Source organism: Lactuca saligna, chromosome 4 (assembly GCF_052625555.1).
Source record: "Lactuca saligna cultivar CGN05327 chromosome 4, ASM5262555v1, whole genome shotgun sequence".
NCBI classification, from domain to species: domain Eukaryota; kingdom Viridiplantae; phylum Streptophyta; class Magnoliopsida; order Asterales; family Asteraceae; genus Lactuca; species Lactuca saligna.
Genome location: NC_136420.1, coordinates 271,826,943 through 271,899,031, shown reverse-complemented (window position 1 = coordinate 271,899,031; position 72,089 = coordinate 271,826,943). Strand labels below are relative to the sequence as shown.

Below are 72,089 nucleotides of genomic sequence, written 5' to 3'. Positions count from 1 at the left end.
TTTTGTTATACATATTTGTTTGTGTGTGATATAATTGCTGATTTTATTATTAATTTCTTTGTCTTGGACTTTATTTTATCCAAATGGGTGTATATGAATCTGAGGATGTTTTGGGAATATGTTTGTTAGATCTTATTGTTTATTGTTTATGTGTTTTGTTGTTGTTCGTTTAATGCTTAAAAATTTGTATGAAAACCTAATTTGATATATTTTTTATTGATTTTGTTTGAGTATGATTCTTTTTATACAAAAAATTTACAGTATATTGATTCATTTAAAATTTCAAATGATCAGTTTTGGTATTTAAAATAAATTTATATCTAAAACAACAAAAAATTACAAACATTTTCAATATACTTATTCGTTTTAAATTTATATCTAAAAATTTACAGTTTTTTAATATGAAGACTTTGACCTGTAAAATAACAAAAGTAATTTGTATTATATATTAACTATAATTTGCAAACGTAACAAACAAACAATGACATACATTAACTTTTAAACATAAAAATGATCTAATCAAGTATAACCTATCAGATAAATTAGGCGGCTCACAAACATTGTCAAAAACATAATCAAATGAAAATGATAAGTTCCTGGCATAATAACATACAAAAGATTAATGAGTAGGTTATAGTTTATTAAAATCTAGAAGTTGATTAAAAATATTATTTTAGATTTTTAATAATATATTTAATGCTAGAAATTAATTCGAATATATATTTTTGGTATAGGTAATATGATTACTTATATTTTAATATTTAAAATGTGATAACTAAAACATTTTTTGAGAAATAGTAAAAAGATTTGAATTGATATTGATATGTAAGTGATTGGATATGAGGTTTCATGTCAAAAAGAAAAAGTAATACCATGAACATTAAACATGCTTTTAATATTTTAATTATATTTGTTTTATTTTTATTTGTAACATAAGAAATATAAATAAAAAGAAAAAAAGTTCATGTAGTTGTTGCTCATCATCTTCAAATGCTTAGAAAACTCCACTTGAAATCAAGGTTTGTAGTCATTTTACTTTTATTAGTGTCACCATATAAAAGATGGATTGTTAGAAATAAACATGTGTGAAAAAATCTAAAATCTCTAAATTTGATATTTCTGTACAGTAAAATTTAACTTTATTTTAATTTGGTTATCTTATTCTTTTGATGTGTATACCCATAGAGATTAGAGTGACCTAAAATAAAAAACTTATAAATAGTTTTTTTACTCAAAATATCTATTACTTTTCATTCCAAATCAATCTCACAAATAAAGATTTTGTAACAATCTAATTTTTCTCATTACAAATATATCGCTTACAAATAATAAAATACCAACACAACTTAATATCTCTTTGATGTACTACGTGTTCGAAAAAAGAAAACTGTTAACCCACCTTTATTTTTCGACCGCTGCATCTTCTGGATACCCTATTAGTATGTATGTGTGTGAGTGTGTGTGTGTGTATATATATATATATATATATATATATAAAGAATACATACTAGAAACCCAAAGGTTTTCAAGACTAAAGTCTTAAAAACAAAGGGATTAATTTTTAACCTTTTAATCAAATTGAAATGTTGTAGATTAAATACTAGCTAATCCAAGTGAAATGAAACAAACTAATCAGAAATCAAACATTAATACATAGATACTCCCACTACATGACTATTTTTAAATTACTATATCTCACTTAGAATACGGTTCTCTACTCCTTCTCTATAACTCTCTCCATAAAAACCTAACCCTAAAATCCACAAACCCTAACTACTGTCACAACCTTCATCGATAGGACAGCCCTTCTCCGTTGTAATCTGCCCCCACCTTCATTCGCACCACCATTGTTGCCAACACGCACCACCATGAGTAAGTCATACTCACAACTTGCCTTCCCTGAGACCAGCTTCCCCGATCGACAAAGGCTTCTCTTCCAATGAATCCCTAGCTATTAACATTCGGCCACCATGTTTTAACTTTGACATTTTCCCATCGTTTACCACCGCTGGAAGCATTTTATATTTATCTAAGGAAAACGAGAAGCAAAAATATAGAACACAAAGATGAGTTTGGGAGAGTTTTTGAAGTTGTATATATAAAAATGTTTTACAATCTGATTTTCTGTTAAAGTGTTTTAAACTATGTTTTGTTATCTTTCATTTTTGTTTGAGATATAAAGCTTCTTTCTTCTCTTGTGTTACTGATTAGAGTTTCAAATTCAAATATATGAAGTTCTGAATTTGGCGTGTTACAAATTTGAACTTCGTGTTATTGGTTTTATGGTCGTTATGTTCAAATCAGTAAAAAATGTTTCAGATCAAGAACGAAATACGTTTCCGAAGAGATTTGTTTAAACTGGATTTTGTTATACATATTTGTTTGCGTGTGATATAATTGTTGATTTTGTTATTCATTTCTTTGTCTTGGACCATATTTATCCAAATGGGTGTATATGAATCTGAGGATGTTTTGGGAATATGTTTGTTAGATCGTATTGTTTATTGTTTATGTGTTTGGTTGTTGTTTGTTTATGCTTAAAAATTTGTATGAAAACCTAATTTGATATACTTTTTATTGATTTTGTTTGAGTATGATTCTTTTTATAAAACAATTTACAGTATATTGATTCATTTAAAATTTCAAATGATCAGTTTTGGTATTTACAAATAAATTTATATCTAAAATAACAAAAGAATTACAAACATTTTCAATATACTTATTCCTTTTAAATTTATATCTAAAAATTTACAATTTTTTAATATGAAGACTTTGACCAGTAAAATAACAAAAGTAATTCATATTATATATTAACTATAATTTGCAAACGTAACAAACTAATAATGACATACATTAACTTTTAAACATAAAAACGATCTAATCAAATATAACTCATCAGATAAATTAGGCAGCTCACAAACATTATCAAAAAAATAATCAAAAGAAAATCATAATTTCCTGGCATAAGAACATACAAAAGATTAATGAGTAGGTTACAGTTTATTAAAATCTAGAAGTTGATTAAAAATATTAATTTAGACTTTTAATAATATATTTAATGCTAGATATTAATTCGAATATATATTTTTGGTATAGGTAATATAATTACTTATATTTTAATATTTAAAATGTGTTAATTAAAACATTTTTTGAGAAATAGTAAAAAGATTTGAATTGATATTGATTTGTAAGTGATTGGAAATGAGGTTTTATTTCAAAAAAAGAAAAAGTAATACCATGAACATTAAACACGCTTTTAATATTTTAATTATATTTGTTTTATTTTTATTTGTAACATAAGAAATATAAATAAAAAGAAAAAAAAATTCATGTAGTTGTTGCTCATCACATTCATATGCTTAGAACACTCCACTTGAAATCAAGGTTTGTAGCCATTTTATTTTTATTAGTTTCACCATATAAAAGATAGATTGTTAGAAATAAATTTGTGTGAAATAATCTAAAATCCCTAAATTTGATATTTGTGTATAGTAAAATTTAACTTTATTTTAATTTGGTTATATAATTGTTTTGATGTGCATACCCATAGAGATTGGAGTGAGCTAAAATAAAAAACTTATAAATAATTTTTTTACTCAAAAAATCTGTTACTTTTAATTGCTTTTTAATATTGTTTGAAAATTAAAAAGCTAAAGCTTTGGAGAGTGTAGATTACATCAGAAACAAACAAAAAGATCTTGTGGAAAGATATATTGTTGGAAACTAATATTATTACATATTCTAAAGAGGCACTAACATATCCATCTACTAAAATTTATAATATTAATAAATCATCCGAAATGTAACACCCAAACAGATCACTCTATTATGTAGCTTCCGAATCTCCAATTAGTAGTGGTAAGAACCACTTTCACAAATGTTATAGCCTGGATGTCTTTAAGTTGTCCGCATATTATGTTCATATAATTAAGGCTATTAATTGCTAAGAAATTAAACTCTAACGGTCTAACAGTCCAATTCCAAATCGATCTCACAAATAAAGATTTTGTAACAATCTAATTTTTCTCATTACAAATATGTCGCTTACAAATAATAAAATACAAACAAAACTTTATATCTCTTTTATGTATTACGTGTTCGAAAAAAGAAAATTGTTAACCAACCTGTATTTTTCGACCGTTGCATCTCGTGGATCCCCCACTAGTATGTATGTGTGTATGTATATATATATATATATATATATATATATATATATATATATATATATATATATATATATATATATATATATATATATATATATATATATATTAGAAACCCAAAGGTCTTCAAGACTAAAGTCTTAAAAACAAAGGGATTAATTTTTAACCTTTTGTTGAAATGGTGTAGATTAAATAGTAACTAATCCAAGTGAAATGAAACAAACTAATCAGAAATCAAACATTAATACATAGATACTCCCACAACATGCCTATTTTTAAATTACTATATCTCACTTAGAACACACTTCTCTACTCCTTTTCTATAACTCTCTCCATAAAAACCTAATCATAAAATCCACAAACCCTAACTACTGTCACAACCTTTGTCGATAGGACAGCCCTTCTTCGCTGTTACCTACCCCACCTTCATCCGCACCACCATTGTCGCCAACACGCACCACCATGAGTAAGTCATACTCACCACCTGCCTTCCCTGAGACCAGCTTCCCCGATCGACAAAGGCGTCTCTTCCACTGAATCCTAGCTATTAACATTCGGCCACCATGTTTTAACTTTGTCATTTTCCTACTGTTTACCACCGTTGGAAGCATTTTATATATATCTGAGGAAAACAATAAGCAAAAATATAGAAAACAAATAGGAGTTTGGGAGAGTTTTTGAAGTTATATATATATATATATATATATATATATATATATATATATATATATATATATATATATATATATATAAATGTTTTACAATCTTATTTTCTATTAAAGTGTTTTAAACTATGTTTTGTTATCTTTAATTTTTGTTTGAGATATAAAGCTTCTTTCTTCTCTTGTGTTACTGATTTGAGTTTCAAATTCAAATATATGAAGTTTTGAATTTGTTGTGTTACAAATTGGAACTTAGTGTTATTGGTTTTATGGTCGTGATATTCAAATCATAAAAAAATGTTTCGGATCAAGAACGAAATACGTTTATGAAGAGATTTGTTGAAACGGGATTATGTTATACATATTTGTTTGTGTGTGATATAATTGCTGATTTTATTATTAATTTCTTTGTCTTGGACTTTATTTTATCCAAATGGGTGTATATGAATCTGAGGATGTTTTGGGAGTATGTTTGTTAGATTTTATTGTTTATTGCTTATGTGTTTGGTTATTGTTTGTTTATGCTTAAACATTTGTATGAAAACCTAATTTGATATATTTTTTATTGATTTTGTTTGAGTATGATTCTTTTTATACAACAATTTTACAGTTTATTGATTCATTTCAAATTTCCAATGATCAGTTTTGGTATTTAAATATAAATTTATATCTAAAATAACAAAAAAAAATTACAAAACATTTTCAATTTACTCATTCGTTTTAAATTTATATCTAAAAATTTACAATTTTTTAATATGAAGACTTTGACTAGTAAAATAATAAAAGTAATTCGTATTATATATTAACTATAATTTGCAAACGTATCAAACTAACAATGATATACATTAACTTTTAAACATAAAAACGATCTAATCAAATATAACCTATCAGATAAATTAGGCAGCTCACTAACATTATCCAAAAAATAATCAAATGAAAATGATAATTTCTTGGCATAAGAACATACAAAAGATTAATGAGTGAGTTATAGTTTATTAAAATCTAGAAGTTGATTAAAAATATTAATTTAGATTTTTAATAATACATTTAATGCTAGATATTAATTCGTATATATATTTTTGGTATAGGTAATATGATTACTTATATTTTAATATTTAAAATGTAATAATTAAAACATTTTTTGAGAAATAGTAAACATATTTAAATTGATATTGATATGTAAGTGACTGGATATGAGGTTTCATGTCAAAAAGAAAAAGTAATACCATGAGCATTAAACATGCTTTTAATATTTTAATTATAAATGTTTTATTTTTATTTGTAACATAAGAAATATAAATAAAAAGAAAAAAAATTCATGTAGTTGTTGCTCATCACCTTCAAATGCTTAGAAAATTCCACTTGAAATCAAGGTTTGTAGCCATTTTATTTTTATTAGTTTCACCATATAAAAGATAGATTGTTAGAAATAAATATGTGTGAAAAAATCTAAAATCTCTAAATTTGATATTTGTGTACACTAAAATTTAACTTTATTTTAATTTGGTTATATTATTGTTTTGATGTGCATACCCACAGAGATTGGAGTGACCTAAAATAAAAAACTTATAAATAATTTTTTTACTCAAAAAATTTGTTACTTTTCATTGCTATTTAATACTGTTTGAAAATTAAAAAGTTGAAGTTTTGGAGAGTGTTGATTACATATTCTAAAGAGGCTCTAACATATGCGTCTACTAAAATTTATAATATTTATAAATCATATGAAATATAACACCCAAATAGATCACTTTATTATGTAGGTTCCTAATCTGCAATTAGTAATGGTAACAACCACTTGCACAAATGTTATAGCCTGAGAGGATGTCTTTAAGTTGTACGCATATTATGTTCATATAATTAAGGCTATTAATCGCTAAGAAATTAAGCTCTAACCGTCTATCAATGCAATTCCAAATCGATCTCACAAATAAAGATTTTGTAACAATCTAATTTTTCTCATTACAAATATGTCGCTTACAAATAATAAAATACCAACAAAACTTAATATCTCTTTGATGAATTACGTGTTCGAAAAAAGAAAACTTTTAACCCACCTGTATTTTTCGACCGCAGCATCTTGTGGATACCCTACTAGTATGTATGTGTGTATGTATGTCTGTGTGTGTGTGTATATATATATATAAAGGATACATTTTAGAAACCCAAAGGTTTTCAAGACTAAAGACTATAAAGGGATTAATTTTTAACTTTTTGATCAACTTGAAATGGTGTAGATTAAATAGTAGCTAATCCAAGTGAAATGAAACAAACTAATTAGAAATAAAGCATTAATACATAGATACTCTCACTACATGCCTATTTTTAAATTACTATATCTCTCTTAGAATACGGTTCTCTACTCCTTCTCTATAACTCTCTCCATAAAAACCAAACCCTAATATCCACAAACCCTAACTACTGTCACAACCTTCGTCGATAGGACAACCCTTCTCCGCTATTACTTGTCCCAACTTCATCCGCACCACCATTGTAGCCAACACACACCACCATGAGTAAGTCATACTCACCACTTGCCTTCCCTGAGACCAGCTTCCCCGATCGACAAAGGCTTCTCTTCCACTGAATCCCTAGATATTAACTTTCGGCCACCATGTTTTAACTTTGACATTTTTGAACCGTTTACCACCGCTGGAAGCATTTTATCATATCTGAGGAAAACAAGAAGAAAAAATATAGAAAACAAAGAGGAGTTTGGGTGAGTTTTTGAAGTGGTATATGTAAAAATGATTTACAATCTGATTTTCTGTTAAAGTGTTTTAAACTATGTTTTGTTATCTTTCATTTTTTTTGAGATATAAAGCTTCTTTCTTCTCTTGTGTAACCGATTTGAGGTTCAAATTCAAATATATGAAGTTCTGAATTTGGGGTGTTACAAATTTGAACTTCGTGTTATTGGTTTTATGGTCGTAATATTTTCATCATAAAAAAAATGTTTTATATTAAGAACGAAATACGTTTCTGAAGAGATTTGTTTAAACTAGATTTTGTTATACATATTTGTTTGTGTGTGATATAATTGCTAATTTTATTATTAATTTGTTTGTCTTGGATTTTATTTTATCCAAATGGGTGTATATGAATGTGAGGATGTTTTGGGAAATGTGAGTATGTTTGTTAGATCTTATTTTTTATTGTCTATGTGTTTGGTTGTTGTTTGTTTATGCTTACAAATTTGTATGAAAACCTGATTTGATATTTTTTTTATTGATTTTGTTTGAGTATGATTCTTTTTATACAACAATTTTACAATATATTGATTCAATTAAAATTTCAAATGATCGGTTTTGCTATTTAAATATAAATTTATATCTAAAATAACAAGAAATTACAAAAATTTATTCGTTTTAAATTTATATTTAAAAATTTACAATTGTTTAATATGAAGACTTTGACCAGTAAAATAACAAAAGTAATTCGTATTATATATTAACTATAATTTGCAAACGTAACAAACTAACAATGACATACATTAACTTTTAAAAATAAAACAGTTTAATAAAACATAACCTATCAGATAAATTAGGCAGCTCACAAGCATTATAAAAAATATCAAATGAAAATGATAATTTCTTGGCATAAGAACATACAAAAGATTAATGAGTGGGTTACAGTTTATTAAAATCTAGAATTTGATTAAAAGTATTAATTTAGATTTTTAATAGTATATTTAATGCTAGATATTAATTCGAATATATATTTTTGGTATACGTGATATGATTACTTATATTTTAATATTAATATGTAATAATTAAAACATTTTTTTTGAGAAATAGTAAAAAATTTGAATTGATATGGATATGTAAGTGATTGGATATGAGGTTTGGTGTCAAAAAGAAAAAGTAATATCATGAACATTAAACATGCTTTTAATATTTTAATTATATTTGTTTTATATTTATTTGTAACATAATAAATATAAATAAAAAGAAAAAAAAAATTCATGCAGTTGTTGCTCATCACCTTCAAATGCTTAGAACTCTCCACTGGAAATCAAGGTTTGTAGCCATTTTATTTTTATTAGTTTCAGCATATAAAAGATAGATTGTTAGAAATAATACGTTTGAAAAAAATCTAAAATCTCTAAATTTGATATTTGTGTACAGTTAACTTTACTTTAAGTTGGTTATATTTTTGTTTTGATGTGCATACCTATAGATTTGGAGTGACCTAAAATAAAAAACTCATAAATAATTTTTTTACTAAAAAAATTTGTTACAGATTTGGAGTGACCTAAAATAAAAAACTTATAAATAATTTTTTTACTAAAAAAATCTGTTACTTTTCATTGCTTTTTAATATTGTTTGGAAATTAAAAAGCTGAAACTTTGGAGAGTGTTGATTGCATCGGAAACAAACAAAAAGATCTTGTGGAAAGATATATTGTTGGAAACTAATATTATTACATATTCTAAAGAGGCACTAACATATGCATCTACTAAAATTTTGAAATCTAATAAATCGTCCAAAATATAATACCCAAAAAGATCACTCTATTAGGTAGCTTTCTAATCTCCAATTAGTAGTGGTAACAACCACTTTCACAAATGTTCTAGCCTAAGAGGATGCTTTTAAGTTGCCCGTATATAATGTTCATATAATTAAGGTTATTAATCGCTAAGAAATTAAGCTCTAACTGTCTAACAATCCAATTCCAAATGTATCTCACAAATAAAGATTTTGTAACAATCTAATTTTTCTCATTACAAATATGCGGCTTACAAATAATAAAATACCAATAATACTTTATATATCTTTGATATATTACGTGTTCGAAAAGAGAAAACTGTTAACTCACTAGTATTTTTCGACCGCTGCATCGCATGGATACCCTACTAGTATGTGTGTGTGTGTGTGTCTACATATATATATATATATATATATATATATATATATATATATATATATATATATATAGTGTAAGGTTCATGTGAGACGGCCTAATTTTGTAAGACCGTGAGACGCATTTTTTAATTATTATTATTATTATTATTATTATTATTATTATTATTATTATTATTATTGTTATTATTTTATTTTTTTTAGTTAATTCAAATTCCAAAAATAATATTTAAAAAGAGAATTTTTTGATTTTTCCATTTATTTGGCATTTTAAAATTATTTTTTAGAATATGTACAGTATAATATTCTATTAGAATATTTCACGTATTTTTCAAAAAAAAAAAAAAAAACGGGATTTTTTTATTTATTTTATTTTTTTAAGTTAATTCAAGTTCTTAAAATAAAATTTAAAAAAAGAATTTTTAGATTTTTCCAATTATTTTGCATTTTAAAATTATTTTTTAAAATATGTACAGTGTAATATTCTATTAGAATATTTCACGTATTTAAAAAAAAAACGGGATTTTTTTATTTTTTTTATTATTTTTTTTAGTTAATTCAAGTTCCAAAAATAATATTTAAAAAAAGAATTTTACGATTTTTCCATTTATTTTGCATTTTAAAATTATTTTTAGATTTGGTCTAACGGTCTCACAAAATTAGAATGGTCTCAAATGAACCTGAACATATATATATATATATATATATATATATATATATATATATATATATATATATATATATATATATATATATATATATATATAGGGCTAGGTTATCATATGGATGAACAACTACTGTGCGGACATGTGGAGAATGTTATTCAATGCGAATAACTAAGAGAATAGGTTGTTTGCTAAAGTGAATATGTTCAACCTCACACAACTATCGTCATTTTCATGCATTCTTACTATTTCTTATTCTTTTTTGTTCGTACGCATCGTTTTTTACTCAGTTTCATTCTTATAGAATATAATTCAATTAATATTCCGACAACATTCTGGCAGAATGGGAATAATAAAGAAAAAGTCTATAATAACCTTATAGACTATTTAATTTGTGAGAATGACAATAGTTATGTAAGAATGAACGTATTCACATTATCAAACAATATATTTTTCGTTGTCATTGTCACATAATAGCATTATCGACACGTCCACACAATAGATGTTAATCCACATTTGAACCTATATATATACTTATATATATATATATATATATATATATATATATATATATATATATATATATATATATATATATATATATATATAGAGGACTAGGTTATAATATGGATGAACAACTATTGTGCAGACGTGTGAACATTGTTATTCTATAAGAATTACTAAGAGAATAGATTGTTTGCTAACGTGAATATATTAAACCTCACACAAATATCGTCATTTTAAGGCATTTCTCACTAATTCTTATTCATTTTTGTTCTCACGCATCGTTATTAATCATTTTCATTTTTACAAAATATTATTCAATAAATATTCCGACAACATTTTGGCAGAATGGAAATAATAAATAAGAAGTCTATAATAACCTTATAGACGATTTACTTAGTGAGAATGTGTGATAATGAAAATAGCTATGTAAGATTGAACATATTCATATTGTCAAACAATATATTTTATTTGTCATTTTCACAGAATAACATTGTCCACACGTCCACACAATAGATGTCAATCTAAATTTGAACGTAGCTATATATAGGGCTAGGTTATAATATGGATGAACAACTATTGTGCGGACATGTGGACAATGATATTCTATGAGAATTACTAAGAGGATAAGTTGTTTGCTAATGTGAATATGTTCAACCTCACACAACTATGGTCATTTTCATGCACTCTCACTAATTCTTATTCATTTTTGTTCTCACTCTTCATTTTTTACATATTTCCATTACTCAGTTTCATTCTTACAGAATATGATTCAATAAATATTCCGACAAAATTCTGGTAGAATGAGAATAATAAATAAAAAGTCTATAATAACCTTATAGATTATTTAATTTGTGAGAATAAGTGATAATGACAATAGTTATGTAAGAATGAACGTATTCACATTATCAAATAACATATTTTTCTTTGTATTTCTCACGGAATAGCACTATTCACATGTCCACACAATAGATGTCAAATCACATTTGAACCTAAATATATATAGGGCTAGGTTATAATATGGATGAACAACTATTGTACGGACAATGCTATTCTATGAGAATTACTTAGAGAATAGGTTGTTTTGCTAATGTAAATATGTTAAACTTGACATAGCTATCGTTATTTTCATGCATTCTCTCTAATTCTTATTCATTTTTGTTCTCATGCATGATTTTTATTCATTTTCTTTCTTACAGAATATGATTCAATAAATATTCTAACAACATTCTGGCAGAATGGGAATAATAAATAAAAAGTCTATAATAACCTTATACACGGTTTAATTAGTGAGAATGCGTGATAATGAAAATAGTTATGGAAGATTAAACGTATTCATATTATCAAACAACATATATTATTTGTCATTCTCACATAATAACATTGTCCACACGTCCACACAATACATGTCAATCTGTAAAGTCCCGGAAAATAGATCTACCAACGATCAAAGACAATAACAGATGCAAACACGAATTAATAAACCAATAAAGAGCAAAAGACCAAGCTTGCATACGCTTTAATACTGTAAAACGTCTGATACAACTTGGAAGTATACGAGAGCATCAACAACGCATAAAGACTGACACAACTCGCTATTTAAAGACCTAACTAGAGACCGTAAGGTGTTTACGGTCAGGTGTTTACGGCCGTAAAGAGTTTACGGCCGTAAACTCATTTTGACCATAAACACCGTAAACTCAAAACAATACACGAACAATCACATTTCAACTGCTATCTACGACTATGCCTAGACCAAACCATTTTACAGAGTCTTTCAATCTCCCCCTTGGTTTGGACTAGCTCGGCCCCATTCCTTTCTTTACTAGCATGACATCCATTTGGCCCATAGCACCATTCCACATCTTTTTGCTCAAAATCTCAGCAACCATCCTGGTATACGCCTTGGCTCCTTGCTCATAGATATCTTCAACCACTTTAATCTGAAAGTTGCTCAGATAATGAATATCTCATTTCCTGAACTGCAGTAGGTCTCTTCGATCATACAGCCGTATGCACCCATTCTTGAGCTTAATGACTGCACCACAAGTACTATCATCAAAAACCCAACATTCCATAGATCCGAGCGATCCATCTTTATAACTTTGAATAATAGGAAATTGTTTAACTTGAGTCGTGGGTGGCCACATAACCAACTGTAGAGGTTTATCAAAAGAGGCATCAAACACATCTGGATGTTCCAGAATGACTGACTCAGCAGTTGGCATTATCGGAAATCCCTTCTTTACTTGCTCATCTAGAAAGAATTTAAACTGCGAAACCTGAGGATTGTTTAATAGATTGATGAATGGAGCTTGTGATAACTCCGCAAGATCAACCCTTGTCAATGAACTAAAAGCACGAATATCCTTATACAGCTCTGAATTACCGCTCTTGCGAATAATAATCCAAAGTCGAAGAGGATCGTGAAATCCCCAAGCAGCTACACCCGACCGATCTCCAAAAGTATCTCTGAACCGAACAATTTCAAGATCAGTGACAGTGATCAAAGATTCCCCTTTCGAATTGCTCTGAGTAACATTTCGCTTGAATAATAACTGCCCCCTTTCAGTATCATCTTCTTGATTTTTCCGAATGATCTCTTGAATATGAGAAGCCATAGGAGGAACAACTTCAATACGCTCAGCAGAACCAGAAGATTGACCAGCTGGCACGTCTACTGGATACGCTTGCACATGTAAATTTATTCTTTGTTCTTCTACGCTTGTTTTATACTTCTCACCAAAATCATCCTCCAGTTTCTTTTTCAATTCGAAGTAGCTTGAAGTCAGCAGATTGAAATGTTCTTGAAGATCAGAAATCTGCTTATCTTTTACTTTCCTATCCCTTTTAATTTCTGCGAGTTGTCCGCCAAGATAAGTTCTATCTGACTGAAGTTTAGACACTTGAGTACGAAGCTCAATGTTCTGAGCACGAAGTTCAGCTACTTGAATGTCAAGCTCTATGTTCTTCTGACTTAATACCGAGATCTCCTTTCGTAAACTATCATCAGATGAATCATCATCAGGAGCACCCCCTTCACTCATACAAATGTTCTTTCCTTCAGGGCTAGACGAACGAAGCTGTTCCTCTGCTATATGCAAAGCTAGTCTCTCAGAAGCAGCATCCCTATTAAATCTTAGAACAGGAAAACCAGGCGGAGCTGAAGGGCCACCAACATCAAAAACTGAACTAGGTCCAGTTGCAAACATCTTTGTTACAGAAAGTCGTGTAGTAGCAGTAGTGATTGGTGGTGTAGGAAGACCACTGACCAAACTAGTAATTAGCTCGGATTGTCTTTCATCAAGTCTTCTCCTCTTAGATTGAGGTTGATCAGCCTGTGGAGGTATTATACTAACAGATGGTTCAGATGTAGGAGAAATAGACACAAGAGGGGAACATCCCACAACTACCTCCATTGGGATTGAAGTTGACACCATCTGCTCAGAAGTTGGAGTAAGAGTTTCGCTCGATTTTCTCATCTCAGTTGACGGCAAAACACTATCATCGACATTTTGAAAAATCGTGTCAAATATCTCGTTGGACACAACATTAGCACTACTAGCTAAAGAAGCTGCAATATCATCATCATCAAACCCCGTAAGATCAAGATCTTCAAATGAGTCACGTCCATCATCACCAGTACCTATTTCCCTTTCATCCTGTCTTTCATTCGACTCATGTTCATGACTAGAGGTGCTTTGATCTCTTTGAGCTGGTGAATCTTCATCATCTTCAGTCACGTCTATCACAAAGTTTGCTGGAGTTGAACCCTCAGTAGACGTTTTCTCAGAAGAAGTCGGTTCTGATGATTCGTATGACACTGGCGTCTCATCCAATTCTGTAAACTTACCGAATTTTTCCAATCGATAACGCCCTCGAAAGACAACTTTTCCTCTTCGGTTTTGCTTAATGAGTCCCACGGTGTGTGGACCCAAAGATTTCATATCCAAGGTGTCTCCTGACTTCCTAACCTCAGGAAACTGCATCTCGACAAACAATTGAGTGAAGCGGGGATATTGGAGAAAAGTATCCCTTGTAGAAGCCCGGATGTTTATGACAAATTCCTCTAGGATGAACTTTGAGAAATTGAAATGAATTCCAGAGGCCAAAGATACCAATGCACCAGTTGTGCGTTGAGAAATTTCATCAGCCCCACTCCTTCTACCGGATATACAACTTACGAACACATGAACCAGAAATCTCCAATATGGATGAAACAGCTTTTTCAACGTTGGCGGGTAGGTTCCTTCATAACTCATCCGTCGTAGTATTCTCTGAACATCTTCTATGCCAATTTCCGTTGGATAGTTAGGTTGATCATCAATCAGCAATGCGTTTCGAACAAAACTTTCATCGATTACAATATCTCGTCGTTGCACCTTCGCCGCGACTGTGAAATTTCCATCATCATCTATCTGCGTCATTGCCGTCGCCCAAAACTCACGAACGATGTTCTGATAGATCACCGGATTAACTGTCAATGCTAATGCAATACAACATTCACGCAACCTGTGAATCATTGAAAGCATGTCGGAATGAACGACAGGTGGATCAGCAAGAACTATCGCCAGATTGTGCATGTCTGCAAACTTGAGATTTGCCATTTTCCTGCACTCAAACACAGTTGTAAGAAACCTACACCAATGATAAAACTTATTTTGACAAACATATGACAATAAAATTTGATCAAAATAAAAATTATTTATTAGTGATGTATGTTTTTTTTAAAAAAAAAAAAATTAAACCTTTTGACAGTTTTGGTTCTTGGGCCGTAAACTCTAGTTTACGGCCTAAAGAACTCCCTTAGAAAAATTTAGGTTCACGGTTTAAGCGAGGAAAAACAAGCAATCGTTACCCAGTCAAACTAACAGCTTGAATCGACATATGTTCTTGGGCCGTAGACTCCAGTTTACGGCCTAGAAATTACTTCGAAAACATGATGCATAATTATCATTGAAATATTTCAAACCGTCCAGAAAAGTTACACTTGAATTCACGGGCCGTAAACTGTGAGTTTACGGCCTATGAATGTCTACACCGAAAAAAGGCTAAAAATTGGTCCTTCACTTTGAGATGACGAACGAAAAGCATATAGTCGAGAACACAACGAGAAGTCGCATCATAACAAAATAATTTCGAATCCAAATCATCAAGTTTCAGAGTTTACGGCCTAAGCTTACGGCCGTAAACTCCTCGACTTGAGTTTATTTAATTTTTAAGCACAATGCGATGAGATTTCGTGAAACAAAATATATATTCGTGATCTACACGATGCTACCTTCACAATGATATACTCGTTTTTCCGAAAATCGAAGAAAAACATTTCGACACCTTGAGAGCTTTTGGGAGTGGTTTGCGGCCGGAAACTGTTGAGTGGGGAGATTCCGGCCGTGAACTCCCCCTTTTTTACCTTTTTACCTTTCCACCTTTCTTACCCTCCTGCCTGATAGCTACCTAGTCTTTCTAATTTTTCGCCAATTGATTAAGAAGACTTTTTGAGGATTAATTTAATTTAAAAAAAAAAAAAAAACTTTTAAAATAAAAACGAACACACCATAATTTTAAATGCTAGAAAAATAAAAGTAAAATAAAATTAACATAAAATTTGAAGTTGAAGAAAATTGAAAATTAAATAAAAAATAAAAATAGAAATAAAAGTAAAAATAAAAAAATAAAAATTAAAAATAAAAGTAAAATAAAAATAGGATAAAAAATCAACGTCAAATAAATTAAGAACCACTTTAACTATCACTTCTTTTGTGATTCTTGGATCAAAGTTATTGGACGGCCTTATTCTACTTGTCGGTACCCTTTTCTTCACATCTTCGTCTGACCGATTGCCAGTATTGTGGTCCACTTAAGCGCGAAGGATTTGTGACATTTTTGGACCTTTTACCAATGACATGATTCGGGCATATACCTGATTGTAAATTTCTGGTAATTATTAAAACTCCTAAATCTTACGTGAAATTACCTTATGACCATTTAATTGACTACAATCAAGGATATTGTTGTCCACCTAAATTGAGCAGCGAGATCTACAGACAATCTATATGAGTTCAATTTTAGGTGTACTGGAACGTGTTTCCCGCTTCCTGATATGCCCCAGCCATCAAGAACTTCCAGAGTACTCCTTACACCGGGTGAGCAGACAATCATTCAGAGAGAGAAGGGATACAAAATTCTATTTCTACCTACTTCAGATGGGTTGAGAAGAAGAAGGTTGCATATGCTGTGTACCAGGTCGGATTAGAAGTCGTGCAAAGGAGACAACATATGGCTAACAGATGAGAAGTTTTTCACACATATATTTCATACACATATATATATCCTGCAGAGAAATAAAGTTGCATATGTTGTGTACCAGGTCGGATTAGACGTCACGCAAAGGAGACAACATATGACTACCAGACAGAAAGAAAGAAAATGATATTCTACAGACCTAATTTATCGGAATTTACCAGTCGTCCCATCCAACCGGAATTAAGGACAGAATCCGCACATCGAGGAAAAGTTAAACCACGGTTCCAAGTACAGGTTCATTTAATGTGACGAGTAGATTCTCATGTTTATCTCCCTGCTCAACCTATCTGAGCGTCGTGATGTCAGATTAAACGGATCTAACTAGGTCAAAATTTGTCGAGTCCTTAAGTTCATTAGGTTCAACTTTCCTAGTCAAGTCCTTATGTTCTTTCGCGCCTACCAGCACATCGAGCTCAGAGCGTAGACGATTCAACTTAGGTACGTTACGCCGATTCAGGTCGTCCTTTATCACTTATTAATATCATTTCCCATCACAATACTTACAACGAAGGCTGCTTTGAAATAACCCTAATTTAGATTCTTTACTGAAATGACACTATTTTTGGATTTCTTGTATTTTCTTCCTCCCCCTAAATTTGTGCATAGTTGAGAGTTTGAAACAAAAGAAAAAAATGCGCAAATTTAAACATACCTAACAAAAATTGAAGACAAACTTGGTAAAATGTTAAAATAGACTAAGAAGACCAAAGATGAAATAAAATTAAAATTAAAATAAAGTAAAAAATAAAAATCAAATAAATAAAAAAAACTAAAAACAAACAAAGAAAAAGAAAATTAAAAAAACTTAATCCTCAAAATGTATCATTTTCAGAAATCCCACAAGCACATCAAAACGAGCTTTGTTAAAAGGTTTTGTGAACAAGTCAGCCACATTGTTATCAGTGTGGAGTTGTTCGATTCGAATTAAAGATCGTTCATAACAGTCTCTGATAAAGTGAATTTTAATATCGATGTGCTTGGTTTTAGAGTGTTGGACTGGGTTCTTAGCAATTTGTATGGCAGCCTCATTATCACAATAGATAGGGGTTTCTGAGTAATTCAAACCGTAGTCCAACAGCTGATGTTGGATCCAAATAACTTAAGAACAACAGGCTGATGCTGCCACATATTCTGCCTCTGCTGTCGAAGTCGAGACAGTGTGCTGCTTCTTGCATTGCCATGAAACTAGTCTGTCACCTAGGTATTGACATCCTCCTGAAGTTGATTTCCTGTCAAGCTCACAACCTCCATAATTACTGTCAGTAAAAGCATAAAGATTAAATTCAGAATTCTTTGGATACCAAAGACCCAATTTAGGGCTTCCTTTGATATACCGAAAAATTCTTTTAACAGCAATAAGATGAGAGAGTTTAGGATTAGCCTGATAGCGTGCGCATTGACAAACTGCGAACATAATGTCTGGTCGACTTGCAGTAAGATACATTAGGGATCCAATCATTGATCGATAAAGAGTTTGATCTATGGATTCGCCTTCTGGATCTGGAGTCAGGAGGGGGCGTTCAGCCATCGGTGTTGAGGCAGATTTAGCATCATGAAGTGCGAACTTCTCAAGAATATCATCCACGTACTTGGCCTGATGAAGAAGGATGCCGGTTGAATTCTGTTTAACCTGAAGTCCCAAAAACATGTTCATTTCTCCCAAAGAACTCATTTCAAATCTTTTCTTCATTACACTTTCGAACTCCTTGCAAAGTTGTTGGCTTGTTGATCCAAAGATTATGTCGTCGACGTATATTTGAACAAGTATCTGGTCCTTGTCGACATGCTTTATAAACAATGTTTGATCGATAGTACCACATGTATAGCCATGTTCGAGCAAATGCTTTGTTAGAGTTGCATACCATGCTCTAGGAGCCTGATGCAGCCCATACAACGCTTTATCCAACTTGTAGACATGATTAGGAAACTTCGGGTCGACAAACCCTGGAGGTTGATCAACGTAGATTTCTTCCTTCACCTTGCCATACAAGAAGGCAGTCTTGACATCCATTTGAAAAACAGTGAAGTTCATATATGAAGCGTATGCCAAGAAGATATGAATGGCCTCCAAGTGAGCTACAGGAGCATAAACCTCAGTGTAGTCAAGACCCTCGACTTGTCGAAATCCGCGAACTACCAATCTGGCCTTGTTTCGCACAATGATCCCTGAATCATCCTGCTTGTTACGATAAACCCACCGTGTGTCAAGAGACTTTTTGCCCTTTGGTAACTCAACTAACTTCCAAACACCTAGTTTTTCAAATTGATGCAATTCTTCATGCATCGCATCCACCCAGCTAGGTTCATTTAGAGCCATCTCTACATTCTTGGGCTCAATTTGAGAGATGAAACAAGAATACAGACATGTATTCACATCTCCCCTTTGACTTCTGGTTTTAACACCACTGTCTAGCTGGCCGATAACGTTCTCGAGCGGATGATCTCGTTGAATCCTAGAGGGTATTTCTTGGCTAATGTCATTAATGGAGACAGGTAGAGTGTGAATGTTAAGACCTCCTTCATTTTCTTGTTGAGAAGAACTAGATGGTTCTGCAACATACTCATCCGCAATAAGGTCAGGAAAGAGTAATTCCATCAGAGTTGAAGAGACAGCGGAAGCATCGTTTGGAATGAACTCTTTCTCTAATAATGTGGAAGGTCTTGATTCAACATTCGAAGAATCAATGTGGTCTGATTGAAGACTATCATGTTCTAATAACGGCCTCCCTTGAGAAGTAGCAGAAGACTTATCGAAAGATGTTGCAGAAGACTCTCCTTCAATTTCAGCAGACGGCTCCCCCTTAGATGAAGTAGAAGACTCCCCCTCAAATGGAGCAGAAGACTCTCCCTTGTGCGATTCGGAGGACTTCCATTCGGTTGAAGCTTTAGACTTTCCTTTCAGTGAATCGGAAGGTTTAGATACAGGTTTGTATACAACTTCTTCGACTTCATCTTCAGAGGTACTCTTCAAATGCGAATCAGTTCTTGAGACATCATTTGAACACACGTTTAAGGATTTGAAGAGTGACGTGTAATCAAATAACCAGTCCGGACCCACTCTTGCGTCTGTCTCATTCTCTTCCAACCAACTCACGTCATAGGATTCCACAATCTGTTTGGTTTTCTTGTTGTAGACTCTATAAGCGGTACGTGCAGCATACCCAACAAAATAGCAGTCATCCGCTTTGGCATTGAACTTCGGATTGGCATCTAGGTGAAGCAGGGTGCAAGGACAGCCAAATACTCGAAAATGACTAACTGACGGTTTGTGACCATAGTAAATTTCATATGGAGTTTTCATTTGAGCTTTGTTGATGAGTACTCGATTCTGAACATAACAGACAGTGTTTATTGCCTCTGCCCAAAAGAAAACTGGGAGCTTGGAGTCACACAACATCGTCCTTGCAGCATCCTTAAGTGTTCTGTTTCGCCTCTCAGCAACACCATTTTGTTGAGGTGTGTGAGCGGAACTAAATTGACGTAGGATCCCCTTCTCAGAGCAGAAGTGATTGAGAACAGAATTCTTGAATTCCGTTCCATTATCAGTGCGAAGAGCCTTCACCCTATGATTGGTTTGATTCTCAATAAGTATGATGAACCTCTTGATCAATTCAGCGACGCCAGCTTTGTTGGATAGAAAGAAAACCCACGTAAAATGAGAAAAATCATCAATGACAACTAGACAGTAGGAACTCCTATTGATGCTTAGCACATTCACTGGACCAAATAGGTCCATGTGAAGAAGCTGTAGAACCTGACTTATTGAGTTAACTTGCTTCGGTAAATGTGGCTTTCGATGATGCTTTCCTTGAGCACGGGACACACATTTCTCAAACGTGATAAAGTCTTTGATAGGTAATCCACGGACCATCTCATTCTTTTCAAGACGATTGAGATTTTTGGCGTTGGCGTGACCTAATCTTCGGTGCCATAACATTGCGGTTTGCTCAGAGATCTTGGAGAACAAACAAGTAACCTGCTTTGGAAGATTGCTATTCATATCGATAATATAAGCATTTCCATCCCTTTTTGACTTTACGAGAATCCATTCTTCAGGGATGACAAAACCTGGCTTTAAGATCATGCATTCCTTGTCAGTGAAATGCGTAGAATAGCCTTTGTCACAGATTTGCAAAACACTTAGCAGGCTGTGTTTTAGCTCTGGAGCGAAATTTACATTTTCAAAACTCAAAACTCCATTTGATACCGTGCCCTTTTGTGTAATTTTTCCTCCATCTCCACCCGCAAAAGAGACGTATCCCCCATTAAATGATTGAATGTCATTCAATTGGGTGATGTCTCCTGTCATGTGCCGGGAACAGCCGCTGTCGACGAACCATGGTCTGACGACATTTCCCCGCAACTGCCCCTGCAAAATCGGTGGGTTTAATTAGATTTGGGCACCCAGGTCATGATCTTCCTGGGTGATCCCGATGCTTTTTCAGATTTATTGCACATGAGCTTCTCTGAGGATACAGATGATGTATTGGGAGTAGATTTGGGTTTCCATATATAATTAGGTTTTTTGAAAAATTCAGTCAACTTTGTCATTTTATGTCTGACGATCTGCTTAAAGCATGAGTTACTTCTACCAGAATTGGTTGAAGATCCATTATTGCTTTGGGATGAGCTTGACCTTTGCATGGCTATGCTCCTTTTTGGCAGACTGTTCAGGACAGGGTGATTAAAAAACCTTTTATGACTGTGAAATATATCCCTTTTTCTATTTCTTTTATCTACCCAATAATCATTTCGAGAGCAACTTCTAGAGGAATTTCTATTTAATGATCTTCCTCTGAATTCGTTCTCTCCTCTTGGAAGATTATAACTCACAAACATTCGATTAAGACAATTTCTAGCGATATGACCCTTAGTGCCACAATTAAAACAAATATGATAGTTATTGTTAGTACTTGTGCTGCATTCGTCAGGTTTGTTTTCTCCACAAACACCCTTGCTTGTCTCACAAAAACATGCAGTATTATCAAGTTGTGAGGCAAATGAGGGTGCTGTATTTGTTGAGGGTTGTGAGACTAATGGTATCTCAACATTTTTATCACAGACGTTTAAATTGTCAACCAAATTGTTCAAAGGTTTATCAGACATATTAGAAACATTCAAGACTGTATCAGAGGTAGCAGCTACTGTATCAGAATAATTTAAAACACCACAAGAAAAATTGTCACTTAAAACATTTAACAAAGAGTTGTCTTTATTTAAAATAAAAGCTTCAGGTTTGGACTCGATTTTGTTTTCAGAAACACATCCTTCAACTTTGTGCTTTGACTGATTCAAGGATTGATCAGCAGGAGAAGTAGAAATGTCAGTAGTTTCAACATTAATAAATCCTCCTGAAACAAAACCGGAGGGCTTGCCATAAATCATAAATGATTCATTGGCAATCTCTTCTTTGGACAAGGGCTTGGACACGTATGAATGATTGAAAGGAGGAGGTACATGATTATACCCTAGACCTTTTGATTGATTTCTTTTAAACTGCAGACTTTGGTCTATCATATTTGCAACCACCTCACTTGAGAAATCATATTTTCTGACATCAAGTTTGGCAGTCTCAAGGTTTCCTTTCAAAGATTCAACTTCAGCTACAAGCTCAGCATTTTGTTTGACTACATAATTGTAATTTTCACATTTGTTGCTGTAGTCTTCCTGGAGTCTCCTAAAGTCTTTAATTTTTTATTCTAGTTGAGCTTTAAGTGGTTTTTGTCCTTTTCGAAGTCGATACCCTTCATATCTAAGGTCTTCTACGTTTCTTATTAATTTGTCATTGAGTTCACGAAGAATCCTAAGATTTTCTACTTCATCACCTAATGTCTCAATTTTATCCTGTAAAGTTTTCACATAATCTATACAAGCCTTAGAGCATGATGGAAGACTTACCTTGTATGAATTAGGTTCATGGGAGGAGGATACCATTAAGCCAAATTGTAGTTTCATCATGTTGTCATCAGCTGCTGTAGTCCTTGCTTGAGCGTCATCCCTCACTTGTGCTAAGTGAGCATGTTCTGGTCCAGACAAATTTAGAGCTTGTATTTGATCATCCCAATCAAATGATTGTGCAACCATAGCCTTTTCATTGTTTGCTTGACCACTGCTTCGATTATTCCCAACTGCAACCATTGTTCTGTCATTATTAACCCTCCTATCAGGGTGTGGGCAATCACGAGCAAAATGCCCTGGCTCGTGGAAATTGAAACATCGAAGCTTTCCTTTGTTGAATCCAACCTTCTTGTCAGCACTCATTCCCCAATTGTTCTTCCCTGTCTTTTTGGCAAACTGTTTTGCCCTAAATACAGCCATGGCAATTTTCCATGTGATGTCCATTTCCTCAACATCCTCTGGATGGATTTGATCAAGATCTGCAAATGACAGTTGAGGAGGAAGTTCCCCAGCTACAAGAGCATTGTAGCAATTCACAAGCCCTGCTGCAAAGACAAGGTTTTCATCACCCTCCTTTCCCTTTGGTGAAGAAGCCACATTAGAGGATGAAACATTTTGGGTAGATGTAATAGGCTGGCCTTGTGGGTAACGAATGACCGGTGTAGAGGAAGATGAACCTACAAAAGTATAGGAGAAAGAAGAGAGAGCATTATTAGATGAAATGCCAAGATTGGCAGATGAGTATGAGTTCACATGATTGATCTCTCGCTGTTTGTCATCAATATCACACGCTTTGATGACAGCCATCACTTCAGCTAGGGAAAGTCGACTAAGATCCTTAGTCTTCTTGATTACTACTACATTCATGTCCCAAGATTTTGGGAGAGCATTTAGTAGCTTCTTATTAATCTCTGACTTTGTATAGAAAATCCCTGCCACAGTCATCTCAGTGTTGAGAGTGGTAAATCTCTGCAGTTGAGCTTCGAGAGTCTCTCCAGGAACATAATTAAACATATTGAAGCGTTGTCTCAGCATATCTTGGCGACTTTCCCGCATGTCTTCATTTCCCTCATATACTTCAATGAGAGCTTCCCACAGAGCTTTGGCAGAAGTATACTCTCTGAATCCTTGAGCAATGTCTGGAGATAAAGCCATAGTCAAAATGGCCAATGCCTTTTCTTGTTCTTCCACACTCTCAAAGTCTTCATCAGTGTAGGTGTCAATTGCCTTGTCGACCACCTTTCCCCCAACTGTAGTGGTGATTCTGACTGGATCCCTTAAAACACATTTCCATATCTTAAAGTCTTTCATCTTTATATACTTCTCAATTCTATATTTCCACTCGGGGAAACCATCAGCTGACATAAGTCTTGGAATTCGCGTGGCTGTACCCATCACAGCATCAAGCTCTTGGTATTGACTTGAATTTTGTGTATCCATTTTTTAAAATTTTTTTATTTTTATATTTTTTTTTTTAAAAAAAAAATTATCACCAAAATATTTTTTAAGGCTATAAAAATGTGGATTTTGTCGTGTAAAGTTAGGCCGTAAACTCCTGGCCGTAAACTGGAGTTTACGGTCAAAAATTATTTTGTTTTAAAACTAACTCAATTATTAATTTCAATTTTATAAAATCAACTAACTTAGCCATAAACTCTTAAGCCGTAAACTCTAGACCGATAAGCTTAGGCCGTAAACTTGAGTTTACGGTCCAAGAATACTTGTTGATTTAAACTCCGAAAAATAATGGTGTAAATTTCTATTAACAGAAAATCAATTTTTCGTGAATGATTTAGTTTACGGTTAATGAAATTCAAATAAAAGGTTCGATTTTAATTTTAAAACAAAACTCAATTAAATCTCAGAACTAAGATGTGATTACGAAGGCTTGAGTGACGTGAAAAACTATCGATTTCGAAGAGTGCAGATGAGGCCGTGAAGTGGAGTTTACGGCCGTAAACTAAGGCCGTAAACTTCAAGAAACCTTGATTTCGACTGAAATAAATCTCTCTAAACTGCAGTGGATGTCGATTTAATTGAAAACGCAGCTGTTGAACGCCTTTGACACTGGTATAGCTCTGATACCAATTGTAAAGTCCCGGAAAATAGATCTACCAACGATCAAAGACAATAACAGATGCAAACACGAATTAATAAACCAATAAAGAGTAAAAGACCAAGCTTGCATACGCTTTAATACTGTAAAACGTCTGATACAACTTGGAAGTATACGAGAGCATCAACAACGCATAAAGACTGACACAACTCGCTATTTAAAGACCTAACTAGAGACCGTAAGGTGTTTACGGTCAGGTGTTTACGGCCGTAAAGAGTTTACGGCCGTAAACTCATTTTGACCATAAACACCGTAAACTCAAAACAATACACGAACAATCACATTTCAACTGCTATCTACGACTATGCCTAGACCAAACCATTTTACAGAGTCTTTCACAATCCAAATTTGAACCTAGCTATATATAGGGCTACGTTATAATATGGATGAACAACTATTGTGCAGACGTGTAGACAATGTTATTCTATGAGAATTATTAAGAGAATAGGTTGTTCGTTAATGTGAATATGTTCAATTTCACACGACTATCATTATTTTCATGCATTCTCAATAATTCTTAAAAAATGCACAAAATTGAGATTTTTTGCAAATTTAAGATGTTTAAAACCCAAATTGTCCTTGTGATTGACCGATCGTGGGACTATACATGAAAAGAAAGGCGATAATTAAATGCTGATAATTGATGTTTTATGCAAAATTTTCTTATATAAAGAGAAAGGGAGCTAAAGTTGAGTAAGCAAATACTCCAGTTTTTTCTCGAATGAGTAAACAAAAACTCCAGTACGCTTGTCATCGAATGGCCCTTCCACTCTATCCAGTTTTTTCTCAACCTTTCTTTTTAGCATACAAAGCAAAGCAAAAGCTCCCACAAATTATTGTAAAGCCAAATACCAGATATTATCCTTCAATAAAGTGTGCGGACAAGAACAATGGTTCACATGAGAATATTGCCTTACCCATTTACCAACCAACTATTTGGACTCATAACTTTATCGAGGCCTTAGATGTCAATTTCCCGGTAATTCGATTATGCATTTTTTTTCCCATTTTAAGCTTATAACAATACAAATACTGGGAAAATATGTAAACGTGATGCTTAATAATTTCATGATCTTTTGATGAATGCACACAGATTAACTCCAGGGAGAAGGTGAAGGAGCTAGATAAGAAAGCAATGCAATTGAATTTTGATTACGAAAATGGTGATTTGAGTATCTTGCAATTACTTGAACAAATAGATGATATCGAAAGGTTGGGCCTTGACTATCGGTTTCAAAATAATATAAGGAGAGCACTAAATATTATTACATCAGTAAATGAAAATAACATTAGGCATGAAGAAAAAGAACGTAGTCTTCATGCGGCGTCTCTTAGGTTCAGGCTTCTTAGGAAACATGGTTATAATGTGTCTCAAGGTACTTCTAAATTTTCCTGAATAAACATCATGATTATCACCGATAAATCGTATACTCTTTATTAATATGAAAATTAACTTATTCTCTATATATTTCAATTTCTCATGATTAACATTCAATTTCAACTTAACACAGATTTTCTTTTAAGATTCAAGGACAGTCATGGTGGCTTCATGCGGTGTCTAGAGACAGATGTCAAGGGATTGCTAAGTCTATATGAAGCTTCGTATCTTTCTTTTGAGTGGGAAAGAGATTTGCAGGAGGCCAAGTTATTTGCAACCAAACATCTGCTAAAACTTAAGCGTCAAGAAAATGAAGCTCATGTAGACATAAATCATGCATTGGAACTCCCCTCTTATCGTAGGATGCTTAGATTACAAGCAAGGTGGTACATTGATGCATACAGTAAACGAAAAGATGCAAATATGCTTATGTTAGAGCTTGCAACATTGGATTACAACATGGTTCAATCGGAATTCAAGAAAGAACTTCAAGAAGTATCAAAGTATACATGGCTTGCCTTTTATCAGTTCTCCATAAACAAATTAAGTGATAATATATTAATCTATATTGACCCCTCTCTCTCTCTCTCTCTCTCTCTCTATATATATATATATATATATATATATATATATATATCAAACAGGTGGTGGAAAAATATAGGCCTAGCAAGCAAGTTAAGCTTCGCTAGGGATCGACTCGTGGAATGCTTCTTTTGGTCAGTTGGAGTGGTATTCGAGCCTCAATATAATTCTTGCCGAGTAGAGCTCACAAAAGTTTATACGTTAATTACTGTCATTGATGACATCTACGATGTTTATGGTTCTCTTGATGAACTCGTGATGTTCACAGATGCTGTCAAGAGGTATGCAATTTTTAAGCACAAATCTTATTACGAGCTCATGTCTTGTTTAATATCCATATATGTAGCTAACTTGTATTTTTCATGGGGAAATGTTGATCATGTTATTTTAGGTGGGACATTAATACAGTGAAGCATATGCCCGAGTATTTACAACTATGCTTTCGCACTCTTTACAACACCATTATTGAAATAGGTTCTAAGACCTCGATTGCACAAGGCCAAGACATCATACCAGTCTTAGTGAAAGTGGTTAGTATCACCATAAGGAATTCAGACTTCAATTCCTTAACGAACTACTAAGAGATTGACATCTTTTTATTGTTGGATTGACAGTTGGGCGAATTACTTGAAGCATTTTTGTTGGAAGCAAAGTGGACTCATAACAAATACATTCCAACACTTCAAGATTATATGGATAATGCATGGCGATCAGTCTCGGGAGTGGTTATACTTACTTATGGTTACTTTTTAATTCATCAAGAATTCAAGAAAGATATAGTTGAGAACTTGGAGAAATATGACGATCTTTTGAAATGGTCATCAGTTATTTATAGACTTTGCAATGATTTGGCTACTTCAACGGTATGTTTTATTTTTCAACGTATTCACAAAACCTTTTTTTTTCTTTCTAACATTTGTGTTACTTTTGGCATATATAGGATGAGATAGCTAGAGGGAAAACTGCAAATGCAATATCATGTTACATGCACGAAAATAGTGTTTGTGAGGAAGTTGCACGTGAATATATAAAAACTTTAATCGACAAAGCATGGGGGGAAATGATCAAAGCCCGAGTGGCCTATTTTCAAGAGTCAACAGATCCATTCATTGATATGACTATTAATCTCGCCCGAATTTCACATTGTGTATACCAATACGGAGATGGACATGGAGCTCCCGATGCTCGAGCCAAAGAGCGAGTCTTATCTGTGATTGTTGACCCCATTCCAATTAAGGATAATTAGGAGTTTTCTGAAAAAAATAATGTTTTTTTTGTTTGCTTGTTTGCAAAAGTGGCGTTGTTTCAGTAACCTTTTGTACAAATGTCACTATTTCAAATTCGGTACAATTATGGGTTGCCCGCATATTTTGTTTAGTTGTTTAAAAGTTATATAAATTATCCTTATATGTTACCGATTCCACCTTTATCTTATATAACAACTTATAAAAATTTCCTTTAAACCATTTTTTTAAAAAATAATTCTCATATGATCAATATCTTTATAAAAATTATTCATTTAATGTTACACTTTTAACCCTATATTTTGTATAATATGTTGTAAATATATCATTGGTATTTATAATTTCTATTTTATAACTTTCTTAAAATTTCACATATAATCTTCTTTGTTTTAAATACATGTTCTATATATTGTTTTTAATAATTAATATTATCATAATTATGTAATGCAAGAAGTAAATACATAATTTACATCACGTTGATAATATTCAGAAATTACAACCGTTTAGAACTAAATTCAAAAATTACAATACCAATTAAACATGAAATTACAAGATCAATAAAAATAAAATAACATCAGTAAAAATAAGTATGCTATAATGTTAGATCTTATTGTTTATTGTTTATGTGTTTGATTGTTGTCTGTTTATGCTTACAAATTTGTATGAAAACCTAATTTGATATGTTTTTATTGATTTTGTTTGAGTATGATTCTTTTTATTACAACAATTTTACAATATATTGATTCATTTAAAATTTCAAATGATCGGTTTGGTATTTAAAAATAAATTTATATCTAAAATAACAAAAAATTACAAAGAGTTTCAATATACTTATTCGTTTTAAATTTATATCTAAAAATTTACAGTTGTTTAATATAAATACAGTGACCAGTAAAATAACAAAAGTTATTCATATTATATATTAAATATAATTTGCAAATGTAACAAACAAACAATGACATACATTAACGTTTAAAAATAAAACGATCTAATCAAACTTAACCTAACAGATAAATTAGGCGGCTCGCATACATTATTAAAAAAATAATCAAATGATAATTTCCTGGCATAAGAACATACAACAGATTAATGAGTGGGTTACAGTTTATTTGTAGGTAAAATCTAGAACTCGATTAAAAATATAAATTTAGATTTTTATGATATATTTAATGCTATATTAATTCGAATATATATTTTGGGCATAAGTAATATGATTACTTATATTTTAATATTTAAAATGTAATAATTAAAACATTTTTTGAGAAATAGTAAAAAGATTTGAATAGATATTGATATGTAAGTGATTGGATGTGAGGTTTTGTTTCAAAAAGAAAAAGTAATACCATGAACATTAAAGATGCTTTTAATATTTAATGATATTTGCTTTATTTTTATTTATAACATAAGAAATATAAATAAAAAGAAAAAAACTCTACAAGAAAAATGACTTACTGTCACACCAAAAAAAGGTGACAATATGCGTATAGTGACATTTTATTTTTTCACTGAAAGTGTGACGGAATGTGACACCATCGTATGGGTCTTATGGTCACTTTAAAATGTAGTGTCTGTATGGTATGAAAACATGTGGCCGTATTATAAAAGTGTGGCAAATGTGTACGAAATTTCGATCCTTAAACATCCACTATTGTAGCTTTAAACAGTTAGTAGTCACATATATTTAGTTAATGTGGTGATTGTATATCACCAAACTGCGACATTCATAATGTTTTAATGTAGTTGTTTTCTTACATATAGTCACACAGTTTAAATTTTATTAATACTATTGTGTATCTTTTGTAAACTTGTAATTATGGTGAGTGTAACCATGTTTGCTAGATGGCCACAAGTACTTTACTTCCATAAGTGACGAATTGCTAATTATTAGTCACAAAAAACAATCAATGTTTGTGACTATAACCTACCATATAGACACACACAATTAAATGAAATACAATCATAAGTAGTATAAAGACACACATTTTGTTAAAATTAAGGATAATTTGGTATCGTATTAAGATTATTGGGTATATTTTAGACACACATAATTTACGGTGAACATGTCCATGTTCGGAAAATGGACACATATTATTAATGATATAAGTGACGATTTACTAGTATTTAGTCTCAACAACAATCAATTATGGTATTTATTTGCCATATCAATTGTTTTTCATGTTGTTATTGTTTAACTTAGTGACAAAAACTTTATAATAAACATCATTTTAAATCAATTGTAGTCTCATAATTCTTGTATATTATGGCTATTGTTAACCATTTAGCTACACATTACAAATTGAGTTGAAATAACCATTGTATATTTTTAGAGACATTAAAAACCTATAAAAACATGGCAAAAATCACACTACAACCACTTTTATTTACTATTTATTGTTACTTTTATTTTCAATATTGTAGACACATCAAAATAATTTAAATGAAACTAACCAAACCCAACAATACGAAACAAAAGAAAAATTTATAATTTGATATTAGTAATAATTGGTACCTATAACAACAACATTGAAACAAAAAAAATGAGTTCATAAGGGCATCATTTTCTGCCAGTCTAGACTTTCCTTCTAAACTTCCAACTTCAATGTCAAATTCCCGATCTGTCATATGAAAATTGTAGCTAATACGGATTAAATATACAATAGCAATGTACTTAAATTTCTTTAAATACAATAGGAATGTACTTTTATTTTTACTAATAATAATATAAAAATGTAACTTGCACATATTTTACAAGTTCCATGTTACAGATTGCTATTATTGGTGATAAAGTGTAAGTGTGTCTTTCTATAAATAAATAAGATTACATTTATTTCAACAAGTTGTTTTTTCATAATGACTTCATCTCCTCAAATTCTTTTGGCATATATATATATATATATATATATATATATATATATATATATATATATATATATATATATATATATATATATCGGATGAGATAGCTCGAGGGAAAACTGCAAATGCAATATCATGTTACATGCACGAGAATAGTGTTTATGAGGAAGTTGCACGTGAATATATAAAAACTTTAATCGACAAAGCATGGGGGAAATGATCAAATCCCGAGTGGCCTATTTTCAAGAGTCAACAGATCCATTCATTGATATGGCTATTAATCTCGCCCGAATCTCACATTGTGTATACCAATACGGAGGTGGACATGGAGCTCCCGATGCTCGAGCAAAAGAGTGAGTATTATCTGTGATTGTTGACCCCATTCCAATTAAGGATAATTAGGAGTTTTCCGAAAAATTAATGTTTTGTTCGTTTGTTCCTTTGTTTGTTTGCAAAAATGGGATGTTTTGGTAACCTTTTGTACAAATGGGGATATTTCAAATCCGGTTCAATTACGGGTTGGCCCACATATTTTGTTTGATTGTTTAAAAGTTATATAAATTGTCCTTATATGTTACTGATTCCACCTTTATCTTATAGAACAATTTATAAAACTTTACTGTAAACTATTTTTTTTAATAATTCTCATATGATCAATATATATATAGAAATTATTAATTTAATGTTACACTTTTAACCCTATATTTTAAATAATTTGTTGTAAATATATCATTGGTATTTTTAATTTCTATTTTATAACTTTATTAAAATTTCACATATAATCTTCTTTGTTTTAAATATATTATTAAGTTCTATATATTGTTTTTAATATTTAATATTATTATAATTATGTAATGCAAGAAATAAATACATAATTTACATCACGTTGACAATATTCAGAAATTACAACCGTTTAGAACTAAATTCAGAAATTACAATACCAATTAAACATGAAATTACAAGATCACTAAAAAAATAACATCAGTAAAAAAAAATACATAATTTATGACACATGGAATCGTGAATAAGAATTTGAAAATTTTCGTTGATGGCAAAGTCTACATTTTCGAGGTTCATTGGGATGACAGGTGTTCATCTCATTACGAATTTGATTTTCAGGTCTCCGGCCTCAACGAACAAACAAATAGTTTTGAGTAATCTGCTTCAATCACCCAATCTGAATCCAACCAATACTCATCATGAGGAAGTGGTACAAAACCAAACTTATATTGTTATTTGTATGTCATACTAGTGTACACATCATTCACAATGGAAAGAAGGTTATCCCTTCTATATCGGAAAACTACAATTGCATGTGAACATGGAAACCTTTCCATTTGCCATTTACCACATTTTCGCGCTTGTTGAAAATAATGGATAATATGTGTATTTCCTCTTTTTTTATTTATATGTGACCTTGTGACAATCCTGTAAAGACCTTCGTCGAAGTTAAACTCAGATAAAGTATGGTTTTGTGCATGAGTGTCACGGTTAACAAAGATATGCCTGCATGGTGTTAGAGGTGTATTACTATTCATTGCAATATTACTATGCTTTCTGAAAAGTTGCACAGTTCTATTGAATGTAAGGCTAATACATGACCTAATCGGAAATTGACTTTCTTCTTGTAGTACATTGTTCATACTCTCAGAGATATTTGTCGTTAAAGCCCCCCATCGACGATATTTATCATATAAAAGACACAAATGACCTTTTTTTTATTTGCCTTAAGTATTGCCAATCTTCAAGATTGATTTCTTTTATTGTTTTCCTATATTTAACAAAATTTCTTTTTTGTGTAGTGCTACCAATAGACCAACACAATTTCTTTAGGCTCATGTTCTTGTACCTTTTCATCAGATTATTTCTTGTGTGTTGAAGACAGAAGCGATGGTATGCCAATGGCTCTTTCCATTCCTCTAGATTTTCCATTGTATGAATTATTTCCATATGTATTTCTGAAATTACACATAATTGTCTATTTCGAGCAACAAAATATCTAAATTTATATAAAACCCAACACCAACTATGCACAGTCTCTTCATCAACAATTGCATAAGCAATACTCTTTCTAAAAAAACAATTACATAAGCGATTTGTAAAAACAAGGTCAAAGAGTAGAACCTTGTTTAGACATGTTCAATCACATGATAAATGCAAGGTCAAAGAGAATTTGTACTCTAAGAAACATAAAGTTCAATTAAGGGAAATACAACATAAACCAAAGAAATCAAGAAATGGCCAAAATGATCAGTATTTTTTTATTATTGAGATACTATACAATGGAAGAGGAACTGCTCTTGTTATCTCACTGAGCTAAGGAAGTATGGTATCACCAACACTTCAGATATCTATATGATAGAACTATTTATTTTTTTCACCATATACTTGAGAATTTAATACTACATGTGACATTAATATTTGATATTATATGCATATGTTCAAAAGAAGTAAGCAACTGATTATGGATGGATTGGTCTTTCATGCTACTGGAACTTTTGAGTACCAAATAGTCAGTATTTAAATGTAAATAATAGATGTTTAGTACGTATTATAACAAGGAAAATATAAAATTTTGTAAGTATGAATCAATATACATTTAGTTATTGTTTAATGGATGTTAACACTCATGTTCTGAAATGATGTATTATGTGTTAAAAATATTTTCTCATAATTTTATTTATGTCACACCCTCAAACCAAGGATGGCGGAAACGTCCGGGGGGGGGGGGGGGGGGGGAGGACTTCATGTACAGTATCACAACAACGAATATAATAGTGCTCAAAGTAAATACAACCACCATATATATAATTGAAAAAGTTACACCAAAGTATATGTTTACATGTTTCAAAAGCAATTACATTATGATGACAAAAATAAATTGTTGACGGTTTAACGTCCCATCCTCAAAGCGATGAAGTTTTCCTGTTTCACTGATTTCCTGAGAATACAAGTAGTTTTGAAAAGTGTCAACAATTAAGTTGGTGAGTTCATAATAGTTTTGTTTGAAGTAGAAACCGTTTTTCCTTGTAAAATCGATATAGTTTGATTTGCAGAAAATCCAATATTTTCTTAGTTAAGTGTGAATAGAAATATTCCTTTATGATGCATTAATGAACCCTAGAATGACCCGTAGAGTTCCTCTATAATCATCCAACGTATATAAGTTATATAAGGTTTAAATTAGATAAAACGTTGAATATAGTGGGTCTGCCCTAGGTCCACAACCAAACAAGGAACAGGAGATGAGGCAGGCATCACTAATTCTAGGCCAATCGAGACAAAATTCTTATAAGACTCAAACATGTACGCTCATCGATTATAGTTGAAGTCTAACAGTTCTAGATACAATATAGTTTTAAAATCATAATAACTATCTTAAGTGAACCTGGTACTTTGTATCGGTACCCCCTTTTTGTATTAACACCCGACACTTTGTATTTGTACCCCTTTTTATACAAAAATCGGCACTTTGTATTTGTACCCCTTTTTGCATATAAACCCGGCACTTTGTATTTGTACCCCTTTTTTGTATTTAAACCGGACACTTTGTATTTGTACCCCCTTTTGTATAAAAACCCGGTACTTTGTATTTGTACCCCCCTTTTTGTACAAGTATGTTAAGTAAATGATCATAAACCATACCTATTATAGTTTATTAAAATGTTTGAAATGTATATGTACCCTAACTATACCTATTATAGTTTAGTATATTTCTTTGTGGTGTTTAAGAATCCCACTCTATGTAAGTCAAACGTATAGTACGATATAACTATGATTAACTTGCTTTGTTTTGTACTATTGATTATGATGGAGGATTCTTATAAATTCAGCAAGTAATTTCCTATTATATAAATATATCATGACAAGAAATACATGTAAAATATGAAGTTATCAAAGATTTAACACTTTGCTCAACATGTTACAAAGTGTTTTGATAGTTAGAAGCTGTTAATTAATTCTTAGTCTTTCAGCACTGTTTTAGAAAAATCATAGAAAAATCATACGAAGTCGAAAACTAGATCCGTAAATTCTGAGAGTTCACAAAATGTGTGTAGTTTACTAATAATTTTTATCAAGATTTTTCATGACCTCGAACTTGGGTGAAAAAGTCCATAATCACAGACCGGTCCGGATTGGTGTTTGAAATGATAGGCCGTTTTGTAAAATTCACCATAAACTGTAGAAAAATCGTATGGAGATGTGCAAGTAGTCATTTTAAAGCTAAGAACTTGAACTATTTTCACCTTGTACAGCTTTGAAAAATAAAATGTTTAGGTTATCCAAAACAGTCCGTGAATGGAGTTGAACTTTTCTGATGAAGGCTGTCAGAAAAATTTAGTTATGTTCTTGGTGTTTTAACTTGTATTCCCCCCCCTGAAAACTTGAGAAAACATGAAAATGTAGGGGTATGAACTCACCTTGAGTGATTTCAGTAGATAAGTGTTGAAGAAGAGAAGTGTTCAACCCAAGAACACTTGAAGAATCACTTGAAGATTTGAAGCTCTAACGCTAATATGATGGAGTTTGTGTAAGATATTCATGATTTGAGTAGAATGAAGTGAAATAATCATAAGGAGGATGAATTATACTTACTAAGAGTGGAAGAACACTTGAAAATAAGCCTTGAATCTCGAAATTGGAGAGGGAAAAGTTTGAGAGAAAAGTGGTGTTTGATACTTAGTGAAATGAGGGCAAATGAGAGAAATGAGGAGAGAGGATGTTTGTTCCAGCTCTAAAAACGTGGGAATGAGTGTAAATTGAGAGTGAGGGACATTGAAGTGACCTAGGTAAGGTGGGGAGGTGTGGTTAGTCAAAGAGTGGGTGTGGGGTGGTTGCTTGTGACATTGGATAAGGCAAAGTCAACACTCCACCTTTAATAATTCACCCACTTGATTTTTATTATTTAGATAATGATTTTCATCAAAATATGTTTAAATTATGAATATTTAGAGTTTATTATGTTAAAATATAATTTCTGGAGAAAATCCCGCTTTAAAATCACGAAAAACGGGCTTAAAATGTTAAAAATATCAAAAATGGGCTAAAAGTGACAAATTTCCGAATTCTGGCCGAGGTTCGGCCTTCTGATGCTGAAACCGAGAGGAGGGAGGGTAGAAACCGAGAGTGGAGAAGAGAGAGGGAAGGAACCGAGAGGGGAGAAAGGAGAGAAAGGGAACCGAGAAAGGAGAAGAGAGACCGAGAGAAGAGAAGAGACAGAAAGGCGGAGTAGAGACCGAGAGGAGCAGAGTGGCGGAATAGAGACAGAGCGGCGGAGTAGAGACAGAGAGGAGAGAAGAAGCAGAGCGAGAAGTGAATAGAGGAAGCGAACAGAGAGTGAGAAGCGACAGAGGCAGAGGCTCGGTCTCAGCTACAGGGGCTCGGTCCTCCGGATTCAGCCAACAGAGGCTCGGTCCTCTAGGTTCAGCCAACAGAGGCTCGGTCCTCCGGGTTCAGCCAACAGAGGCTCGGTCCGTCCAAGGTGCTTTCGACCTTAAGGAGCTTCGGCTCCTTGAGAAGGGTTTCGGTTTCTAAGGTCCCGTTTTCTCGTTTTTACCCTGTTTTAAGCCGTTTTTGACCCGGTTAAGGGCCGGAATGATCCGAATGATTCTAAAAAGTTACGAGAAACTTTTGAGAGAGATTTGGGAGAGATTTCTCACACTTGGAGAGATTTGGGAGAGATTTGACATTCTTGGATAAATTTCTCATACACAGAGATATTCGCGAGAGTTTTCACATACTTGGAGAGATTTGGGAGAGATTTGACATTCTTGGAGAGATTTCTCATACAGAGAGATATTTGAGAGAGATTTCACATACTTGGAGAGATTTGGGAGAGATTTGACATTCTTGGAGAGATTTCTCATACAGAGAGATATTTGAGAGAGATTTCACATACTTAGAGGGATTTGGGAGAGATTTGACATTCTTGGAGAGATTTTTCATACAAAGAGATATTTGAGAGAGATTTCACATACTTAGAGGGATTTGGGAGAGATTTGACATAGAGAGAGATAGAGTGAAAACGATTGAGAGAGGTTCCATGTGGGACAGTTGTGAGTGTCCGGCATCGCAACGCATGGTTCGTAAACCCTGTTAAGCCTTGTTTAAGGATCTTACACACTCCCGATGAGTAAGCATCATTGTTTTATCGGTTTGGCTTGCCACTTACCGCAGTTTTTAGGTTAAAGAGATCTAGTTGTACGTACTTTTCGATTTATGTTTTCTTATCAGAATAGCGAGTTGTTTAATAAATACTGAACGTAAGTCCTAGTACACAAGGGTTAGTTGAGCTGACCGGTTTGACTTTGAATTGACCAGAATTTGACGGTTGTCACATCATCCCCCCGTTAAAGGGAATTTCGTCCTGAAATTTGCACTTCGAATGGAGATCCAAGAATTTAGAGCAAAGATGGGGATAACTTTTCGTAGTACAAGAAATTGATTATGGTGAGGAATAACTCGCCCGATGTCACATGATTATTACTATGCATGCTTTAATCGATGCTAGATTTAACATATAAAGAAATTCGGGATTTAAATGTCGATGTTAGAAACACGTACTGATATTTGCGGGCAGTTCCGGGGTGGTTTCTCCCTCGGTGATTGCAAGCACCCTTCCACCACCACCAGCATCTCTTGTCCTTGGGCATTCCTTTTTAAAGTGTCCCGTTTCTCCACACTTGTAACAAGTTCGGCTTACTCCAAAGCCAGGGACCTGGTTGATGGGTCGTGCTGGTGCTTTACAGAAACGAGCAGTGTGCCCCTCTCTATCGCAGTTTTTGCAATGCATCTTTCGATAAGCCCCAGTGTGATGGAAGTTACACTTGTTGCATTTCAGAAGTGTTCCAGCGTATGGTTTCATGGGAGTTGGCGTGGTGAGGGTTGTGGCAGCATGAACAACAAAGATCTGTTGCTTCTTAGCGAGGCCTTGGGCTGATTGGTCCTTCTTGTTGTCCTAAAACTTTCTTTCGCTGTTCCCTCCTCTTGCTTGGGTAAGGGTGGTTGTCATAGTGTCATGGTTGGCATGATGGTCAATGAGTTGTTGTGCTAACTCCTTGGCGCTGTCGAAGGTAGTTGGTCTTGAGGCCAGCACGCTATCTTGAATTTCGGGGGACAATCCCCAGAGGTATCGCTCCAACTTTTTGTCTTCCGGGGTGACCATAGCGGGACAAAGGAGTGCTAGATCACAAAATCGGTTGGTGTAAGTTGTAAGGTCGGAGCCTGCCATTCTGAGATTCCATAGTTCTTGCTCCAGCTTTTGCACTTCACCTCTTGAGCAATATTCCTTCAGCATCATCTTCTTTAAGTCCTCCCAACTTAATGAGTTAGCCACTGCAAGCGTAAGCGACTTAACTCTGCCGTTCCACCAAGTGAGAGCTCTTCCGATGAAGGTGAATGTCGCGTACTTGACTTTGCTCGCTTCGGGGCAAGCATAAATCTCAAAGATTGCTTCGGTTCTCTCGAACCATTGAATTAGTGCGAGGACACCCCCACTTTCATCGAAGGAATCGGGTTTGCCATTTGTGAAGTCCTTGTAAGTGCATTCCCTTGTGCATCCTGCACTATCTTTGTGGTTAGGGTTTGTGGCTCCAGATCCAGCACCACCAGTGCTATTTGTGCCAATTTGTGACATTACAGCTACCACGGCTGCTGTTACTGCAGCTTGGAACATTTCTGGATCAAACTGAGGAGGTGGCGTCGGAGGTGGTGGCGCTGTGCTGCCCGAAGGTCTGGGTCTTTTCCTTGGTGGCATCGTTCTGTCATGAGTTTGCAAAAAAAAAAGTGATCAGATGGTAAGTTTCTACTAGTAAAGACAAGTCAGTTGTTATAGAATTAGATTTTTCCTGCATTATTCTTCGATTTAAAAATTCCTTATATATAATTCATAAAGGAAGTCCATATGAATGAACTTCATGAGTTGGTAGGTTTTGTGGTCTCTCTTAGATTTTTCACGAGTGTGCTCAAGGCGATTGGTGCGGATCGTATGTATTCTTGCATTTTCATCAACCTCTGCGATACTATGGAGAGTTGTTCTACCATGAATCTCGTTTCGGGCAACTCTACGGATCAGGATTGGAAAAATTCTATCAGCTGAGCTTCCTTTGTTTATGTTGTAGAAACATCGTTCTCTATTAAACGACATATGTTGGTCTTGTTCTTCGCTCCAGGTTTCCAAGCACTCTACCCAAGGAGGCGTCGGGCCTTGAAAAGCCGGTCGAGGGTTGGGATTCGGAACAAGAGTCATCGGGGTTAAGTTCTCCACTTCAGGGTCGGAGTCAGAACCATCAGCATAGCCTTCAGCTTGGTGACCATCTACAGGGGTTGGGTAATCATTCTCTGGCTCCTCTCCGAGCCATTTGGTATTGTCGAGGTTAGGGTAGTACGGGTCATCGTGTGGATGGAATCCAGCCATGATATCTTCGCGAGAAATGGGGATATAAGAAATAACTAAGCAAACGTACTAATTAGCTAATTATATGATGATCTTTATCAGGTACTTCAACAAATTGTTTAGTGCATACTAATTATATGTATTCGGGACAGGATAGACCTTCGAATAAACGACCCTAACTCTAAATCCCCAATCCAACGAGAACAGGAAGTAGAGCAAAGATCCACAGATTCTAAGTCTATGACGTCCTGGATACATAAAATTTTAATGTATCCACTAAGCAACTATTGACCTATTGATAAAGATCTATTTAGTTCTCACATATGTAATTATAATAATGCCAAAATACCCCTATGGTACTTCATTGTGGTAGTGTTGGTAAGTTTTTAGACTTGTTGCCACATCACAACCATTCTTGGGCATATGCTAATCACTCCTCGGACCAGCATAGTTGATCAGGCTATGCCACTCCCAAGACTGACCATACATCCCCAGGCTTACCTGTGATATCCAACAATCATTACTTTTGTTTTGTCCTAAAATGATGCTGACCTTAGTATGTATGCATGCATGTATACTTTTAACAAAAGCTATTTATTCCTAAAGGTATAGCTGTTTTGAAAACTTTAAATCAGAGACCTTAGTCCCAATGCATTTATAGTTTGTATATCTTATGTGGTTCGATATACTTAGCTCACTATAAACAATGCTCTAATACCAATCTGTCACACCCCCAAACCAAGGATGGCGGAAACGTCCGGGGGTGGAGGACTTCATGTACAGTATCACAACAATGAATATAATAGTGCTCAAAGTAAATAAAACCACCATATATATAATTGAAAAAGTTACACCAAAGTATATGTTTACATGTTTCAAAAGCAATTACATTATGATGACAAAAATAAATTGTTGACGGTTTAACGTCCCATCCTCAAAGCGATGAAGTTTTCCTGTTTCACTGATTTCCTGAGAATACAAGTAGCTTTGAAAAGTGTCAACAATTAAGTTGGTGAGTTCATCAGAGTTTTGTTTGAAGTAGAAACCGTTTTTCCTTGTAAAATCGATATAGTTTGATTTGCAGAAAATCCAATATTTTCTTAGTTAAGTGTGAATAGAAATATTCCTTTATGATGCATTAACGAACCCTAGAATGACCCGTAGAGTTCCTCTATAATCGTCCAGCGTATATAAGTTATATAAGGTTTAAATTTGATAAAATATTGAATATAGTGGGTCTGCCCTAGGTCCACAACCAAACAAGGAACAGGAGATGAGGCAGGCATCACTAATTCTAGGCCAATCGAGACAAAATTCTTATAAGACTCAAACATGTACGCTCAGCGATTATAGTTGAAGTCTAACAGTTCTAGATGCAATATAGTTTTAATATCATAATAACTATCTTAAGTGAACCTGGTACTTTGTATCGGTACCCCCTTTTTGTATAAAGACCCGGCACTTTGTATTTGTACCCCTTTTTATATAAAAACCGGCACTTTGTATTTGTACCCCTTTTTGCATATAAACCCGGCACTTTGTATTTGTACCCTTTTTTGTATGAAAACCGGCACTTTGTATTTGTACCCCTTTTTGTATATAAACCCGACACTTTGTATTTGTACCCCCTTTTGTATAAAAACTCGGTACTTTGTATTTGTACCCCCTTTTTGTACAAGTATGTTATGTAAATGATCATAAACCATACCTATTATAGTTTATTAAAATGTTTGAAATGTATATGTACCCTAACTATACCTATTATAGTTTAGTATATTTCTTTGTGGTGTTTAAGAATCCCACTATATGTAAGTCAAACGTATAGTACGATATAACTATGATTAACTTGCTTTGTTTTGTACTATTGATTATGATGGAGGATTCTTATAAATTCAGCAAGTAATTTCCTATTATATAAATATATCATGACAAGAAATACATGTAAAATATGAAGTTATCAAAGATTTAACACTTTGCTCAACATGTTACAAAGTGTTTTGATAGTTAGAAGCTGTTAATTAATTCTTAGTCTTTCAGCACTGTTTTAGAAAAATCATAGAAAAATCATACGAAGTCGAAAACTAGATCCGTAAATTCTGAGAGTTCACAAAATGTGTCTAGTTTACTAATAATTTTTATCAAGATTTTTAATGACCTCGAACTTGGGTGAAAAAGTCCATAATCACAGACCGGTCCGGATTGGTGTTTGAAATGATAGGCCGTTTTGTAAAATTCACCATAAACTGTAGAAAAATCGTATGGAGATGTGTAAGTAGTCATTTTAAAGCTAAGAACTTGAACTATTTGCACCTTGTACAGCTTTGAAAAATAAAATGTTTAGGTTATCCAAAACAGTCCGTGAATGGAGTTGAACTTTTCTGATGAAGGCTGTCAGAAAAATTTAGTTATGTTCTTGGTGTTTTAACTTGTATTCCCCCCCTGAAAACTTGAGAAAACATGAAAATGTAGGGGTATGAACTCACCTTGAGTGATTTCAGTAGATAAGTGTTGAAGAAGAGAAGTGTTCAACCCAAGAACACTTGAAGAATCACTTGAAGATTTGAAGCTCTAACGCTAATATGATGGAGTTTGTGTAAGATATTCATGATTTGAGTAGAATGAAGTGAAATAATCATAAGGAGGATGAATTATACTTACTAAGAGTGGAAGAACACTTGAAAATAAGCCTTGAATCTCGAAATTGGAGAGGGAAAAGTTTGAGAGAAAAGTGGTGTTTGATACTTAGTGAAATGAGGGCAAATGAGAGAAATGAGGAGAGAGGATGTTTGTTCCAGCTCTAAAAACGTGGGAATGAGTGTAAATTGAGAGTGAGGGACATTGAAGTGACCTAGGTAAGGTGGGGAGGTGTGGTTAGTCAAAGAGTGGGTGTGGGGTGGTTGCTTGTGACATTGGATAAGGCAAAGTCAACACTCCACCTTTAATAATTCACCCACTTGATTTTTATTATTTAGATAATGATTTTCATCAAAATATGTTTAAATTATGAATATTTAGAGTTTATTATGTTAAAATATAATTTCTGGAGAAAATCCCGCTTTAAAATCACGAAAAACGGGCTTAAAATGTTAAAAATATCAAAAATGGGCTAAAAGTGACAAATTTCCGAATTCTGGCCGAGGTTCGGCCTTCTGATGCTGAAACCGAGAGGAGGGAGGGTAGAAACCGAGAGTGGAGAAGAGAGAGGGAAGGAACCGAGAGGGGAGAAAGGAGAGAAAGGGAACCGAGAAAGGAGAAGAGAGACCGAGAGAAGAGAAGAGACAGAAAGGCGGAGTAGAGACCGAGAGGAGCAGAGTGGCGGAATAGAGACAGAGCGGCGGAGTAGAGACAGAGAGGAGAGAAGAAGCAGAGCGAGAAGTGAATAGAGGAAGCGAACAGAGAGTGAGAAGCGACAGAGGCAGAGGCTCGGTCTCAGCTACAGGGGCTCGGTCCTCCGGATTCAGCCAACAGAGGCTCGGTCCTCTAGGTTCAGCCAACAGAGGCTCGGTCCTCCGGGTTCAGCCAACAGAGGCTCGGTCCGTCCAAGGTGCTTTCGACCTTAAGGAGCTTCGGCTCCTTGAGAAGGGTTTCGGTTTCTAAGGTCCCGTTTTCTCGTTTTTACCCTGTTTTAAGCCGTTTTTGACCCGGTTAAGGGCCGGAATGATCCGAATGATTCTAAAAAGTTATGAGAAACTTTTGAGAGAGATTTGGGAGAGATTTCTCACACTTGGAGAGATTTGGGAGAGATTTGACATTCTTGGATAAATTTCTCATACACAGAGATATTCGCGAGAGTTTTCACATACTTGGAGAGATTTGGGAGAGATTTGACATTCTTGGAGAGATTTCTCATACAGAGAGATATTTGAGAGAGATTTCACATACTTGGAGAGATTTGGGAGAGATTTGACATTCTTGGAGAGATTTCTCATACAGAGAGATATTTGAGAGAGATTTCACATACTTAGAGGGATTTGGGAGAGATTTGACATTCTTGGAGAGATTTTTCATACAAAGAGATATTTGAGAGAGATTTCACATACTTAGAGGGATTTGGGAGAGATTTGACATAGAGAGAGATAGAGTGAAAACGATTGAGAGAGGTTCCATGTGGGACAGTTGTGAGTGTCCGGCATCGCAACGCATGGTTCGTAAACCCTGTTAAGCCTTGTTTAAGGATCTTACACACTCCCGATGAGTAAGCATCATTGTTTTATCGGTTTGGCTTGCCACTTACCGCAGTTTTTAGGTTAAAGAGATCTAGTTGTACGTACTTTTCGATTTATGTTTTCTTATCAGAATAGCGAGTTGTTTAATAAATACTGAACGTAAGTCCTAGTACACAAGGGTTAGTTGAGCTGACCGGTTTGACTTGTTGACTTTATTTGACTTTGAATTGACCAGAATTTGACGGTTGTCACAATTTACGAAGTAAATCTTTATGTTCCTCATTAAATTAATAGTTTTAAAGATAACACATATAATCAAATGATATTTGATTCAATCTTATGTATATCGTTACCATTCTATCCATATAAAGAAGAAACACATACGAACTTCAAAGATTAAATTTTGAAGGTGAATGAGTTTGATTCATTTGATACATGTGAATCCCAATAAATGTAAATATGATTCATAAGTGTCTTTTTTTAATGGTAGTGAAAAAGAAAAAGGCTTGTCAAAGATTTATACATGGTTATGTAAGTAATTTTTTCAATCATGAATAGATTTGGTGATAAATACTTAATCAAATTCACCAACAACTTTTATTTGTTATTGTTGAAAATTTTGAATTTTTTAAACTATTTCATAATGAAGTTGAAATACAAATCAATGAGGACATCATAAATCTTTCTTTCCAATAAAAAAAATAAGTTTTAAACCAACTCTTCCTCGAAGATCTTAGGAGTTGTGGAATCAATTCACATCTTATTTTGCCAAGAACCACTAAAAATAAAATGACGTTTAGTGACACACAAGAAGTACCACTAACAACCAAAAAAATGCCACTAAATGCTCCTTTTCAATCAGCGACATAAAAGAAAAGCGCCACTAGAAACGCTCCCACTAAAAGCTTTTAGTGACACATTTTGGTTGTGTCGCTCCAGCCATTTAGGGTTTTCGTGGTAATTTTTTATTCCATTATAGTCCTTTTTGTTTTTTGTGGCCTTTTTCTATGTCACTATATATTTGGTAAATTGAAATCAATTTTTATGTTTTTTGTGACAATTTTTTACCACAACAATTATATTTGAAAACTAGCGATCTTTTATGAATTTAAAACATAATATAAATAAAAAAACAATTAAGATAATATAGGGCAAATACAAAAGCATTACCTAAAGTAAAACCTTAACTTGTCTTGGAACAATATACTCAATATTTAACATAATAATATCTTCAAAGAGGTTTAATAACTCTAAAAGTTGTGCTAGTAAAACTCAAAACAAAAATCTTGATTAATGGAGTTTGCAAGATCCATTTCATCCCCTCATTTCGCCTCATATTCTCACCATATAATATATATGTATAAAATTATTAACTTAAACTTGCTCATAAGCATAAGGGACAATAGAGGAGATCCTTTTTCAAACTGAAGGTGTCCAAAAGCTATAGATAAATTGTAGAATCTATTTCCATGATCTCTTTGTTGTAGTCTATCTAAAAATAACAAAATCATACCCATTTTTCATACATTTTATTTACCGTAATTTACATAAGAGAATTACTTTAAGTTAGGAAATATAAGAAACAAAAGTATCTTATTAAATGAACTTAAAATAATGAAAGATAGACTACACTTAGGATTCTACCCATCTTCTTATTCCCTGTTTTCAATATTTTCAAAAAAAGTATAGGTTTGGGATAGCCTTGATTTTCCTCCTTTTTAGTATATAATTAAATTGACAATGAATATTACATGTACACATGAAAAGAAGTACATGTTAATGTTACCCACTCTTGTAATTAAAGCTCCATCAGTTGAGACACAGACAAAGAGACTGACAATAGAGAGAATTGTATAAATGAAACTTACCTGATTGTTAAAAGAAACTCTAGTTGTTAATGTTGTATTAGATGTCTAAGCTCATAACTATTATTGATATGTATTCGACCCGAGAGTAGCATGGTCCATTTGGGTTGCACTTCACCGAAACAATTTATATGGATAGTCTTTTGAGAATAGTATGTTTATGATTTATATTAATATGTTATAAGTTCTAATATATTAATATGGAATCATATTATTTAATTAGGATTGATCAAGAATTAATTTGGTGATCAAAATGAACTAATTAAATCTGGACTCTTATATATAGGATGGGCCAAGTTCATTTAGGTTGGGCTAAGCTTGCATGGATAGTCCAAGAAGTTTTTAACCCATGGGTCCTATGGAAATAAAAGGTCATGGGTATTAGGGTTTACATGAATGTAACCCTAATCCTCCGTACAATATAAAGAGGTCCTTGGCACATGAAATGGCATTAGTGTGTGAGTAAACAAGAGTGGGCCAATTTCTAGTGTGTTTATTATTCTCTCAAGTTTTCCAAGGTGTTTTTTGGTGATTTGTGATTCCACTTAAGGCTTCCACACTATTAGGACTAAGCTCTTAAAGTTCAAGGCTTCAAGCATCATCAAAGGTATGTCATCTAACTAGGATTTTGTAGTATAGTTGCTTCATATTATGCTAGTTAGGATGAAACCTTAATATATTGAATATTTGCATGTATAATTGAGAAAAACATAGATTCAAGGTTTATAGGGTTGCATGTACACCATAAGAGTGTTAGAATGCTCAAAACTCCATCAATTAACTGGTCTACACAACTTGGACAATTATACAAGGGAAAACACTTATTTAGGAAGCAATGGAGATGAAAACTCTAGTTAAGAAACAAGCTAAATAAAATAAAAAATTTATTGCAACCAACACTAATGAGACAAAAAAAGAAACAACTAAAGGTGATTGTTTTGATTATATTATATACCTCATACACAAAAAAGGACCAATAAATAAGTAATGATGAATCAATTAAGAAATTTTGACCATATTAAGAATAAAAAATAATGGCAACTTATATTGTTATTGTCACAAGCTATCATATCACCGAAGGACCCCTGAAGAAAAAGGAAAAATCCTGTTACTGGAACTATTTTTACTTGATAATAAAGAGAACAACAATATACATAATGGAAAAGTTGAATAAAACCTATAACCTGATGAGATACAATATTGAGTTTCATTTGGATCAATTGGTTGATTAATATCTAATGGGGTTGCATAACCCTCCGTATTGAAGCGGCCTGATGGTGACATAAGCTCAAAATCTCTTTCCATGCAATCACACTCCTTTCCCTTTAATCAACCTTCGTATATTGAGGTCAAGTATACAACAATTTTCTCTCCTTAATTGTTGGAAACCCTCGGTTAAGTACATTAACAAATGGAATTGAGAGCCATGTTGAAATCACAACTATGACCATATGAGCCTCACAACCATCAATTGATCTACATTCTCTTATTTATTTTTCGCATAAGATTAAGCTCTCTTTAAATTTACCTGTATATTAACATTACATAAAGCACATAAATCATAATTACAACTTCATATGATAACTGTTAAAACTAGCAAACTAGGGTTGAGATTGTAATTCTTGTGCAAAAAAGAAAAAAAGAAAAAAGAAAAAAGGAATGGGAAAAAGGGTGTGCCACCTCATGTTTGCCTCCCATGCAACAAGGCCTTTTGACCCCATGTATCCATGCATATCCCATCAAACTCTAGAAAAGTCAAACTTTTCCCTCCCCTCTCTTCCTTATGATTGGCCACAAAAACCATCACCCACCCACCAAACTTTCCTCTCAAACTCGCTTTACTCTCAAGCTTCTTTCGTCCCCATTCTCTCTCAAAATTTTTTGTGTGTGGGTGTGCCATTTGCAAGGATTCTTCTTCAAAAACTCTTGAACTTAGTAAGAACTTCATGTAACCTTTGTAATTCTAAACATTTTTATCATAACAACTTCTTGTTTACACACTTTTGTTGTGTGTTAAGCTCTTAGAAACACCAACTTTGCGAGAATCTCTCTCCAAGACAAGGCTAAGATCGAAAATTTTCCTTCTTCTTCTTCTACCACTCGAAATCAACCAAGGTGAGCTTCATATCCCACTATTTTTGTGTTTTTCATACTTTTTTTTTGGAGGGGGGGGGGGGGGGGGGGGGATACAAGTCAAAATCTTGTTAACCATTAGATGATTGCTTGTACCAATGTGTTATGTGCTTAACCTTTGGGTAATAACATACATCTTAGTTGTGTGTTGAAAATGGAACTAGAACTTGTGCAAAAAGATTTTTATCTTATGTTTCTTCATAAAATTTGCGGGTAATGTATTTGTTAACATATATGTGTGTATATATATATATATATATATATATATATATATATATATATATATATATATATATGCATGAAAACTTATGGTTATGGGTTGTACACTAAAAAATAGCTAAAATATGAGTGTTAGGCTCAAGCATGTTAGCTCTTTGAACATATACATTTTTAAACACTTATACTTACGCAAATATTGGAATATAATAAATTTCAAGGTTTCTAGGGATGCTGCCCCTAAACCTCACCAAAGGAGCGGTGCCCCTTTGGAAACCTTGGACCTAGGGGCGCTACTACCGGACCCCCGACATGTTGTCGAAACGGCTTCTACTTTAATCTTATACATGCGTGCACTCTGCACATACCCAAACATATATTAGAGTACAAATTATGAAGCTCATTAGCTCACATGTAAGTTCCAATTAAACAAAAGACCTAGTAACACTAAAATCACCAACATAAAATAGAGATAGTCCATGTGTACCAGTGTTGTCGGAATGCAACACCGACGTGGAAGGAAGGCAAGGTAAAGATGTTGGTGGTCGATGCAAAAAAGGGAGGTGAGACCTATGCACCTAGTGGACTAATGGAGTGGCATCTATTTGGTTCAAATTAAAGACATTTTTGTAGTTTTACATTATTATTTTTTTTGGAACCTCACTTTGATAATTTATCAGCAAATATAGTATAAACATAGAAAGTGGAGGAAGAAAACAAGATTCAATGTAACTAGAGTACTTGCTTTTTTTTTTTTTTTTGAATAAAAATAATAACTATGATATCAATATTATTTTTTGATGCCGCATAACCATACATTTGTATAAAAACAAAAATATTTAAATTATTTTTGACACTAAACCTATAATGTAGTGACAATACTTTAGTCACTCGGTCATATCTAATACATTGACTACCAATGTTAGTCCCCAATTTTTGCATAATTTTTAGCACACGTTAAAATATCATTTTAATTTCTTTACACCGTACCATAGTATTAAACATATAATTAAAGCACAAAATCCTTATGAAAAGTACCTAACTCTGGTTGTTCATCAGGTTTGTTTAACTGAGGTTTGCTTAACTGATGTTAGTTTAATGTTAGTTTATTGCTTCTACTACCCCACCGCCTCAGATCCTTTCCATTAATCTTCTTCTTCTTTCATTATGCTGTTCTCTCTATGCACCCAAAAAAAGCCCCCACTTCTTCACTACTTACCGTCTGCACAAGGAGACCACGAAAGCTGTAGTGGTTTCCTCACCAACATACTCGCCGGTCACCAGTCAACCTGTTGATTTCATGTCGCCTCCACTCAAGTTATAGGTATGAAAGGGGTAGCTATTTCAGTTCACTTTCTTTATTATTGTTACAATTACTTTTTCACGACAATAAGTTCACTGAAGGCATCTCCAACCCACCTCCAAACTTCATTTCTTCCCCCATTTCTTCTCCAACCCTACTCCATTTTCACCTCCATTTTTAGAGATATTAATAGTATTCCCCCATATATGGGAGAGTACTATTCATATCTCCAAAAATGGAGGTGAAATTTGGTTGCCAATTTTAGTCTCTCATTTTTATTTTTTACATTTTTAGTTTATTTTAGCTATTAATTATAATTTAAATGCAATATTTAATATTTATAATATCATTTTATATACTAATTTATATTAATTAATCATAAATATAAAGTTTAATTAGTAGAGGGGTGTATTTGACAATATATATCAGTTATAAAAATGAAATATTCTAGAAATATACTTTTCGGGGTAAAAAATGGGGTAGAAAATGGAGTATGATTGGATATAAAACACTATTTACTCTATTTTTTACTTTATTTATGGAAGAAAAAATGGAGATGGATTGGAGATGGTCTGATTGGTCTTCTCCTTCCAAGATTTAGGGTGAAAATACCACCTCAAAATCTATGCACCTTGATTTTATATATATATATATATATATATATATATATATATATATATATATATATATATATATATATATATATATATATATATATATATATATATATAGCGTTTTGCTTCCAGCTCCTCTCTAATCTGTTAAACTGTACCCACATTTTAAATTCTAAATTTATGATTTCTGTGGTGAGATAGAGCAAAGGAGGAGGACGATTCTGATTACATGCCCCTTTGGCTTCGAAATTGAGTCGGGTTTTTTAGACATAAAACACCATCTTTTTTGCCCATGTTCTATCATTTGACTCGATTTTTTTTACACAAAGCACCATCTTTTTTTTCCTGTGTTCTATAAATTTCTTTTGATACTGAATTTGGAGACAACTGTTGAGGTAGCTAGGGAGATTTTAAAAAAACTTTCTTGATGCATTCCAACTGCTCGATAAAATGCTCAAACCAGGTTTCTGAATTTTTTTTTGTCCAAGTTCAGTTTTTTTTAAAGTAGGCAAAAAGGGACTTTTAGAAATTTTAGGCAAGAAGGTAAGGATAGGGATTTACAACTTACAACTAAAGGTGGTGAAAATATACAGACATCTGTTTAAAAGATTTCCTATCCTAAAATTTTGATGACAGAAAACTTAATCATTTTTCAATTTCTAATCTATATTACATTATATCATGGTAAGTAAGTTGTATAATATCTGCCTAAAATTTTTGAGGACCGATGAAGTCGGAATTTTCCACCAACTACAATTGTTGTCTCTTGGTACATGAAATGATTTCTCAACAAGTTTTATTAAGAACTAATTCGTGTGTTCTATATAATTTGTGTAAAAGACTATTATTCATTCCATCCGAGTTATGAAATTGATATTCAATTCAGGGAGATATCATCTTATTGGCTTGATGGGTGTGAGATACATAAACTTGATGATAGTATATGTATAATTTAACTTCAGAAACTGATTTTTTTTTTTTTTTTTGTTTTTTTTTTTGTTTTTTTTTCTGCTCTATGGATTTGTAGTATAATTAAATAAAATACCATTTTTAATTACCAATAAATGGAATTGAACTCATTACATATGGATGGAAATGGTTCCTTCATCAAAATGTTGAATTGTTTGATGAAACTTTATGCATTCCTATAAGTGTTGGAATTACCAGTGGAATAGACTTTCAACTTCTGACCTTTGGAGGATTCAAGGTGCAAAGATTATATTTAAGGGTAATATGATTATTTTACATGTATTTAATAATGCTTTGCTAATGGTGGTAATGAGAAGGACCAAAAATATTGAAAAAAATTGAAAACATGACCAAATTTTCAAAAAGATTTTTTGTGGACTTAATCCAAAAATACATGACATGGGCATAAATTGTAAATTTGTAATTTAGATTTTATTTATTTATTTATTTTAATTTGTTTCTTATTAAGTCATTGTAGTCTGAAAGTATATTGTTACATTTAAACACGGACCAAATGTGGGTTCTACTTCTATTGTTATTTCTTATTCGCATAATTGAGATTTTTCAAAGATGCGAGGGAGTTACCATTTGTTATAGTTTGTTTCTAGAAACTCACTTTTTACTTTGTTTTTACTTTTCTTTTTACTAATACTAATTTGTTTTTAACTTATGCAGCCTTTGTAGAGGGATGTTGTGGTGATTGGAAAGGGATTTTGAAAAAGGGAGAAAAAAAATTGTATTATTGTAAGGGTTGAAGAGGAAATGCGCAAAAGGTGGAAAACCTCAAGATAAATTTTTAGATTTTTAATTGCTTTATGTATTTTGTTGTCCCTAACATGGTAATAAGTTATGATCCTTAATTTGAAGTTTTTTCTTACATTTATGGTCATTGTTTGAAGGCACTATTGTTATTCGTTTCTAATTGCTGTTATTTTTATTTATTTATCTATTGTAGGATCATACTTTCAACTTTTCTTATTCTTATTAGAGTATTGTATTTCAAAGTATGTATCCAATTATAGCAATAAAAAATCTAAAAAAAGAAAATGCTTTCGATCCATGCGAAGCATGGGTCCCTACACTAGTTGGTTATTAAATTACTAGCATTACCAAATTTACTGATGAGTTTATATATTATCTACGATGCTGCTAATGACCATATTCTAAATGGTCACTAAGACATGTGTCACTAAAAAGGTATTTTCCTCTTGTGTAAGTGTAAGTTTCACATTTGCGTGATGATTGATGCTGATGTGTGTATGCATGCACAAGAAGGAAGCGGCCGATATGAAACATACTGATTTCCGTATGGATAGGATATTCACATCTTGATTTCCGTATAAAAGTAAAGCAAAAGCTTTCATGAATTTTAAAGAGAAATAGTAGACAACATCCTTTGATAACGTGTGTTGTGTGCATGACAAGAACAATGTTTTACCAGCCATGATGCCATAACCATTTATCAACCAGACAACCAACTATTTGGAGTCATAATAATCGATTCATTGGATGTCAATTTCCTGGTAAGTCGTCAAAGTTTTATGGTGAAAGTTTTTGATGGATTTTTGTTTTCATTTTGAACTAATGTCCATTAAAATATTGTGAACATATGTAAACGTGATGTATATACTTTCATCATGCTAGGAATAAACAAGAGTATAATTAATTTATATATGTGTAATCACATACAAAACTGTCACATGCTTAATTATTTATATATGTGTATTGACCACTTGCCTATGCTTATATATATATATATATATATATATATATATATATATATATATATATATATATATATATATATATATATATATATATATATATATATATATATATATATATATGAATTAACCACTTGCTTAATTATTTATATATGATTAATTACATACAAAACTGTGCTATATATTATTTATTTCTTAATAACATAACTTTTTGCTTTACATACAAAATTGGACTTTTATTTTATTCTCAACCATGTTAGAAACAATAATCAAATAATTAACTTTTGACCAAATTAGCTTGTCATACCCGAAAATAAATAAATAAATGCAAAAAAATTGATATTTTATGCAAAAAGGACATGTTTTTCCCAAATTAGCTTGTCATTATAGTATTTATAAACAGATAAAAGTATCTTATATAAAGACCAAGTTAACTAAGGTTGAGTACTCAAATAATACGCTTGTAATCAAATGGCCCTTCATCTCTATCAAATAGTTTTTCCCCAGACCTTCTTTTCAGTATACAAAGTAAAGCAAAAGCTCCCACAAATTAATGTAAAGAGAAATAGCATAGATTATGCTTCGATAAAGTGTGATGAAAAAAAGAATGGTTCAGAGAATAGTCCCTTGCCCATTTACCAACCAACTATATGGAGTCATAACTTTATCCAGGCGCTAGATGTCAATTTTCCGGTAATATTTCGTTTTAATTTTATAGTGAAACTATTTGCAATGCTTTTTTATTTTCATTTTAAGCTTTTAACAATGAAAAGAGTGGGAAATATATGCAAACCTGATGTTTAACAATTTCATAAACTTTTGATGAATGCACACAGATTTACTCAAAGGAGGAACTGAAGGAGCTAGAGAAGAAAGGAATGGAATTGAATTTTGATTACGAGAATGGTGGTTTAAGTATCTTGCAATTGCTTGAACAAATAGATGATATCGAAAGATTGGGCCTTGACTATCGCTTTCAAAATGATATAAGGAGAGCACTTAATTTTATTGCATCAATAAAAGAAAATAACACTGAACATGAAGAAAAAGAAGGTAGTCTTCATGAGGCATCTCTTCGATTCAGGCTTCTTAGGAAACATGGTTATAACGTATCGCAAGGTACTTCTAGGTTTTTTTTTTTTTTTTTTTTCCTTTAGAAGACATCCTAATTATCACGATAAATCCTATGTTCTTTATTAATATAAACAATTAATATATGACTCATTCTCTATATATTTCAATTTCTCATGATTAACATTCGATTGCACTTCATCACAGATTTTCTTTTAAGATTCAAGGACAGTCATGGTGGCTTCATGCGGTGTCTAGAGACGGATGTCAGGGGATTGTTAAGCCTATATGAAGCTTCATATCTTTCTTTTCAGTGCGAAAAAGATTTGCATGAGGCCAAGTTATTTGCAAAGGGAACATTTGCTGAAGCTTAAGTGTCAAGAAAATGAAGCCCTTGAAGACATAAATCATGCATTGGAACTCCCCTCTTATCGTAGGATGCTTAGATTACAAGCAAGGTGGTACATTGATGCATACAGTAAACGAAAAGATGCAAACATGCTTTTGTTAGAGCTTGCAACATCGGATTACAACATGGTTCAATCGGAATTCAAGAAAGAACTTCAAGAAGTATCAAAGTATATATACATGACTCGCCTTTTATCAGTTTTCCACAAACAAATTAATTGATAATATATTAATCCGTATTGACCTTTCGCTCTATATATCAAACAGGTGGTGGAAAAATATAGGCCTAGCAAGCAAGTTAAGCTTCGTTAGGGATCGACTCATGGAATGTTTCTTTTGGTCAGTTGGAGTGATATTCGAGCCTCAGTATAATTCTTGCCGAGTAGAGCTCACAAAAGTTTGTACGTTAATTACTGTCATTGATGACATCTACGATGTTTATGGTTCTCTTGATGACCTCGTGATGTTCACAAATGTTGTCAAGAGGTATACAATTTTGAAGCGCGAATTTCATTACTCTTGTCTTGTTTAATATCCACATCTATGTAGCTAACTTGTATTTATCATGGGGAAATGTTGATCATGTTATTTTAGGTGGGACATTAATGCAGTGAAACATATGCCAGAGTATTTACAACTATGCTTTCGCACTCTTTACAACACCATTATTGAAATAGGTTCTAAGACCTCGATTGCACAAGGTGAAGACGTCATACCACTCCTAGTGAAAGTGGTTAGTATCACCATTACGATTTCCAACTTTAATTCCTTTACTAACTACTTAGAGATTGACATTTTTTTATTGTCGGATTGACAGTGGGGAGATTTACTTGAAGCATTTTTGTTGGAAGCAAAGTGGACTCATAACAAATACATTCCAACACTTCAAGAATATATGGATAATGCATGGCGATCAGTCTCGGGAGTGGTTATACTTACCCATGGTTACTTCTTAATTAATCAAGAATTCAAGAAAGATGTAGTTGAGAACTTGGATAAATATAACGATCTTTTGAAGTGGTCATCAATTGTTTTTAGACTTTGCAATGATTTGGGTACTTCATCGGTATGTTTTATTGTTCAACGTATTCATAAAACCTTTTAACTTACTCTTTTCTTTCTAACATTTGTATTTCTTTTGGCATATATAGGATGAGGTAGCTAGAGGGAAAACGGCAAATGCAATATCATGTTACATGCTCGAGAATAGTGTTTGTGAGGAAGTTGCACGTGAATATATAAAAACTTTAATCGACAAAGCATGGGGGGAAATGATCAAAGCCCGAGTTGCTTCTTCTCAAGAGTCAACAGATCCATTCATTGATATGGCTATTAATCTCGCCCGAATTTCACATTGTGTATACCAATACGGAGATGGACATGGAGCTCCCGATGCTCGAGCCAAAGAGCGAGTCTTATCTGTGATTGTTGACCCCATTCCAATTAAGGATAATTAGGAGTTTTCTGAAAAAATAATGTTTTTTTTGTTTGCTTGTTTGCAAAAGTGGTGTTGTTTCAGTAACCTTTTGTACAAATGTCTCTATTTCAAATTCGGTACAATTATGGGTTGCCCACATATTTTGTTTGGTTGTTTAAAAGTTATATAAATTATCCTTATATGTTACCGATTCCACCTTTATCTTATATAACAACTTATAAAAATTTCCTTTAAACCATTTTTTTTAAAAATAATTCTCATATGATCAATATCTTTATAGAAATTATTCATTTAATGTTACACTTTTAACCCTATATTTTGTATAATATGTTGTAAATATATCATTGGTATTTTTAATTTCTATTTTATAACTCTTAAAATTTCACATATAATCTTCTTTGTTTTAAATACATGTTCTATATATTGTTTTGAATATTTAATATTATCATAATTATGTAATGCAAGAAGTAAATACATAATTTACATCACGTTGATAATATTCAGAAATTACAACCGTTTAGAACTAAATTCAAAAATTACAATACCAATTAAACATGAAATTACAAGATCAATAAACATAAAATAACATCAGTAAAAATAAGTATGCTATAATGTTAGATCTTATTGTTTATTGTTTATGTGTTTGATTGTTGTTTGTTTATGCTTACAAATTTGTATGAAAACCTAATTTGATATGTTTTTATTGATTTTGTTTGAGTATGATTCTTTTTATTACAACAATTTTACAATATATTGATTCATTTAAAATTTCAAATGATCGGTTTGGTATTTAAAAATAAATTTATATCTAAAATAACAAAAAATTACAAAAATTTTCAATATACTTATTCGTTTTAAATTTATATCTAAAAATTTACAGTTGCTTAATATAAATACTTTGACCAGTAAAATAACAAAAGTTATTCATATTATATATTAAATATAATTTGCAAATGTAACAAACAAACAATGACATACATTAACTTTTAAAAATAAAACGATCTAATCAAACTTAACCTAACAGATAAATTAGGCGGCTCGCATACATTATTAAAAAAATAATCAAATGATAATTTCCTGGCATAAGAACATACAACAGATTAATGAGTGGGTTACAGTTTATTTGTAGGTAAAATCTAGAACTCGATTAAAAATATAAATTTAGATTTTTATGATATATTTAATGCTATATATTAATTCGAATATATATTTTTGGCATAAGTAATATGATTACTTATATTTTAATATTTAATATGTAATAATTAAAACATTTTTTGAGAAATAGTAAAAAGATTTGAATAGATATTGATATGTAAGTGATTGGATGTGAGGTTTTGTTTCAAAAAGAAAAAGTAATACCATGAACATTAAAGATGCTTTTAATATTTTAATGATATTTGCTTTAGTTTTATTTATAACATAAGAAATATAAATAAAAAGAAAAAAACTCTACAAGAAAAATGACTTACTGTCACACCAAAAAAAGGTGACAATATGTGTATAGTGACATTTTATTTTTTCACTGAAAGTGTGACGGAATGTGACACCATCGTATGGGTCTTATGGTCACTTTAAAATGTAGTGTCTGTATGGTATGAAAACATGTGGCCGTATTATAAAAGTGTGGCAAATGTGTACGGAATTTCGATCCTTAAATATCCACTATTGTAGCGTTAAACAGTTAGTAGTCACATATATTTAGTTAATGTGGTGATTGTATATCACCAAACTGCGACATTCATAATGTTTTAGTGTAGTTGTTTTCTTACATATAGTCACACAGTTTAAATTTTATTAATACTATTGTGTATCTTTTGTAAACTTGTAATTATGGTGAGTGTAACCATGTTTGCTAAATGGCCACAAGTAGTTTACTTCCATAAGTGACGAATTGCTAATTATTAGTCACAAAAAACAATCAATGTTTGTGACTATAACCTACCGTATAGACACACACAATTAAATGAAATACAATCATAAGTAGTATAAAGACACACATTTTGTTAAAATTAAGGATAATTTGGTATCGTATTAAGATTATTGGGTATATTTTAGACACACATAATTTACGGTGAACATGTCCATGTTCGGTAAATGGACACATATTATTAATGATATAAGTGACGATTTACTAGTATTTAGTCTCAACAACAATCAATTATAGTATTTATTTGCCACATCAATTGTTTTTTATGTTGTTATTGTTTAACTTAGTGACAAAAACTTTATAATAAACATCACTTTAAATAAATTGTAGTCTCATAATTCTTGTATATTATGGCTATTGTTAACCATTTAGCTACATATTACAAATTGAGTTGAAATAACCATTGTATATTTTTAGAGACATTAAAAACCTATAAAACATGGCAAAAATCATACTACAACCACTTTTATTTACTATTTATTGTTACTTTTATTTTCAACATTGTAGACACATCAAAATAATTTAAATGAAACTAACCAAACCCAACAATACGAAACAAAAGAAAAATTTATAATTTGATATTAGTAATAATTGGTACCTATAACAACAACATTGAAACAAAAAAAATGAGTTCATAAGGGCATCATTTTCTGCCAGTCTAGACTTTCCTTCCAAACTTCCAACTTCAATGTCAAATTCCCGATCTGTCATATGAAAATTGTAGCTAATACAGGTTAAATATACAATAGCAATGTACTTAAATTTCTTTAAATACAATAGGAATGTACTTTTATTTTTACTAATAATAATATAAAAATGTAACTTGCACATATTTTACAAGTTCCATGTTACAGATTGCTATTATTAGTGATAAAGTGTAAGTGTGTCTTTCTATAAATAAATAAGATTACATTTATTTCAACAAGTTGTTTTTTCATAATGACTTCATCTCCTCAAATTCTTTTGGCATATATATATATATATATATATATATATATATATATATATATATATATATATATATATATATATATATATATATATATATATATATATATATATATATGTATATATCGGATGAGATAGCTAGAGGGAAAACTGCAAATGCAATATCATGTTACATGCACGAGAACACCCCTACTAAAAAATTTATTCAATTTTTTCATTTTGTACGAGATCCCTCCAAATTTCGTTCAAAATTTACATGTTTCTCAAAAATTTCATTCAATCTTCCCTTTTTTATATAACGTTGGAGATGCAACATCTTCTCATAATTATATATCTCTCGATTTCAAGCATGAAAACTCATGTGAGTATGTTCATTATTTATCTTCTTTTCATTAATGGCATATGAGACTTCATTTTTCTCTTATTAATTGTAAATAGATGTCCTATTTTAAGTTCTAACGATATTTTTTTGTTCTAAATCTCTATAAATGCTTCTTCTTCTATGATATATTTCCAACAAAAGATGCAAAGACTTGTGATGTTGCTTCAGTGACTTTCAATCAATGGGCATTTAACTAGTTTTTGCAGAGTGAGTTTTAAGATATTGTCGAAAAAGAAATTGAAATCAACGTTGATGAAATTTGATTTCCCAAGAACAAATTTTTAATTGGTAGAGAAAAAGAAATTGCAAAGATTGAAACCACTCTTTTTGGAGAAACTAAAATCAAAGAATGAACAATTGAAACCTCTAATGGACCTGCAGTTGAGGAAATCAAAGTTGACAGCTCTAGTGCGCCAACCCTGCTTGACGCTCTCTGGTCAGCCTTGCATGACGCTCCTTTGCCATCCTTGCCTGGAGCTCCTTACCTGGCATTCCCGTCGGCCTTGTCTGGTGCGCGCCCCGCCTTTCCCAAAACTTTTGGGCGGCCTTGCCCAACTCCTTGCTAGTTGGACCTGAATTGGGTAGCCCCAAGGCCTAACCTAATTCCCCTTGACCTAATTGTAACACCGTAAATTTTCAAACAAAATTCTCATCTTAAAATCACATAATTCTAATTAACATATTTCACAAAAATCCCAAAGTATCAAATTATTAAAAATACATATACATTATAAAAATCCAGGATCCTCAAATATAACTCCATCTCATGTGTATATTCATGCCGACGCCTTCCCACGATTCTGAGAAATACCTCAAACACATATCACATAACACGGTAAGCACAAAGCTTAGTAAGTTCTCCAAAATACCACACATAACTCATTAGCCTCTCATGGCTATACTCAAATAAGACCCTCCAATCAATGTGTCTCAGTGGAACTCTTTGGTCCCACAATGTGAGTGGACCCTTCGATCCTAACTCAATAAGCTCAGAATAATACACAACATAAACCATAAATATATAATGCAGGATATCACAATACTCAATATAAACACATAAGACCCTCCGGTCACACAAAGATTACCACTCTAGGTAAGTATAGTGAGAAGACTCACACAGGATGATGAATAGCTCCTATAGATGTTGTTGTTGCACACCAGCCTCTAACGTTGAACCAAAACCCACAATTACCCAATTAAGATATAAGACCAAACCTCACTCATTAGGTCTAAAGGTAGCTCACTACCCGACCCACAATTAACACAATCTTATTGGGCCCACCAAGGCCCAATACTAAATGGGCTCTCTTAAGGCCCAACTCTTAAACTTAATTCCAAATGGCAAGTCCAACACAAAGGACCAAGACATATACAATATTTCTCTGATCAAAATCTCCAGTACAACAAGCCCAAAATCTAGGCCCAACACTTAAGGCCCAATGAGAGTTTTAGCCCAAAAAGCCCACCGTAAGGTTACGCGGGCGGCGTACGCACGAATCTAAATCAGGCCATCGGGGACACTTGATCAGTACGCAGGGTGTACTGGATTTACGCTCGGCGTATGTCTAGACTTTCTTTTTCCCACTCTCTTGGTTTTAACCCGTTAAGACTATAGCTATACTCTCAGATTTGGACTCCCTAAAGGCTCATACTCCATAAAGTTCATAACTTTAAGCCTTTGCATAGATGATAAAGTCCCAAACCCAAATACACTAACTCTTTCCTCCAAAAAATGCTCATATCTCAAGCATGGGGTGGCTTTGACGTCCAAGACCTCATTTTTATGAATCCTCTCCACTAGAAACACTTAAGGACATATATTAGGCTCTGGAGTTCTGATAGCTTCTTTTATTTCCTTATTTTTATTAGTTTATTTTAGATTTTTAGATCTTTTTATCATTAACTCAATGTATTTTATTTATTTTTCTTTAGTATGGATCGTACCGTGTGCTTTTTATGTAGCATGAGGAATTTTGCAGGGTTTTGGAGCTTGTTGCGGTTGCGGGTTGATTAGAGACGGGCTTAGTGGGCTCCCGAGGTATTATTTGGCTTGGCGGAATCAAAGAAGAAGAATTGGGATTTGAAAGTTTTTAGCTTGGATTATTTGGGCTTGTGAAGATGGATCATAAATTTCTAATTTTGGGCTTGGAGCATCCATTTGGTGGCTAAATGATGATTGGTGGATTCAAATTACATGGACAAAGGGGGGGGGGGGGGGGACCAAAGGAATCTTTGGTAGTGGAAGGGTGGAGTGATGGAATGAAGGACATATAGCATTACAACAACATTTGCGCGGGTAAAATTTTAATCACGCGGGTACCCGCGCAACTGCGCAGTTTGGGTATTTTGGTCATTTGGCACACCATAACCTTAGGGGATCAGATCTAGAGGCTCATTCACGATTTTCCACCAATGGAGACCTACAAGAGGTGATTTTTGGAGCTAGAAACCATTTCCTTTCATCTTTCCAAATCTTAGGTAGTTTCTTTATGCAGTTAGATTATTGTTCTTGTTACTTTTTGCCATGAGTGGCTAATACTCTTATTTGGTTGACTTTGGCTGAAAACCAATGAATGTTTGTGGGTTTTGAAGGATTTATGTTGATTATCAATTTATTCCATGTTTATGATTCTAGTTTACAATTCTTATGCTTATTTGATGCTTTGATCATGAGCTTAGTATTTGATTGAGCAATGAATGATTTGTTTCATTGATTTTGCATTCGATCTTTGAATTTATCTAGAACAAAGGCTTTATGATGGTAGAAATCATCTCTAGCTTATGAATCATAGCTCCTTTATGGATGTGTAAGCATTTGACATCCTCTAGGAATTGGGGATTCCTTCATTCTTAAGGCTAATTGATTTCTTGGGATTAATTGCTTCAATTGACCCTTGATCTTAATTAAGAAGGTGTGTTGTGGGCTTCCCCAACCTCCATACCACCTATAAGGAATCTTGGAATATCATGCTTCATGATTGCTATAACCAATTTGGGATGAATGATAAGCTTTGTATTAGATCCTAATGATAAACACACAAATGTTCATTGTGTTGAATTGCCTTAGTTAACCAATTATTCCCAACCTTTGAGTATCTCATCAACTTGCTTAATTGCAAGGTTTTTAGTTATTTAAGTATTTTAGTTTTCAAGTAAGCACCCCCCCCCCCTTTTAGTTTAATTGTAGTTAGTTTAAATTTCATTAGTTCTATTAGATTGCATTGGTGATTGAATACAACCATTTCCCCGAGGATCGATACCCCTTTTTACCATTATATTACATTTATTTAGCAATCAAAGGGTGTAATTTGCTTGGTGGGCTTGACATCCTACCAAGTTTTGGCACCATTGCTGGGGATATTGGTTATTGTTATTTGATTGTTTATGCCTAGGTCTACAAGAATCGGTGAACTACTCTACAATACGGAAATTGAAAGTGAAGCAAAAAGGTTGAAAAAGTTAGCCAAACACGCAAAGCAACAACAACTCGTGCAAGCTTCTTCCTCTTCTCCACTAATCAACATAGAATATAAAGTTGATACTTCAAGTGATACTGACACCGATCCGAATTCTCCAATTGTTGGTCAATCCTTTGAAGACATTCCATTTGAAAACCACATAGCCATGAATCACACTCCACCTCACAATCCCAACCCAAACCCAATAAATCAAGATGCCAATACCCCACCCCATCAACCAAGACAACAACTACAAGAACCTCTCATTGATATGCCACCTTGGAATCAAGCCCCTCCTCAAAACCAACCTAATTATCAACCACCACAACCACAAAACCAACACTTCCACCAAAACAACCAACCTCAAAACAATGCTTTTCAAGTTCAACAACAAGTACATTACCCAAATCAACCCAATTACCAACCCCCTCCAATGTACCAAAACCAAATGTACCCACAACAACAACCCCCTACAACCAATTTCCTAATTACCAAGCTTATCCACCACCAATATACAATCCCCAACAATACCCTTATCCACCTTATCATCAACCACCCAATTACTTGCAACAATATCCCAATAACCCCAATCCACCCAATCCCCCTCAAGATTTGACACTTAGACAAATGATGGAAACGGATGTTACTTACACACCTCTTGCTATTGTTTATCCCGCAAACCGCCGAAGAATTGAATTGAAGTCAAGTTTCATACATCAACTTACCAAGTTCCATGGTTTGAATAGAGAAGATCCTCAAAGGCTTTTAAAGTCCTTTCACATGATATATGTTAGCATGTTGCCCGAAAATGTGACATTGGATGATTTCAAGCTAACCGCCTTCCCACTCACCTTGGAAGATAAAGCTAGAGAATGGTTATTCAACTTCCCACTCAAGGCCTTCAATAGCAAGTTCTATCCCACCTCCCAGATATCAAGTCAAAGAAGCGACATTTTGGGGATTCGCCAAGGGGAGAATGAGACTTTTCATGATTTTTGGGAGCGATTCAACAATTTATGTACAAGTTGTCCTCAACAAAACATTCCCGAACAATTACTTCTTCAAAAGTTGTATGAGGGTATGAATGAAAAATATCGTAGGATGATTGATGCTTCAAGCAGTGGCGACATCTTCAACAAGACACCTCACGAGATAAGATCACTTTTTGGAACCATTTCTCAAAATCAAAGGAACTTTGGGACTAGAAATGACATGAAGAGAAATTATCCACAAGTGGTTGGTGAAGTTAGCAACACTCAACACTTGGAATCAAAGATCTTGGATTTGACTAATGTGCTAAGTCAAATGGTGGTGGGAAGTGGTCAACAATTGATGGTATGCGGTAGTTGTGCCATGACGGGGCATTATACGGATAAGTGCCCCACACTTGGAAGTGAACCGGAGGATGTGACTACAGTGGGAGGATATCAAGGTCAACCAAGAACCACGGGATTTCAAAACAATTTCAACTCAAATTGGAGGAATAACCCAAACAACCCATACCCACCAAAGAAAAATCCACCAAACATTTTGATGAGACCTCAACATCCACAATACCCCTCCCAAAAACCTCTATATCCACAAACTTCTTTTAACCCTCCAAATTACCAACAACCTCCACAACAAGGCCAATCAAGTGGTAAACATCAAATGAGCCTTCAAGAAGTTGTTACTTCTCTTGCTCAAAGCCAAACCCAATTTCAACAAGAGACCAAGAACACTTTCTCAAATATTCAAGCACAAATCGGAGACTTAGCCACTGCTATCAACAAGATAGAACAAAGGGGTAGACTTCCATCTCAAATAGAGAAGAACCCCAATGTGAGTGCAATAACTTTGAGAAGTGGCAAAACACTTGGAGAAAGCAACCCTAAAAGAGTTTCAAGAGAAGAAGAAGAAGAGGTTATTGTTGTTGAGCCTTCAAAGGTTGAAGCTACTCCAAAGGAACTGGTTGTGCCAAACGTTGATAAACCCGACTCTTCCAACAAACCCATCAAACCATTGGTCATACCACCTCCCTTCCCTTCCCGGTTACCCTTTTCCAAGAAGATAGAGGAAGAAAATGAATTATTTGAAACTTTTCGCAAGGTCCAAATCAACATTCCACTATTGAATGTTATTAAGCAAATTCCAAGTTATGGAAAATTCCTCAAGGATTTATGCACCAAGAAGAGAAAATTCAAGGCAAATGAAAAGATTCAAGTCAATGCAAATGTGTCTGCGGTTATCCAAAAGAAGTTACCTCCTAAATGCAAGGATCCGGGAATATTTGCTATCCCTTGTACCATTGGTGATTTGCATGTCGAAAGTGCTATGTTAGATCTTGGAGACTCGACCAATGTGATGCCATATTCGGTTTTTCAATCTCTCAATGTCGGACCTTTGGAAGAAACGGGAGTCATCATTCAATTGGCAGAGAAGTCAAGTGTGTCTCCAAGAGGAGTTTTGGAGGATGTGTTAGTACAAGTTAATCAACTTGTTTTTCCAGCGGATTTTTATGTCATTGATCTTGAAGAGAAGACTCCTTCCAAATAATCTATGATCCTCCTTGGAAGATCTTTCATGCATACCGCTCACACAATCATTGATGTCCATAAAGGAAAGATAACTATGGAGTTTGATGGAGAAACCATTCACTTCAACATCTTTGAAGGAATGAGGTACCCTAGCAACATTTCTCCATTGTATCGGGTTGATGTGATTGAGCCAATAAACAGGATAAGCCCTAATGTATGCACAAACAAGATAATCATGGAAGATGATTGTAATCCTAAGAGGGAACCTCAAAGAAGATTGGATCCTCCAATGATGGAAGTGGTCAAGAAGAAGATAATTAAAAGGTTCAAAAGTTGCAAAGAGAAGAAAAAGGCATTTCATAACAAGCACATAACCCAAAAACACTTTATTCCGGGTCAAAAAGTTCTTCTTTGTCATTCACGCTTAAAGCTATTCCCGGGAAATTGCGATCTCGATGGCATGGACCTTTTATTGTTATAAAAGTGTTTGATCACAGTGCGGTCGAAATTAAAAGTTTGGAAACAAATCAAATATTCAAAGTGAATGGGCATCGCTTGAAACCATTTTTTGAAGGCTTTGACACAAGGGAATTTGACAACATAACAGTGGAAAATCCAAATTACGAAGGTTGATGGAAGCGGGACTATGTCTTGGCAAAGACGTTAAACAAATGCATTGTAAATAAATAATCTCCGCTTGAAGTTTTGAGTGTTTCTAAGCTTGAAGTTGGTCTAAAAATAAGCATATTGAAGTCTAGCAATGATCTTGGTAAAGTCTCAAAAAAAAATGCCAAAAATTTGTAATTTGCGCGGGTGCCCGCGCAACCGTTGCACGATTGACCCCCCAACCGCGCAGATTCCGAGTTCCAAATTACCCCCAACACGGTATGTATTCTGATATGTGCACGCGGCTGCCCCCCACCCGCGCAAATATGTCATTTCATAAGAAAATTTCGAGTCATTTCATATGCGTCCTTTGCGCGACCAAGCTTTCATCCATGTGTATTTAGTCGGCCAAGAACTCCACCAAAGCATCATTGTGCAATCCATATGTTGCTTCCATACCGTCCTCGCGTTCCTCCTCCACCTTGATCCCGGTATGATCCTTCCTTACTCTCATCCTAAGCGTTGAGGACAATGCTTCATTTTAAGCTTGGGGTGAGGTATTCTTTTATTTTATTTTTATTGCATTTAGGTTGTGTATAATTGCATTTAGAGTAAGTCATTTAGGTCATTCATAAAAATTGCATAAAAATTCAAAAATATTGCATATTTTGTTTCTTTCTTTTCTAATTTTCATACTTTTTAGATGCATTCTAGTTTAAGTTCATGCATTTTTGTTCTCTCTTGTCTTCTCATCCCTACACGTACCAGAGAACCGAGTCTTAAGTATTGAATCAGAGATTGGTCCTGGGTCTTGATATGGAATTCCTTGTATTTGATAAATGGGATACGTTTTGAGCCTCACAGACCACTTTGAGACCGCTTGTGTGGGGGTTAGATGCAGGTAGCTGGATTGGGTCTAGGTGCGGAGGGATGTGGTTGGCTATGCCAATGTGTGCGAGCAAAGACTAGCCCGGTAAGGTATTTTTGAAGACATTGAAGATATTAAAGACTCGCACCTTGGTTTTGGAGGGAGTACCCCTTAGTACTCCCGAGTCTCATCCGATCCTTGCTTATTTAGATTCTCACCACCTTTTTAGGATAGGTTATCATTTTTCTAGGGGTCTAGAGTAGATAGTTAGATAGATTTTCTTTATCACACCATACATTGAGGTGCTTGATGAACTTTGAAGTGAGTCCCCTAATTCACACCTTTTGGGACTAAGTCTTTTCGGTAACACCCATTTTTAAGTCATTCCCCACCCTTTTTAGTTGATCTTGGCGCATTGTCAATAATCATTAGGTGTTCATGTTAGCCTCCATCCTATCTTACATGGTGAAATTCCTTAGACCTTCCAAGAAGAAAGCCAAGAAGAAAACACAAAAAAAAATGAAAAAGTGAAGACAATAAGAGCCTATAAAGATGATTCAAGAAAAGCAACAAAAACAAAGAAGAAAAATGAAGAAAAAGAGCAACACAAAAAGAAGAACATGGTTCCAAGTTCAAGACTTATGTTATGATATAAATTTATTTAAAAAAAAATGAATATCAAACAACAAATGCGATTGAAGACCTAATTACAGAAGTTCAAGACTGAAGATTTAGGTTGTTCGATTTAGATTTAGGTTAAGTAGAATTTTATTATTTTATTTTATTTTATTTTTGATTTTTGGTGAGAAAAGGCCCCGACGATGAGACGATAGACTGTAAAGGATAGTACAAGGGAGAAGCCTTTGAAACTGGATGTTTTCCCGGAGACCATGCTGCAAAGCCCTATTTCGTACTATACACTTTAGCCTGAAAAATGTAGGAATCATAGTGTGTGAAAAGGCGTCTTTCCTTCGTGCATTATGATCTGCATTGGTGATTTAAAGTTCCCCCACTGGGAGCATCTCTGTTTCCTTTGTCTTGCACACCGCGACCGCATCCAGCCGTGATCTATTCACCCATCAAGTGGTTAAGAATGTGGTTTATGGCTCTAAAGCGGGGAACATTTTGAAGATGTGTAGGGTCCATTGAAGGACTAATTGTGATCATGTTGACTGATGTTGGCCAAGTTCTATGGTATCTTTCTTTTTCCTTTTTAGATAGTTCATCCCGAGCTTATTTTTAGTCTTGCTCTAACTTGAGGACAAGTTAGATTTAAGCTTGGGGTGATTTGATAGCTTATTTTATTTCCTTATTTTTATTAGTTTATTTTAGATTTTTAGATCTTTTTATCATTAGCACATTGTATTTTATTTATTTTTCTTTAGTATTGATCGTACCGGGTGCTTTTTATGTTGCATGAGGAATTTTGCAAGGTTTTGGAGCTTGTTGCGGTTGAGGGTTGATTAGAGACGGGCTTAGTGGGCTTCCGAGGTATTATTGGGCTTGGCGAAATCAAAGAAGAAGAATTGGGCTTTGAAAGTTATTAGCTTGGATTATTTGGGCTTGTGAAGATGGATCATAAATTTCTAATTTTGGGCTTGGAGCATCCATTTGGTGGCTAAATGATGATTGGTGGATGCAAATTACATGGACAAGGGGGGACCAAAGGAATCTTTGGTAGTGGAAGGGTGGAGTGGTGGAATGAAGGACCAATAGCATTGCAACAACATTTGCGCAGGTAGAATTTTCATCGCGCGGGTACCTGCACAACTACCCAGTTTGGGCATTTTCGTCATTTGGCACACCATAACCTTAGGGGATCAGATCTAGAGGCTTATTCACGATTTCCCACCAATGGAGACCTGCAAGAGGCGATTTTTGGAGCTAGAAACCATTTCCTTTCATCTTTCCAAATCTTAGGTAGTTTCTTTATGCAATTAGATTGTTGTTCTTGTTACTTTGTTGCCATGAGTGACTAATACTCTTATTTGGTTGACTTTGGCTGAAAACCAATGAATGTTTGTGGGTTTTGAAGGATTTATGTTGATCATCAATTTATTCCATGTTTATGATTCTAGTTTACAATTCTTATGCTTATTTGATGCTTTGATCATGAGCTTAGTATTTGATTGAGCAATGGTTGATTTGTTTCATTGATTTTGCATTAGATCTTTGAATTTATCTAGAACAAAGGCTTTATGATGGTAGAAATCATCTCTAGCTTATGAATCATAGCTCCTTTATGGATGTGTAAGCATTTGACATCATCTAGGAATTAGGGATTCCTTCATTCTTAAGGCTAATTGATTTCTTAGGATTAATTGCTTCAATTGACCCTTGATCTTAATTAAGAAGGTGTGTTGTGGGCTTCCCCAACCTCCATACTACCTATGAGGATAGTTGGCATATCATGCTTCTTGATTGCTATAACCAATTTGGGATGAAGGATAAGCTTTGTATTAGATCCTAATGATAAACACGCCACTAGAAAGTCATATTCTTCTTGGTGAAACGGGTCAATGGCACGACAATCTTGGAGAAATCCTGGATAAACCTATGAAAATAACCCGCTAAACCCAAGAAGCTACGAATCTCTAAGGCGTTCCTCGGTACCTCCCATCGCATCACAACCTCCACATTGGCTAGGTCAACCGAAATACCCTCTTGATTGATGACATGCCCCAAAAATTACACTTCTCGCAGCCAGAAATCACATTTGGAGAACTTTGCATAAAGCTTCTCCGCCCTCAAGGTCTCCAACACTTATCTCAAGTGCTACTCGTGATGCTCTCTAGTTTTGGAGTAAACCAAGATATCATCAATAAAAACGATCATTGACTGATCCAACATCAGTCTGTACACCCAGTTCATGAGATCCATGAACGCTACCGGGGCATTGGTGAGCCCAAATGGCATCACCACAAACTCTTAATGCCCATTATGAATCCTGAAAGCTGTTTTCAGTATATCTTCATCCCTAATCCTCATCTGATGATACACAGACCGAAGATCAATCTTGGAGAACCAAGATGCACCCTGAAGTTGATCAAATAAATCGTCGATCATTGGCAAAGGATAACGGTTCTTCACCATCAGCTTGTTCAGTTCCTTGTAATCAATGCACATCCTGTGCGATCCGTCCTTGTTTTTCAAGAAAAGGATCATTGTTCCCCATGGATAACTACTCGGACAGATGAAACCTTGGTCTAGAAGCTCTTGAAGCTGCATAGATAACTCCTGCATCTCAGGTGGTTCCAACTGATACGGTGTCTTGGCTATCGGAGCGGCACCCAACACCAAATCAATGCGAAACTCTGCCTGCCTCTCCGGAGGCAACCCAGGCAATTCTTCAGGAAAAACGTCCCAAACGTCCTACACTATCGACAATTTGCCAATATCTGCCACTACTTCTATCCGCGTATCCGAAACATAAGCCAAAAATCATGTGCAGCCCTGCTGCAAAAACCTCCTAGCCCTTGCGGCTGAATAGAGAGTCGGACCCTACCAGGCCCTCTCACCCTAAATGACCATCTCTCCCTGCTTTGGGGTTCGAACCCAAACCAACTGTCTCTCACAATCGATCATGGCCCCATTAGCCCCCATCCAGTCCATCCCAATGATTACCTTCAATCCTCGCAACGGTATGGGAATTAAATCAATGCAAACCTCTCGCCATGCATATTCAGGACGCAATCCTGATATACCCTCGCAGCACTCACAATGCGATCATCTTCAATCTCCACCTCAACTGGGGTATCCAGAGTCCCCGACGCGCCTCAGAACTTCTTGCTAAGCGTAAGAGACACGAACGATCAGGTAGCACCCGAATCAAACTGAACATGAGCTAACATACCATTGACCAAAAAGATCCCTATGCAAAACATAATACACACATATAAGCAATTATCAAACACAAGATAGAGAAGAATAAACACATACTACGCACGATGTCTGGTGATGCTCGAGCCTCCTCGGTAGTCAGCTGAAAAGCGTGGCTTTTCACCGCTGGAGCCTCTGCCTTGACAGGGCGGTTGTCAGTAATCCTCATAGTGGCGGGCGCGAGTGCTGCCACTGATCCTCCTCCTCCTCCCCGCAACCTCAGACAATCGGGCATTTTATGGCATGTCTGGTTGCAGTGAAAACATATCAAGCCCTTCTTGGGGCAATCCTTACTCATGTGGCCCTACTGGCCACAAGAGTAACATCCTGATATTCTGGCTGTCCGAAAAGCCCCACTATGAAACCTCCCGCACTTCACACACCGGCCCCGGCCCCGGCCCTGCTGGCCCCTCCTTGAAGAATCAAATGTCTTAGGCTTTTTAGCCTGAGCCCTTGCTGCATGTACCTGCTCAGTCTTTTGCATCGTGCGGGACTCCAACTCCATCTCTCTCACGAGCCTTCTCCACCATCTCATTTAGGGTTTTTCACCCTGTAAATATCACAAACACCTTAATATCATCCCTCAACATAGCATGATATCGGGTTTGCCTCATATCCTCATCTGCAGCATACTGAGGAATCAACAAAGCTCACTCACGAAACTTGGCGCTGATCTCCGCCACCATCTTAGTGGTCTGTTGCAGCCCATGAAACTCCCTCACCAACCATTGCACCTCAATAGGTGGTGCAAAATCCATATCGAAACGTCGAACAAACTCAGCCCACGACATCTCAGCCATACCGACCGCTCCCACCAGGCTAGTAACCTCACCCCACCGATCTCTAGCCCTGCCCTCAACACATAGGAAGAAAATCTAATCTTTTCCTCCTCTGGGCAAGAACTCGTGCTCTGGGCATTCTCAATGTCTGCTATTCAGTGTCTGCTCACAATGGGGTCCCTGACCCCAGAGAACTCTGGAGCTCGACATGCCTTGAACTCCCTAAATGAGGGAGTTCGGGCTCTTCCCTGACTAGGAGAAACATCGGCCCTAAATGCCCTAAGTCTCTCCTCCATGATCTCCATCATACCGTCCTTGACCATCCCAAAGATAACTAGGGTAGCGTCAAGGATTCCCTTCGTGACCTTGGCTGCAATCAACTCACACAACCGCTCATCAATATCATTAATAGGGCCGCCTGACCCAGCCCCAGATCCCGATCCTGATCCCCCTGGTCCCAACCATGTCATCACCTTGTTAAACTGAAATATCATAAATTAAAATGACTAGGATTTCCATATAAGGGATCTTCCCACTATGGTCCTCCTCGAGGTCATCAGATCTAGCAATGCTTCGGGTACAGGTCCTGTGCTTCTAGTAGTACGGGCCCAATACTACCTTCCATACCTACATGTTCCTTTCCCCACTACTCTACCTGATAACTTCAATTCGTCCAAAAACCCAACCATACCCCACAATACTGGGTACATCAGCCTCAGGCTGACCTAAGATTCTCTCTATTCACATCAACCAAACCAATCATGACAGGCTGCTTCTATGCATGCAAATTATACATAGAAAGGATCGAATAGACTTTCGAATAATAGATTCTACCCTAAGACTACATCCAACGAGGAAAAGATAATAAGGCTAAATCAATAATTTTGAGGCTATAAGTTCCTAACCGTATATAATTTTTAAAACATACACTTAGCAATTTTCATATAATCAATGAAGCTCAACATTAGTATAACATGGTTATTCATATTGGGAAACTACTTACTTGGTTCAGTTGATCACGTGCGTCGCACTCTAATCCTTTGGGTTTCTTTTAAATTCCTTTTTGGTTACTTTTGAAAACATTTTATCACCTCCTTAGTTTGAGTCCTATTACACCTGAGGATATGCTTGGATCCCTCAAATCAAGGCTCTGATACCAACTTGTACCGACCCAAATCTTTAAAGAA

General features: G+C 33.9%; 2 protein-coding genes and 1 pseudogene across 2 annotated transcripts; all 3 read left to right on the top strand.

Annotated features, from left to right (window-relative positions):
* The first annotated feature begins 25,898 nt into the window (after positions 1 to 25,898).
* Positions 25,899 to 28,550, top strand: LOC145039136 ((E)-beta-ocimene synthase, chloroplastic-like). The gene is made up of 7 exons (XM_078987249.1): positions 25,899 to 26,156; positions 26,271 to 26,553; positions 26,689 to 27,058; positions 27,200 to 27,418; positions 27,529 to 27,667; positions 27,752 to 28,000; positions 28,078 to 28,550. The coding sequence occupies exons 1-7, from the start codon at positions 25,899 to 25,901 to the stop codon at positions 28,381 to 28,383; spliced, it is 1,824 nt and encodes a 607-aa protein (XP_078843375.1). The 3' UTR covers positions 28,384 to 28,550.
* A 24,543-nt stretch (positions 28,551 to 53,093) lies between these two features.
* LOC145040666 ((E)-beta-ocimene synthase, chloroplastic-like) lies at positions 53,094 to 55,571 on the top strand (annotated as a pseudogene).
* A 7,313-nt stretch (positions 55,572 to 62,884) lies between these two features.
* LOC145040664 (uncharacterized) lies at positions 62,885 to 64,789 on the top strand. Its single transcript, XM_078988573.1, has one exon. It carries the CDS (start codon positions 62,885 to 62,887, stop codon positions 64,787 to 64,789), a length of 1,905 nt encoding a protein of 634 aa, XP_078844699.1.
* The last annotated feature ends 7,300 nt before the right edge of the window (positions 64,790 to 72,089 follow it).

Excerpts from the sequence above, each read along its gene's own strand:
- LOC145039136 (XM_078987249.1), top strand. The coding sequence starts at position 25,899 with ATGAGTAAACAAAAACTCCAGTACGCTTGTCATCGAATGGCCCTTCCA. Across the intron at positions 26,554-26,688 it reads TGGTTATAATGTGTCTCAAG|ATTTTCTTTTAAGATTCAAG; the intron begins GTACTTCTAAAT and ends AACTTAACACAG. Across the intron at positions 27,419-27,528 it reads TTCACAGATGCTGTCAAGAG|GTGGGACATTAATACAGTGA; the intron begins GTATGCAATTTT and ends ATGTTATTTTAG.
- LOC145040664 (XM_078988573.1), top strand. The coding sequence starts at position 62,885 with ATGGAAACGGATGTTACTTACACACCTCTTGCTATTGTTTATCCCGCA.